This window comes from Caloenas nicobarica, chromosome 2 (assembly GCF_036013445.1).
Source record: "Caloenas nicobarica isolate bCalNic1 chromosome 2, bCalNic1.hap1, whole genome shotgun sequence".
NCBI lineage: Eukaryota > Metazoa > Chordata > Aves > Columbiformes > Columbidae > Caloenas > Caloenas nicobarica.
Window position 1 is genome coordinate 131072511 of NC_088246.1, and position 72089 is coordinate 131144599.

General features: G+C 40.9%; 1 protein-coding gene across 2 annotated transcripts; it reads right to left on the minus strand.

The window, feature by feature from the left end:
* Positions 1–27747: 27747 nt before the first annotated feature.
* On the minus strand, positions 27748–34777 carry MSC (musculin). 2 transcript variants are annotated; one of them, XM_065629183.1, is made up of 3 exons: positions 34181–34777; positions 33285–33376; positions 27748–27808 (listed from the first exon to the last, which is right to left on the minus strand). In XM_065629183.1, exons 1-2 carry the CDS (start codon positions 34706–34708, stop codon positions 33290–33292), a joined length of 615 nt encoding a protein of 204 aa, XP_065485255.1. In that variant the 5' UTR covers positions 34709–34777; the 3' UTR covers positions 27748–27808; positions 33285–33289. The 2 variants fall into 2 exon arrangements, with proteins under 2 accessions (XP_065485255.1, XP_065485254.1); XM_065629182.1 differs by lacking the exon at positions 27748–27808 and adding an exon at positions 32335–33131.
* Between the last annotated feature and the right edge of the window lie 37312 nt (positions 34778–72089).

Sequence of the window (72089 nt, forward strand, 5' to 3'; positions counted from 1 at the left end):
CTTCTAGGAAGAACTTCACCACCTCATAAGTGACTGCAGGGAGTTAGATAACCTAAAGCTAACCAGGTGAGTAGGAAAAAAAATTCTAAGGACAAAATTATGTGATAGAGAAGAAATTTCTTAAACATTTTTAGGGATAAATGACTGTCTTATGCAATTCTGACCAAAAAATCCCGATAATCATTAGTTACATAAAATCTCATTACTTGTGACTACATAGGTACATATAAGGAGATCCAAAAATAATGCATTTATTAGGAGGCTAACCCTCTATTTTTCATTTATATGAGCACCGGCATCCATACTTTTGTTTTTCTGTAACTTAGAGACATTAGCTGTCTGTTCTTGAGTTCAGAGCTCTCTCCTTGAGCTGTTCCATGAACGGGCTGAGGCTGCTCAGTGACAGTTTTACAGAGAGCTGGCATTTGGCTTTCCGCAAATGACTCTTGTTTGAGTCATGGTTTCAACTGTAGATTCTTTGATCACATGAGATCAGAATATACCCCTGACGAGTACAACATATAAATCAGTAGTTCACAGAATGACCTGCCTTTCCTACAGTAAGTATAAATACTACAGCTGGCAACTGGTGTAAACACAAGTGAATACGCCTTCAGGTATGCTCTGCAGAAACCCTCAGAATATTTAAATGTTGCTATTTCCCTGTCAACTAACTTTTTTATTTGTATGTTTTAGCAAAGCCCATAAAATCTTACCACAGCCAACTGAAGGCTTTGCATGAATGTATAAATGTCCTTTCGCAGTATTCATTCAGCTCTCATTTCAATATGCCTGAAAACCTGACAGGATATACAAAAATGAGGTTCCATGTTGTTTATTACTTTCACTTTTAAATATATCAGTTAAACTAACTCTTACACCAGAACCTCACCTTTTAGCTACCCAGCCAGAGTTTGATATTTCCAGTTTTTATAAGGTGAAAAGATTTTCTTAAAGCTTTCTGCAGCTGCAGCATTTCTAAGCGAGTGTAAGAGCAAAGGCACAAACACCGAAACTTTATGAGCCCCACAGTGCCTGGCTGTGTAATTAAATGGAAATACTTCTGAGCTTCGGGAACACCTGTTGCACCCTCCTCAGATATTGCTGTTTCTACTGGTTTTCAAAATAGAAAGAGATGGTCAGTGGTCTCCGTGCCAAGTTTAACAAGGTTTGTGGATGCCCAGGCTGGATTTGGCGCTGGTGTCACAGCGGGATCCCATGCAGGGTGAGACCCCGCAGCAGCTGCATGGCAGAAAGGCCCCCAGGCCCCGCCAGGGTGGAGGAGGACCAGGCTTCCCCATGGCATGGGAGGAAGGAGCACTGTGACCTGTCCTCCATAGCCCCAGGTCTGTGACAAGGAGTACAAGTCCCACCCTGTGAGTGGTACCAGGCAGGGCTGAATGAGAGGGCAGTGAAGGACGAAGAGATAAAAGAGACACCCTGCTGCAGGGGGAGGGCCTAGAGAGCATGTAGCTGTGTGAGCATTGTTTGCACAGTTTGACTGACTCTTTTTCTTTTGACACTTGCTTTTGTAAGTAATGCTGCCAAAGGAAACATTTGTGAGGGGAAAAGATGAAAGAGGTGTTAAAGGCAGTACCAATTGATGCCCAAGTTAACACCATCGCTCCTCCAAGTAGACTGGTGCGATCTTCAGTAACCAACCCGACACAGTTCAACGTCTGTTGCCAGCATTTCAAGCAGCACAGCATCCTCAGTACTGCACTGGGACCTCACTAATACTGAGAGAACATTTGGATAAGGGGATGACCAAGCTAAATTAAGAGAAGGGAAAATCTTGCTTCCTTATTTTCCCAGGAAACTTCCTCCTATTTCTTTCTTGGAAAGAACAAATTTAGTTGTTTTATGGTGTACAATGTGTTCAGTCCAGTCGCATATAAATACATGATTAGGGTAGACACAATACTAAGAATTTTCTGCTACAGTGTCCAAATTCCAAATGGCTTTATTGGAGCATTCATAGCAATGTAGATACACAGGGCCCTGCTTTTATCTACCAGGCACTCGTTACCCTCAAACTGCTTTAGACCATTATAGCTGTGACAGTACAACTAACAGAATATTTTAATTCAGAGAATACAACTTATTCTCCCCATGCCAAGTCATCTTTGCTCAGACTTCACCAGGAAATTTAGCTTGATATAGGCACCCAGTATTTCAGACCAAACAATTAAAGATTTGGTAAACAGAATAAAACTGTCATTTAACAGAATAAAACTGTCATTTAACAGAAAGTTTTACCAAAATTATTTACCATAGCTTTATAAGCATTTGAAACATGAACACAGTATCATAATCCCCTGAAAACAAACAAAAAAACAATTGGGAAGGTGGAAAAATTTATGTAGACACTACTTTTAAAAGAGATGTTCAAATAAGTAGGCATTGCTTCAGGCATACCAGGACCTGCCTTGTATCCTAAGTCATGAGATATTATTTCTGTTATCAACAGCGTTTGACATTTAGCAAAAGGACTGAAATTCCTTTTCACATGAACATAGAGCACAAATATAAGAAGGAATTATTATTAGCCAAGCCTCCAGAGCAACGTTAAGAACTGTTTGGAAAGTTCATCTAATTATTCTATCACCTTCTGAAGAGCATATGTACCAAGAAAGTTGCTAGGGCATGAAATAAGCTGGTCAAGATTTACAAAGAACTCTTATACAGGGAACACTCACAAGCTTAGTAATGAACCCAGGTGATTAATAAGCTAAGGAGACATTGCAGCTTCTTGATATTTTCAGCCAACACACTTCAGTCCCACAGCCATAGGTGTATCTGTGTTGGAAGAGGACATGCCCAGCTCTGTGTGCAGCGCAGCAAACCTGTGTGCGGTGCAAACCACTGCTTTGTCACCGCATTCAGCTGTGTTGAAACTGGTCTCTACTCTGGGCATTCAGAGACACGCAAGAAACACTCCTCACACTGTGCTCACTTTTCTTTTATACAAGCACTCAGACAGTAGTATTAATGCAATGTATTTGCAATTAGTTGCATGTGTAGAAACTCAGAACTAAGTTTTTCTGTCAGATTATGTCTAGCAAAATTTAAACGCATCATTAAGGATGATAATTTTGCCAAGTTTTTGGTAACTTTTCAGGATTCTGGAATTCTGTGAGAAAGAAAAAGTCTAAGGTTTCTATGAGATGGAACATCCTGTGCAACTTTTTGCATTGATTTTTAAATTTTCTGTTCAGTTTCATTTTATAAAATAAAATTTAAAAAATCAACATGGAAATCGAATGGGGTTTTTTTTCATAATTCTGTGTTTCTCATAACCTGAAGCAACAATCTGAATCTTCTTTCTTGACAACATACTGCTTTGAGTCAGAATTAAACAACATTTTGAAGTCTTGAAATCCTTCAAAGAAATTAACTATTTTTGTACATCTACATTCAAATTATGTATCTATATTATGTATATGCATCTAAAATAGACACATCTATTGATTTAACAAACTGAAATGTAGGTTCTCCATTGTTGAGGATTATGAGAAAAGTGCTTTCTTTCTGTCTTCTATCCAGGAACTGACAGGTTTACCTTTAGGTCTGTCTGTTATTCAGTTGCGAATCAATTCACCCTTGCTTCCCTGTGGAGAAACAAAAGGTCCTCTGTGCCTATTCAGAACTGCACAGAAGCCACTCAAAGTGCCTCCTGGAACTGCACACAAGTCATTGAGTGAGAAAGCTCCCCTTGCTACCCTCGTAGAGATGAGGAGGCTGCAAGGAGGGAATAGAAAAAGCAAGAGCGGCTGTATGACCAACAGGATTTGTGTGATGGGTGCAGAGAGGGTGTGAGCAATACCTCACCCACTAGCACAGAATAACATCCCTATGCCTCATCACAATTTGATGTGGCTTTCTGGCTCGCCAGACAGTCCACCCACTCAAAATCTGAATACTTGGGCCAAACATTTCCAAAGGGCGAGTGCTCAAATTCGGTGCACCTGCCTGAGGCCTCACTCAGCAAGCATCAGAGCCAGCGCTCTGCAAACCACCCAAACCACCTTTCATGTGGTCAGTGGGCACCACAGACCTCAGTTTGGCCTGCATAGAAGTCCCTAACCCTAATGAGAAAATATCTTTTAAAAAATGTGTACCTCCTTGCTTTGTCATAGTTATGACATAAATTGAAATTGCTACAAGCCAAGCACATTCTGAACTGGAATTTCAACACTTCACTTATCTCAAGCAAAATGTAATACTAGCAGCTAAAAAACAAACATCTGCCATTTCAAATAGACTGTAGAAATAATGTTCTGAAACACAAACACCTTCTGACAGTTTAGGGAGTCTGGGCAAAGCTGGTAGCGACAACTACAGCTGAGCTGCCCAATGCCTACCATTATAAGATGCTGTTTTAAGTTGTTTTTAAAATTTTGCCAAGCTTTAACTGTTTGGGCTGAATTTTCCCAGACAAGGTATCTGTCTCAGGCTGACTTATTTTGGAAAGTTTCATTAAAATGGTTCAATCATTTCCAAATCATTTAGAGAAAAGCACAATGTTACGTTCCTGCTAAAACATAAATAAACTCTACAATAGCTTTGCTGAGGATTTCTAAGATACTTGTGCTTTGGAAATGGAACTTCAGAAGAGCCTCAGCATCCAGGACGTTTGATGGTCCTGTAAAAATCCAGATACATTTTGCAAGGATGTAAACTTCTTAAAAATCTCAGTCTGTTTTGTGCTTGCTCAAGACCAGGAGCTGAACTCCTGTGAGATCTCATTTTCATAGAATAATCCTACCCTCACCCCATCCTCCAGCAAACTGCCTGGGGAGGCACTTTCACCTATAACTAGAGCTCTGGTTAATTCAGGGTGTGGAGCTCAAAGCCAATATTTTACTGTCAGTGTCAAGGTCAGCAGCAACTGATTTTCTGTCCCACTAAGAGGTGTGCACCACTCTCACTGGTCTCAATGAAAAAACGTATGGGGAGAGCTTCACAAGCGTTTGAATCAGGTCCACTGTCAGCAGGTCTCTATTAGCAAAAGACTACACAGACATAGGCAGATGAAGCCAGGTGCCTTACTTATACCTTATATTAGGTAAATAGGTACTAGGTATCAGCACTAAGGAACAGAATCATAGAATCAGAGAATACCAGGTTGGAAAGGTCCTCAAGGATCATCTCATCCAGCCTTTCAAATAGGGACGGATTAGCACAGTGCTGTGTCCGAGCTACTAAACCCAGCATCTCTGTAGGTCATATTGGCATGGGCCCAGAAAGTTGCTAATATTAAAGTGGTTATATGGTTCCCAGGTCACAGGTTGCTTGTATGTGGCCAACTTGAAGCTTAAACAGAGGAATAAAGAGTACTTTCATGCAGCCATATGTACCTGTCTTTCACACCATCTCTGCATACCCTGGGCTGTGAGTGGCTGTGGAAGTGACTTGGACATAGCTCTGTGAGGATATTGGGTGAAGCTGAAAGAGTCTTTAGCCAATGTCTTTGAAACAGAAGTAGTTCACATCGATTGTACTGTACTCTGAAGGAGACATTTTAACTCATTCGCCAGAGGCTATATTTTTCCAGGGCAGAGTTGAAGAAAATAATCTTTCCTCATTTGAAGGTTGATCTTGATTTAATGTTTTGCTCTTTCCTAAAAGATTTATGTTTGTCTAACTTGTGATATCCTTTTTTAGAAGCATCAATGCAATTCTGAGTTTTTCAGCATGCAAAATTCTTCAGTTCAGCCACAATTTATTAGATGTGGATCAAACCTGCCTGGATTACGTTCTGTGATTTACTATACTGGTACCAAAGCAGATATTTCTCAGGGTTTCCTGCCAGTTTTAAAATGAATGACTATGAAATTGTTCTCCAGTTTTATTTCAAAAAAAAGATGTGTGACACCATTGAAATACTGTCTTGCACAGTATGTGAGAAAGGTTTTACTTCTGTGGCATCTTCTCTCTGTAGATCATAAAGAAGCTCTCCAAGATCATAAAGATCTCTTTCTAAATAGCCTATAAGGCAGAAAAAACATGATCTCTGTTCCTTTCTTATAGGAATAATATTCCTGGACCTCTTTGAAGACCCATGCAAAGGCAACAGGAGGTCTTACCTCTTGGTTGCCACTGGTGTCACCACACTACCATTCACCTGAGAAATGTAAATCTAGCGATTTACAAGACAGGAAAAATGTTGATTTATTCTGTGCATCATAGCTCTGCTGTAATGGTAGTTCTCCAGTAAAAGTGTGAGATTACTTTGATGTATCACAGCACAACATGACAGGCAGTAATTTATGTCAGATGGCATTCAATGTAAGAGGTCAAAGGTAAAATTTTGTCCTTGCACTATGTTTTGCTATTTAATTAATACCTGCTAGACAAGACAGGTAGTATTGCAAATGTGTGATAGTATCTTGGTCTTATACAAAGCCAGAACTAAAGTGGGTTTCAGGGACTGGTTGTAGTCACATCACTGGGACCTGTGTTTGAAGGAGTTGTCTAGAGGCATCACTTGCTTCAGCATTCATAGACATAAAAAAAATCACATGCTGCAGTGTTCTGATGAGCCTCATTTACCTGAGTTAATATAAGTACAGATTTTTTTTTTTTTTTTACTGATTGCTCATTTGAACCTCAAAGAGGGAAAAAGAGGAGAAAAATATCAGCTGACTGGCTCAAAACTGAATGGCAAGATAGGCATAAGGGGACAGAGACATTTCTGTGTGGTAGCTTTTCTCTAGTGAACTGAGGAGCCAGGGATGTATATAAGGAATAGAAACTCTTTGTAGATCACTCCAAAGAAAGCCAACATAGGAAAGAAGATCATCGACCTCTTCATTCCTTTGTCAAATCCTGCATGGATGAAAGCAGACTGGGAAAAGGTGGATGGATTCTGCTGCGTAAAGAAGAGAAAAACTTTAGAAGACCTGGGTATAATACAGTCTCTGTACTGCAAATGAATGAGGAGAACAGGTACATGCAGGATTCACATGAGCTGCTGGGATCAACAGCTTCTGGGAAGCCTTTGCCAATGTCTTACAAAGAAAACCCAATTGCGATGCAGAGGCAATGCTTACTCTGAACTGCTTTGTGTTGTGCAGCTGGAGCCCAAGCCATGTCTTTGAAAACAGAGTTAGAACCTTTTTTAAAAATTTAGCATCAGCACTATAGGGAAAAGATCAAAGTATTTGCTTTGCAGGGCTTGTGCAAACCAGGACTCTATCATCTGAAAGGCAGCTTATCCCTGGAGGAGAAGACACCAAGTAGTTGGCTTTTTAGTCTAACACCACCTCCAGCCAGCACGCTGTCTTTTGAGAGACTGCATACAGTCATTCAAAGGGGATCACCAGGTTTAGCACCTGCTTACTCTGCCCAGAGTCTACCCAGACTTGAGTACCAACACAGCCAACCTCTGCTCCTTCTGCTCCAAGCTGGGCACCAAGTACCCAGGACATCCTTTTAAAAGATGGCCTGGTGTTTTCCTGGGCATAGAACAATGGTGGAAAAGTCACTGCAACTTTAAAACTGTTGTTTTTCCCTAACCACATTAAGTCAGACACACATATTGGGAACCCACAGCGAAGCCACAGTAAGGACAAGCTTTTGCCTTAGATACAGTAGGTGTACGATCACAGGACTGTTCCTTCTGCTCTCATCATTCCTATCAACTTTTTGAGAACTTCTTCAGCTGCAGTTTTCAACAGACATTAAAAGGTACTTTTACATGGTGGCTATTTTTTTAAATGTTGAGGTATGTGCTCATTAGAAGAAGTTGCTTTAGCCTTCCCCCACTCATCAAAGTGCTCAAGCACATGTTTGGACTTGAATAGCTTCACATTAAGCATAGGCTTCAGTTCATTTGTGGAATCGAAGCTTTATAACTTAAGCATCGTGCCAAATTAAAATCTGTCTGATATGCAAGTAGTATAGATGTATCGAAGAAAACAGCAATGACTGCACAGGATAAGCATCAACTTGAAACTGACATTTTATAGATATTGATTAAAAAGAAAAAAGTGAAGTCGCTTCTTAAAACTAAGGCATGGTAATGTCAAGAGAGAGTTATAATATATCAAGTTCGTAGTAGGTGACCCATTTATTTTCCATTACTATGTTGGCAGGAAAAAAAAATACACTGGTGTATTTCTTTTGAGTAACAAGAAATGTGTTCCATCCCACAGAGCCCAAATTCACCAGTGAGAGTCAAACAAACTGAAGGAACCAACACTAACCAGAAAGAGCATGCAGACTTGTCCTAAAGAGTTTCATAAGTGACTGAAGGAGTGAATTATTAATCCAAATTTTAATATCCCATGTCCTTATAAACACACTTTATTTTATGGAAAGAAAACAGAAGTAACTATCTTAATAAAACTCTTGTGCATATAGAAAACAAGCTCATGTGCAAAAAAGTAGTGTTGTCTGTAGACTTGAATAAGGAACTTAAGTAAAATGTATTTTTATATCTCATATGTACCTTTTCTAATGCTGAATGCTGATTAATATGTAAGTGTTTATCAGAATACTGACTAGTAATTGTGAGAAGAAAGAGAGAAGGAAAAACAGAATGGAGTGAATATAGAGAATATAGATTATAGAGAGAGAAAATATAGAATATAGAAAGAAAACAGAAAGAAGACAAATTTTGTCTAAGTAAGGGAAAAGTTAGCTGTGAGTATTCAATATTTTAGAATTTTCTGTCTTTAATACACTTGATTTCTCAATCCAAGTGTAATTAAACTACTTAACGTTGTTTTCCTTTTATTTCAGAAATAAAAAAAAGAAAAATAATAGGTTTGTGGAGCTTGTAAATTGCTTGAGAATCCAAGTAGGGTTAGTCTAAAACCTCACATAACAAATATTCCTGACTGAAAACTGTTAATTAAATTGTCAGAAAATTAAAGAATCCACTCTCTTCTCATTTTGTCCAAATTCAGTATCTCCCCATATTTTCTTACCAGTTGCATTAAACTTTACCAAATCAGCCATTTTGTCTGAGAACAAATTTTCAAGATATAATTGCTAATTTTCATTTTTATTTTTGTTTTTCTGCTATATTTTATATTTTTTGTAGAAACAGATCAATTAAAATCCAGTTTATTATTGTTTTATTCTGAGAAAACACATATTCTGCTACTCATTGATAGCTTTCAACAATCATATTTCATGATAAATACACTTTTTTCCTGAATATCAGCTGATGTTTTGGTATATCTTCCCTGATTGCTACACAGTAAATTTTCTTATTGCCATTATTAAATAGTATTTTACTTTTGTCCTAAATTTGCAATTTCAGTGCAGTGGAGTCTAAATTTGAAAGTGAAGTTGCAAAAGGAAGAAAAAAGTCATTCTGACATGTGAAAAGTCAAAATTATAGCTTCTTCTTGCAAAGGAGATGACTTATTACAGGTTCTCACTGTTTCTTATGCAGCAGTAGCCAAAAGAATCTTTGACAGAAAACAGATTAATAGGAATGATTTTTTTTTTACCTATCCTTTTCATTTTAACTATTAGGTAAGGATTTTCCCAAATGAATGAAGCCGTTGTCGACCTGTCCTTATATTTCTGGGTTCTTTTTTTTAATTTGATTTGAGGGTGTGTGGGTGTGTGTTAATAAAGGTTGGGGAGAGAAGCAGCGTTCAGGATGAAAAAGAATAGCTTTCAAAAACAGGAGAACAATCTGCTCATATATAAACACAGTGGGTCCTTTCCTTAAGAATAAAGGTACAATAAAACGAACAAAACAAAGAAATTGTTATTCGCCTACGAGAATGCCACCCACTAAGTCAACCAAAGAGCTCCCCCCAGCATAGATCTGACTCCCTGACAATCTGGCCCTGTGTCAAAAGAATAACCCTAGTAAAAAAACCTAAACTCTATCCTCCACGGTGCATGAACATATACAAACCAGCTATTTACAGATGTTGGAGGAAGTCAGTGACAATGTCCTGAAAAGGTAGGGTTTAAGTCTCGCCAGGTGGAATTTCTAAAGAGCTACTTGGACAAATTCTTGAGAGCAGTTGGAGCTTGTCTGCACCACCCAAGTGGCATCTGCGGTCACAAATCAGGCACATATTGCTGGTCGGGAGCCCTCTGCCACTAAAAAAAAACCACTTTCCTGGCACATCCATGTCCCTGACAGGTAATTGTTCCCCTTCCAACATGCAGCCTGAGTGGGGCAATGCTGCTGTAGAGCCTTTTGCTCAGTTACAAGTAGTTGCTTGTAGCATTGACTAGTCTTAGGTCTGGGACTGACCTTCATAAAACCTTGTCTGTCCTCCTCCCCTCACTCTGGCAACTGTAAAGCAGGACGCTGCTTAATGCAGGAGACACAGTCACCCACTGTGCCTTCATCATCTGTCAGAGGTAGCTGTAAAGAATAACTCCTGGTCACATCAGTCTTAGCCAGGAGCAGAATTTCCAGAGGGCTAAAAAAAGGATGAAAAAACCCACTCTTGTATTGAAGAAGCTTTGAAGGCATGGGACTGGATGTGAAAGGGGCCAATTTCATAATTTTTAAAAGTTGTTGGGACAAACTTTTGAAACTGTTTTTTTCCAGTGCTCCAAGGTCTCCATTAATTTGATTCAAGCCTACTAGAAGGGAGATTGGCACAAACACATTGAAAATCAGCCCAAAAAATGTACAACTAGAAAAGTTAGGTTAGCATGAAGCTGAAATTTAGCTTTAAAGACTGGGCAGTACTCATATGCCGTTTTACAAACAGGCAACTACATGAGCCTGGACAGTTCTAGGATAATTCTGCTGAGCAAAATATCTATGTCTTACCAGCATCTTTGCAAATAACAGGGATCAATGCTCAATTTTACAGGACTTAGACATCTCCATCCAATTTACAAACCTACCTGAGTGCTTGAATTTTCAAAACATATTGTGTATTAAAAAGCAGACAGCACTGAGAGCAGGTATGATTTCTTGTACTCTTTCCCCCTCCATATCCTGGAGGGCCTTCCACATTGGGCTTTATTGTGACATGCAATGGTAAAAATTAGGTAGAAGCAAGGCAGCCAAGCCCTGGCAATATTGACTATTGATCCAGCTGTACAGAGTCAGATTACTTGGAAAACAACCCTTCAATTTTTCAGTCCAGTGATGCTGCAGGGTAGTTGCTTTTAGAATCATTACTCTTGCCTGTAAAATAGAGGAATGTGAGAACGTGTTTGAGTAAATTCTGAACGCATTTGAACTTTGTGGGTTTGAAACTTAGTCCTTAAGTCAAATCCTTGCTTTCCATGAACACATCACCTCCGCAGCTAGGCAGGGCATTCACACCAAGACTGTGCTTTAGCTGATCCATAAATCATCCATAAATCACCATAATGCTGTAATGAGTGTACTGAGAAGTACGCACATTGCCAACACCTTATCACATATGAGAGTTGCTTTAAAGCAAAATCCAGAAGGCACATGCTTCTTTATTGTACTAGTTGGTAAAGAAATTAATGCCACTGATGTACTAGCAAGGAATGCCAGAACCCTGTATCTTTAGCGAGGCAGCTCTGCAGTGAAGAATATAGACACTTACGCAGTGCTGGATAGCAGGAGCTCTAAGCTTAGGGGCAAAACCTGAACAGAAAACAGCCATAGGTGAACTAGTGTACAACTCGCCAGCACTCAGGAGTTTCCCTTTCATTTTTGTGTCCCACAGTAGCCTAGACAAGGCCAGTAAGGTCTCTTATAAGGGGAATGTTAAAGGTAAGAGTAGCCTTAACCCATGAAAACTGCAAGGCCCAAGGAGCAAGAGTGTGGGCAGGCCAGACATTCAGTAATCACCAGCATCACAAGATGACATCAGAATCACCAGCAAGGAAAGATGTGGGGACATTTTGATTGATGAAAGTTAGATGAGGAAGATTTTCTGCAAACAGTTTTTCTTATTTAATTGCTGTTAATTTAGCCTCTGCAATGAAACAGCCATTTTCCTTTGCTCTTTAAAGACAATGATGAGACATGGGCCTTTTTTTTTTTTTTTTTTTTTTGAGGATTAGTGCCATCTCTGTGAACTTGGCCTGCCATATATCGGCAAAGCATATCACCCAAGTCTGGTTTTCATTGGACATTTTCATTTGAGATGATTTTTTGGAGAGGACGTCAACAAAAAAGGGGTAGTCCTGAAACAGAAATAGAGAAATAAATATTATGAAATACATTGAAATAAAAATGAAATGAATAGAGTTGAGGGGGGCATAGCAGTTCTTTTTAAAATGAACAGACAAAAAGATAACTCTTTTATATACAAGTCTAGGAAAGATACTTGATGGAACTGAACTTGATGGAACTCAAACTTGGACAAGATCTCAGTCTCAGTAGGCACCTGATCTTATGACAGAGAACAAGGCATGATTCTGAGACTAAGCTGGCTTAATTTCTGAAGACCGTAACAAAAAAGACTAACGCAAGAAAATCAAAAAGAAAGGAAAAAAGAAAAAAAGAAAAAAAAAAAAGAATGACAAAAGAAAGAAAGCTTCAGGAATGGAGAAAGTCTGTCTCAGACAGGAAAACAGTCCTTAAAATCAAACAAGGAAAATATTTAAATTGCCTTCCCAGTCTCAGGTATACTGACCACATGGAATGTCCTCAGAGGAAAGAAAGAGTGGCTGTCAAGATACAGCCTTTGGCTCAAGAAGTTGTTGCTCTAGACCAGTGACTTCTGGAAGGTGGGATGGTATGTCAGACAACGATCCCTCTGTGCTCGCCATATTTGTTATATTCCTTCCCTAAGCATTTGCTATTAACCACACTCAGAGACAGATTACTAGGCAATGCAGACCTTCAGTCTGACCCTGAGCTGCACCTCTTAGCTTTTAAGACCAAAAAGTGATGCATGAAATAAACCCAAGCAGCAAGGATTTAAACACAAGTGGCCATGGTGTCTAGATATTTGGATCTATTAAGAAGTGTGTGATCAAAAGCCAAATTCCTGCTGAGGAACCAAAATTGATGAGATCAGTCCAGACATAGGGCTCTAATTCAGCTCAGCTTTCACACTGCAAGTCGTAAAGTAATTTATCACTGAAGAAACCCACATATTTGTATCACATTAGCAGAAATTTCCCATGAATAAAACAAAGGATTTTATTTTGTAACTTTCCTTCAAACATAAGAAGTCTCAAAGTAATCTCCCATCCCCCATAAAATGAAGAACAAAGATTAATTTTCAATTTGTGCGGTAATTTTTACAGTCAAGCGTAACAAATAAGGTTTCCAGATGTCCAGAGCTCCGGAGACACTATTGCCAGGACTCGGCTGCCCTCTCTTGTACAGAGGGAGATCTGCACCTGAAGGTGCTGTTCAGCCAAAAAAACACAGGACAGGCTGCTCTGCTCTTTACAGGAGGAGGGGAGGTGTAAAATGCCTATTCTTACACCAGAACTAATCAAATGAGGTTATAGTGTCATTATGTAAAGCTGATCCTGCCAGTTATTAAGATATTCATGACGTTTTTAGAAAATCTTTCATTTCAGGTATTTCATCTCTGCAGGTTCACCAGGCAACACACAGTTCCCTCCTTGCAGACTGCATAGTTTATCTGCAAAGCCTACCTACCTTAAATACAGAGGCTAAAATATAACCCCCAGAGTACTTTCTGTTTTCATTTTAGGAGTCTGAAAGATCTAAACTTTAACTGCCTCAACTCTGCTTCCTTCAGCCTGGCTCCACTCCCTCTATACAATCCCACAGTCGGCCATGACTCCTGTTAGAGATCTGCTCAATCCTAACCCCTTCTGTGCTGTGCAAAGTAACAGGACACTCCACAAATTGAGGGATTTGTCCCTTTCTTCTGCAACACTTTGTTTTTACTTGCTTCACAATAGCAAATCAGGGGAAAAACAAACAAACAAACAAACAAACCCAAAATAAAACAGTAAAGCTGTCTGTTTGGGTCATTACCCTTTTAATTCTTCCTGAGAAATGAAGCAAAATTAACTTTTTTCTTTCTTAGATCAGATGAGATGTTCATTTCTATGCTGATTTCCTAGACTTAGTCTCTCTACCCTTTAAATTTTGCCATAAAGGTAAAATTCTTCCCACCCAGTTGGAGATCCTGAACAAACAGGGTATACTAAGAGTTTTCTGTTACTAGTGATAATTTCTGTAGCTCTTGACTACCTTTACATTGGAAAAGGTGGATTCTTAAGGATCACATCTAACACCTTTCCTCTGTGTAAATATATGATGTATTATGACCACCATGTCTTATATCTCCTCTTCAGTTAACTCATATTCATTAGTCTCCTGGCTATTGACCCAAGGTGATCCTATCATCCTTAATTTCATCCCAAAAGCTGGTAGATTGACTGCACAGGATTTTGAGTACTGTCAAAAATTAAAAGGGCAGCTTCTTCAGTAAGAAGCAGTCAGAACAACCTAATAAATCTCCTCTTCCAAAGACAGGCTTTGTGCTACTGAACGAAGACCAGAAATATGAGATGTACAAGAGAATCAACGAAGAAAAATCCTCTGAATGCCTCAAACAAGAATGGGAGGTCCCGGGTTTTGCTGTTGTTGTCATTTTTTTTTTTCGGTGATGCCTAGCACATCTGACTGAGGCACGGGGGCTGAGGTGTTCATACATGAGACACCGCTAGGTAAAGTAGCAGAGCTACAGCATAGGCAGTGAACTGAACCTTGACTTCACACCCTTTCAGGCCTGGCCAGCACGGCTGTGGAAACTTGGTGGTAACAGGTCTTTAGCTGACTACCTCCCACCTTGAACCAGGGGAGCCAGAAAGGAACTGTGGAATCACAGTTCCCTCCTTGGTCTTCTAAGGCAGAGAACGTAGTCTAAATCCAGACCTGCCTTGGGAAAATATGAATAAAATGGCAAAAAGTGCAGTGACTTGGGCCTTCTCACTGGGTAAACAGTTCCCCACACACAGCCCTTCATTCTCCCCAACAAACAGTGTCAATTAATGTTCTGTATGGCTAAGCATTTGCTTTAACCACACTGCTTGTAATTAGCAGTGTCTATAATACAAGGCATCTGAGACCTGCAGGGTTGGAGTAGAAAGTGCCAGGGCTCAAGTGTTTATGAGCAGTTCATATACAGCAGGAAATTTCTTGTTTTTCTTGAACAGTTGCCCTGTCTCTACTTGCCAAAAACTGCACGGTGAATAGTCATTACCCAGTTTAATAGAGATGTGGGCTAAAATTTCTGCTACCTGGTTTTACACATAAGCTGTGGTTAGAGGGGAAAACAGAGAAAAGTCTCATTGCTTACATGTTGGTATGTAATTTAAGTGAAAGCAAGAAGTTTAAATAAGTTACTCTGTCTACCATCTTAAAGCAGGCTTTTCAATTCTTTGCAATGCTTTGGATTAGTGATAGATGAGAGCAAATTCTGCAGACCCTACCATCATCAATTTTTACAGCAATTCAAGTGCTACTCTTAAGATGAATTTTGCCTTTCACATATATCTTTAATTTTGATTACCTGCATGGATTTTTGTCCTGATAGCTTCATTTTGCAACACAAATCATTAAAACAGAGGATCTTTGTCTCTTCCCTTTCTTTGTGTTGTATCTTCAAAAAAAAAAAAAAAAGGCTCCACACCTTCTTCTCTGTATTTATGACAATTTTAAAGTGCTGGGTTTTATTCAAGATGAGAATGAGTTGACTCTAATTCACCAGGCACAAAATAACTCCATCATTATCCTGTTTAGCCCTATACTCTACTCACAGGGCCGGACACCTTATGAAGACAGGCATTAATTGGTATACCATCATGCTGTTTTGTCTTGCATAGTTTCAGGTCTGTATTCTGAATTTGTTTACAGCTCTGCTCAACAGACTAGGAATTAGGCAAGTTAACTGAGCTCAATGCAGGAGGCTCGGGGCAGTTTACAACACAGCACAACGTCCCTTAGAAAAGAATGGCAGAAACGGAAAGTTTCCTGAATAGTGAGACAGTTTATCTCCAACTTCATTTTCTAATACTCGGCCCTCCATCAGGAGACCTATCTGCATGGTAGAGGTAAAGCCTAGATGGAAAAAGGATTTGCTGTAGTCTTTTTTGTATTTTTTTTCTCTTTACCTTACATCTGGATATTTGGAGTCAGTCCATTTTGATTATTTTAAAGCGTATCATTCTTCATATGTAAAAGTCCAGGAACAGTTTTATTTCCCCCCAAGCTTCAGCAATACTCAGGTTAAGTGTTTTTCAGTGTAGACATAGATATTGAAGAGGTTTTTTGTTTGTAACAGCACAGAGGGAATGAAAGGCACAGGTTTTAGCACTAAGGGGTGTACAGTCCCCTCATTAATTAGTAACACTTGTATACATACTCTTGTAGGAGCAGTATAGAAATACACATTTTTTTCTGTTTCAAAGAGCACCAACTGGAAACCAACAGAGTCAGAAATCCATTTCGAGTTGGTAGTGTTGACTTCTAGAGCAATTACAGCAAAACCAGAAAAATACGAAACATGGTTTAAGAGCCTCAACGTATAAACATGCAGAACAAAAACATGCTAGGCTTCTTCTGCAGAACAGCTCAGCATTACAGCAAGGATATTCACATTTACAGAACACCAAAAAAAGAGCGGAAAAGGCAAAGAAAAAGAAAATTTTAAAAAGAGAAAGAAAAAAGAAAAGAAAGGGAGAAGGAAGGAAGGAAGAAAGGAAGGAAGGAAGGAAGGAAGGAAGGAAGGAAGGAAGGAAGGAAGGAAGGAAGGAAGGAAGGAAGGAAGGAAGGAAGGAAGGAAAGAATTTCACTTGGCACACTGCCAAAATAAAAGATTTCGGACACTACAACATGTTGATGCAAATTCATATTGTGCGCTTATAACTTAGAAGGTGAAAAGTAACCCTATTTTTCTGTTTATGCAGTCAAAAATTGGGCATAATGCTTCTTTTAGCTGCTGAAAGAAACGAACAGCAATATGTGAGGGCATTTGCTAGATGGCTGTTCAGGAAGAAATGAATGAGGCACAGATTATTTGTATTCATTTGCAGCTTAGAGGTGGTCTCCTATATGGATGTCTTCCCTGCCCAAACATTAATTATCTCCAAAAAGCCACATCAGAATGAAGATACGATGGCCATGAAGGCAACTGGTGCAGCTTCTCCATATGAAAATGACTGCATTTATATCACTGAGGAGAGCAGGAGAAAGAGGCACAAGATGGATCTGCATCAATTTTTTGTCTGTTTCTCCTGGCAGACCACAGGGGGCTCTGGGGATCTGTGCCTGAGGGTGAGCTGAGGATTAGTAAAATAGCTAGGAAAGGACAACAGGAGGACTTGCACTTTTTCCATACACTCTAGGAGCAGTAAAAAAATAAAAACACACTTTTGACCACTGTTTCCCTCCTTTCAACTTATTTTTTTCTCCTACAAAGTACCTGGAAAGCATATATATGTAGTGATAAGTGAAGGAGAAGCCTTGAGATTAAAAAAAAAAAATTAAAAAATACAGGTCTATTGAAGGTCAACACAAAAGTCAAGGCTGGATGACTTGGAATAATGCACATATTTTTAATAGCTGCTGCAACAACTGCAAAAGGTAGTGGTGGGTTTGTCATCTCTTGCTGCACTCAGATGGGGACCGATTCCTCTCTGGAAGACAGGGTTTAGTCAGACTAATCTCTGTGGAAATTGAAATAGGCAAGAGCCTGCGATTTATGCAGCCAAGTGAGAAATGCTAGTGTGCCTTTTTTCAATGTAAACTGTTAAAGGTGAAAGAAATGGTGAGACACCCCACGCCCAGTCTAGCTGGAGATTGGATAGATAGTATTTACCAATTAGTTTGGAGAGTGAAATTGCATTTCTCTTTGAGATTTTCCTCCTCCCTGAGCTTAAAATAATTCTAAAGGGAAGAAGGTGATTAAAGACAAAAAATATCCAGAAGTTTCTTAAGCTAGCAGAAGGAAAAAATAGAAACTAGAAGCAGAAATAATGTGAAATGTCAGAGCGTATAGAAAAAAACAATTATTTAACATTAGAAACAATCAAAACTGATAGAAAACGCACAGATAGATTCTACAACAACTTTTCACTGCAGCTATAAAAGCAAATAATTTCCATCTTCTCTACAGACTACAAGAACCTGGCAGATTTTCTGTTCTCCAAAGCCAATGTTACAACCAAGGTCATTTAAATTTCTAGCAAAAACAATATGGATGAAACTGCATCCTCCTCGCTGAATGTGGATTTTGATGTACATTAACAGGTGTTCTGAGAATCCTAAATTGTCATAACTATAATTCATCAAAGAGAAGGCTCGGGTATCAGAATAGTGCTACAAGCACAACAAAAAACCCCTTAGCCTCAAAATTTCTGTAACTCGTAGAGTCTTTTCTTGTTTAAGTTGCATCATATGAGAATGGACACCTTAGGGAAATAAATCTAGTTGTCTGACTATGGATTAAGACCTGGAATGTGCAGATAAAGGATTTTTTTATGTCTTTGACCACTTGAAAAGCCGAATTCCCCCAGATGCCCAACTCTGGGCAGCTGAGCACTTTATCTACCTTTATCTTTTATTTACTTTTGTGTAATGTATTTCTAAAATGTTCTTTCACATATGCCAAATAGGGGTAAAATGTTTGTACATACACCTTATTTGAAAAAACAGAACATATGATATCTTAATATCTTATTATGTTTTATATATTAATATATAATATAGAACTACAAACATAACATTGTGTAAATTTAGAGAATAATTCTGAGAAGGATTTCACATGAACAAGTGACAGGGAAATCAGAAATGGTTCATTACTTGTGTCTATTTCTAAGTAAAGTACTTTGGATTCTGAATCACTGACAGGCTGTTTTTTAAAGCAATTTTTCTCACATGCCAAAAATAAATTGTTTCCTCACTCAGTTGCTGCCCTTACCAAATATATGGGCCAGATAAAAAGGAAGGATGAAAACTGTACTGGTTCAGATGGGCAATTCAGTGTACTATATTAAAACAGAACGTTGTACAGTGGGATTCAGTATGTTTTGATGATGTATGCAGACACTATTTGTTTCTAGTCCCAGCATTTTAAGTACTTATTTTGAAAATATGTTGCTTTCATCAGGGAAAAGCTCTTTACAATTATTTTGGAGGTTTTTAATATGTTCTTTCTCTAGTTTTGGTGGTGGTAGTGTTTTTTGTTTGATTTTTTTCCCCAAATGATGGAGTAATTAAATTTAGTATCAGCCAGTATTTTAAAACTCTAAAGTAAGTGCTCTTGAACCAGCGTCACAAACAAAGCAAGCTGTGGTGTGCTTTAGTGTAAAACAGTTACTGGCATGAGTTCAGGCAGAACAACATTACATCAAGCTGTGAGGTGTGGTTTGTGTGAGTTTCATGGTTTAGTTTGAGAAAAAAATATAGCTCTTTTTACCTTAAGTTTTATAAAATGACAAAATATGAGCATCAGAGTGTTCAGAAGTAGTCCTTTACAAATATTACATTCTACTCCCTTTCTTTGCTTGAATTCTTCCAGATTTCATGAAATAAGAACCAATTGATTGTTTAGGCAAACTACTTCAACCTCCAGTTAAATTTCACATGCTTGCGTCCTGGTTGTACAATTTTTCCCACACAGCCTAAATGTATCCTCTTGAAAGACACGTTTTGTCGTAACAAATTCATTCTCCTCAGAAAAAAATGGCTTCATATGAAGTGCCCTTTGACATAAATAGTGAACTGCTGGACATAAAGAACTGCTGTAGGTACAAATGAATGTGAAAAAATGTTACTGTTAAGCTTAAAAAGGTCATACAAGCACATTATGGCTCTAGTTTTGTTTGATTTGAACACATTTGTCTACATGTTCTCATGCAGGTCCATATGCCTTGCACATCAGCTACTTGGAGCTGCTGATCAGCAGTTTTACTGAGTGCCATCCTTTGACTCTAAGGAAAAGCTCATTGACACATCTTTTCCTCCTGTTGCACCTCCAAGCCAGAAGAAAGCTGGATCTCACAGCTCCACTCTGGTTCTTGGATGTCCACCTCTTGGACAGCAGGCACACGATCTTCTCCACCATCAGAGTGAGATCCCTTCGTGCTACCACATTTTGGAGGTGTTGCAGCGTGATGGTACCGCTGCTTCTGACCTGCAAGGCATAGAAAGGTATGTGCAGGTTATGCCTGCCAGGCATAAATAGGAGAGGTGCAGCGTAACGCAAACTGCGTACCTGCAATGTGTCAGCAAAATAATTTACATTGGTGCCAATGACTTAGACTTCCATATTAGATCTGAGGGTATAAGGTGGTTATTGTTTGTTCAAACCTGTTCTTTCAAAAAGTAATGCTTTATGCAAGTTAATCACTCCTTGTGTCTACCTGAAGCCAATTCTACTGCCTTTTTAAGGCCATTTTTGAGGCCCAGCAACAGCACTGTTGAGTAAAATATGATATGTGCCTAAGGAGCAAAGTGAGTAGCCTTTTCTAGCTTAAAGAATGAGATGCCAAGAGAAAAAGAATGCCATATTATTTCACTAAAGGAATCCAAAATATATGCTTAAATTAGGAAGGAAACTAGGCTCCTCCTACACAGTGAGTTATGAAAAGTAGATCTGTCTGGAGGGCAAATCAGAAGGCTTCAGTTTCTCTGCAAATGATCTTAGCTGCTATCTAAATTATATGCCTAAAATTAGAAGGTGTGCATACTCCCTAAAGTTTTAAAAGTTAATATATTGCTTGGTGTCACTTTACTGGAAACTAGCAAACCACATTGTAAATTTACAAGTTGCTCTTTAAAGGGACAATTTTTTTCATAGAAGCATAAAAATTTCAGTGACAAGATTTTTTTTTTCACTCTTACTGACTTGAATGGGAAATACATGATCTGAAGCACAAAGGGCTTCTGAAACATGCTGTAATAATTTCTTGTAATTGTTTCATCACTTTGATTATGTACAGGAACAGGTTTATATTCTGAGAACCTACTGGACCAAGACACTTTCAGCAGCCACAGTTTTAGAATGTTCTTCTCTTGGAGAACTCAGCTGAGATTCCACAGCTGATATCTTCAATATCATACTCAAAACTTTCTTGGCCCTTTGTTTCTTTCTTGGATTAAAACTGAAAAAAAAAAAAAAATCAAATGAGTATTTAATCCCACAGCAGGACTTATTACAGTGGCAGAATGATTGCTTCAGGCAAACTTAAATACCAACATATGTAAACAGTTGCTACTGTGTTTAGCTGACATATCATCCTGAATAATAAAAATTTATTCTGGGATAAAATGTGCTTTTACCTTGGGGTCCATTGCATATTATAACATAGAAAAGAGATGGAGAGACTGGAACTGGGAGGAACTGTGTGTCAGAGACATTGGACTCTGCAGTGATACATTGATTTTGAAGTAATGTACTCTGTCCTTTCCCTAGAGGAAGACTCGTCTCCCTGTTTCTATCCCCAAGTGTCCACCTAAGAAAACTGGAAAGAAAATTATGATTCCACATTTTCTCAGACACCCTTCATTATCAGAGGATCAAGGCTAACAGGATCTAATGAGGCAGATGAGACAAGAGGGCTTTGTACATCCTGATCTACCTTCCAGCCAGGGCAACCCAGCCTTTCATCTCCGAATCTTTCATGGACTATATGAAGTGGATTTGCCTAAAGGTTCTCACTACAAGCTCTGTAAGGACTGTTGCAATCTTAGACAGTCAAGTTCTTTAGTCCAGACCTATTGTCTACAGATAAAATCTGCAACTCTGCCTGGACAGATTTCCCCTTTTGGGGAGACCATTTACAATACAGAAAAAGCCAGCCTCCAAGGCAGAATGAAAGGAGTTTGCTAATGAAGCTGTTACAGTCTCTCCACTTCGTGCTTGGAGAACAAGCATCAGAAAATCATGAGGAAAAACAAAACAAATCAGATAGCCAGTCATCACCTCTCATGTATTTTCTCTCCTCTCATGTGTATTTTATCTGTGCTTCCACAGCACAAGGAGCATTATTTGCACCACACAGTCAATCTGTAGAAGTGGTTTACAGGGTTTCTTTCATCCAGGAAATGCTCTCCAGCATCAGGGACACATTCCTAACATGGCAGGGATTGACTTCAAGTGATGCAATATCAGGGCAAGATGAGTAATGAAGTGGGCCCTCCTTAAAGATGCTTGGTTGTTTAAATCTTGAAAGAAATAAAGGCTAAGAAGGTAGAAGTGCTTTTTCTCAGGAGCTGAACAAATTTGTTTCTGTTGCATTAAAATTACTTTTTCTCACACCAGGAAAAGTTTTCATGCTGGATCACTACTCCTAACATAAACTAGAAGGGCGGAAAGAGATAAAATCTGAATGTGCTAAATTCTTAGAACGAATCCTAACTCACTGTTGTCAAAAGGACTTTTGACAGCAAATTTTCATCCAAGTCAGTATTTCATTGCTACATTTTCCAGTCAAGATAGACTTTAGCTTATCAGCTCAGACTTAAACTGAAAAGGTGAAGGCGCAAGGAGGTATCTCCAGTTTCTGGGATGATTACTTAATAGGAAAGAATACAGAGACACAGTAACTCTAGGTATCCTTGTAGTGCCATTTCCACTCTTCCTACAGGCTGGTACTGATTGATACCAGCAGATTTTGCAAGCTGCAGTCACTATATCTCTGTTGAATCAGCCTCTGGATACAGCAGAAAGAAAACACTTCTATATTTTTTCTTGATCTGACACAGATCTCCTGGCTTAAGAAGCGGTATGTCCCCTCCTCTATGTTCAGACTGTATCCCGTGTACTGTGTTTGGAGAGATAAAACCAAAAATGCTAGCCAGGATGAGCAAATGTGACACGGGATAAGTTGTAATAGGACAAAATTCTACTTCTTTCATTCCTGTGCAAGGACAAGCAGCTGTCAGACAGGACAAACAGCAATGGGACAAGTTTTATTTCTTTCATTCCTGTGCTGAAGGCAATAATATGAAGAAATATGGAGTGTCTTGTGCATCTGCTATGCTGGCCATTGCTGGAAAGCTCCCCCTCAGTACTTTATTTGGGTATAAAGCTAGTACTTAGCAATGAGTGTGTAACACTGTTTATTCCATTAAAAAGTTCAGAAAGTTACACAATGGGGTTGATTCAAACAGGCCTCTTGTACTGGAGCCACAGAAAAATCTCTTTCTCTCTTATCTAAGGCAAAAAAAGGAGACGAGAACTAAAAAGTCCATTCAGTCCATGAAAACACCAACGCAGAGTGTCCTACTATGACTTGCTTTCGATAAGTAGGTATTTGACAATTTCTAATTATTGAAAGATAGTCATAGTAACAAAACATTGCCATTGCTTTTACTTGTTTGTATTTTCTCCTAGAAGGTCTGAATGGCCTTTGGAGCTCAAGTCACACCTGAACACCATCAGGCAAGTACAGCACAGAGGAATTAAAAGACCAGTATCAAATAGCCTAGGATATTAAATTAATATTTTTAGTCTTGTTTAGCTTTGTGTAATTGTAACATGCAATGCCTATTATTACAATAAATCTGATATATTTCTGAAAGTAATAGGTGGTGATAACATGTAGCTGCTCTATACAGCATGATCTGCTGATGACCCTGGAATAGGGATGCAGCATAGAGGACAAGCATGCAATGCTAGCAAAGGCCTTGAAAGTGTGAACATGGGCACAAGGGCTATAATCAAATCACCAGTGGTCAATCACTGATCATTAAACTAATGCATATTTGGGAGCTAGGTAAAACCAGTTTTAGGGGTGACAAAGAAATCAAAGAACAAGTACTTATATTTAATTATTTTTAAAAATTTTAATTTAATATTATTTTTTTTAAAAATTAAATTAATTTAATTAAATATACGAGTATTTATATTTATATGCGAACGCCTCCTTCGCGCTTCCTTCCTGCCTCTGTGCTCTTTCACCGCACTGGCAGGGAATCGGGACATTCGGGCCGTACCGGGACCCCAAATTCCGGCATTTATGGTGGAGCAGGCAGGGCTGTGGTTTCCAGGGGTGTCCCCCCGCGCACACGCTGAGCCCTCGGCGGGCCGCCCCCCGCGCTGCCCCTCGGGCCCCGCCGCCCCCGGGCTGAATTCAAAGCGGTCGCTGGCAGAAATGAGCCACCTCGGCACGGTAGCCACCGGGTGGCGCCCGCAGCCCGCCTGTGGGGCTGCCCTGGGCAACGCAGCGAAGCGCGGCTTTCCCTCCGCCGCCGTGCGGGGCGGGACGCTGCCCCGCCGCTTTCCTGCGGGCGGAGGTCGCGCAGGAGGACGCAGCGAGGGCGCGGAGAGCCGGTGCTGCCTCGTCTTGAGCGGGAGGCGGGGGGCGGCGGCCGCGCCGGGGGGCCGGGACCTGGGGAGGTGAGAGAGGCACGCTCGGAAAAACTTCAAAAGGCGACAAGTAACTGCCGAATGCCTCGACTGCGGCGCTCACTGCGTGCGGAGGGTTCCTGGTATTTTCTGCTGGTACTTCTTTATTAGATAAAGTAATGCTTAGAAGTGAACAAGCATGTGTAACGAGATGATCTCCCCCTTCTGTGGGCGTATTTAAACATTTTTGCCTGAAGAGGTGAGTACAGTCACCCCGCTCAGAGATCCTTCCAAATCTTCCCTCCTCTAGTAAGAGCCAGACCCATTCTAGCCCTTTTGGAGGCATCTGCATCCTCTACACGAAGCCTTTTTCCTCTTTCTTCCACCTACATCGCTTCCTCTTGCCAACCCCTCCCACACGGGCGCCAGTTCTTCACCCCAAGTCACCTCAGAAGGTTGCGGTGTGGTGACAGAGCTGGCAGAGGACAGCCACACAGCTCGGTGGCAGAGAGGGACCATTCGTGGTGGTCAGAGGTGCTGGAGGCCACCAGGGCTCTCCCCGTCCCCCTGGCCCACGCAATTGCCCACGGTCAGAGGCACAACAGAGGGTCTCCTATGAGATTGCACAAGTTTGGGAACCGTGGCTTTCTAGGTCTGTAGGTATCCCAAGCAGTTGCTTTCAGGAAACCTCTGCAACTCATAACTCATTTACTCTTTTTTAAGTGTTGAGGGGAAAAATCTTTTTTGGCTTTACAATAATCACAGAATCACAGAATGGTTGGGGTTGGAAGGGACCTCTGGAGATCATCTACTTCAACCCACCTGCAGGTTCACCTAGAGCAGATCACAGGTGTAAAGGCATATCTGAGAAGTGAAAAAAATAGGTTTCATATTTATTGCTCGAGACACACTGAAAATATGAAAGAGGAAACTTGGGTTGTTACATTGCTTTGGTGCCTCACGTACAATGTCATTCCAGTGTTAAGCTGTGCTCAGAAAAACTGATTTGCCTTCTTTCAGTCCACTGCTGGACTTGCCTCTGCCTTGCATGCTGAGACTTATATTACAAAGGGACATAAAACCTTAAATCAATTACCTGTTCAACTTCAGCTGTAAGATCTACAGATTAATGTCAGGATTTCCATTCATTTTACTCCTGACATTAACATCTTAATCAGATGTAGGGCTTCTTTGTGCTAGATACATAAAAACGAAGGGAAACATGGTCTCTTCCTTTAAGAGCTTGCAGACTAATCTAAACCAAATATATAACACAGGAGGTTCTGTGAACTAGAGACTTCTGTTGGTACACAACGGTTATGTCTAAACTACTAAATAGCATAAAGGGCTGTTATTTCATACCAAGACTGCCCTTCGGCTTTGAGGCCAACTGTCCTGGACTAGCTTGTGTCCATACTGCTTACGTCTGTGCACTCTCAGTCTCCAAAATAAGATGACTTCATGTAAACTGTAATATTATGAATGATCCCTATCCATTCCTGACTTGCAAATGATGTCTTGGCATTGTTTGGGAGCATGGCATGTGGCCCATACCAAAACCACAAACCAGTGGGGACCTCTCCAACAATGTAGTAGCACAGACACTTAAGCTGCAGTGCCCTGGAATGCTCCCTGACACCATTTATTTTCGCTTGTGCCATCACCACGGGGCAGGTTTAGTGACGGTTACGTACAAATCATAAAATGAGTATGTGAATACTGTGTCTCAATTCTGAGTCTAGCTGCACTCCCTTTGCACAGGGTGTGTGGGAATGGAGACTCTCAAGTGTCCGTCAAGTCCTTGGCATCTGTTCCAAAACTCGAAGTGGTGGTCAAAGTGATGAGAATGTTGGCAATACCAGTGGTGTTAATTTATGGCAACTACTTCTCTCTTACAAACCAAGGATGTCCCCAGATGATACAGTATGAACAGTTTATGGAGGAAACTGGTGTGTTTTTACTTGCAGTGAAGGAGGGCAAAAAGCCTAAGTGGATTTATCTGCACAGCTGTTCCACCCACACCCACTTCAGGGCTATATCTAGCCTAGAAGGGCTGTTGTTTTGCTTTTGGTTTTGGTTTTGTTGGTTTGTTTTGGTTTGGGGTTTGTTTGTTTGTTTTTCTTTTTTATGAAGCCTGATGAGCAAAGGTGTTTATGACATAATTTGCATCGCGAGTTATGGGGGAATTATATAGACTGGAAAAGAAATCTTAAATTGTTGTTCCCTGAGATAAAGGAACTGTTCTGGGTTGCATCAGAGGATGAGCAAACACCTCAAACCAGGTTACTATGAGAAATAGATTGGTAGCAGGTCCTGCAGTTATGAGCATTTCGTTATGATTAATAACTTGAGAAATAATCTTCAAAGCATACGTATGATACACATTTATGCGTCAGCCAGTGTAAGACACCCCAGACCCTTCTTTCAAGAGAGTTTTCAGTTCATGAACGTCATGTCATGCCATTAAACGTGAGACTTCTAATCCAAATATCTTTACAGACAGCTAAATTTTATACATATATCTCCATGTATTAGCTGACACTGTCATTTTTAATGGATTAGGGTAAATGTACTCATGAGGGATTATTCTTTATTGTCTCCTTGCACATTTTAGTATGTTGGCTTCTGTCTCCAGTTTCTCATATGCACAGAACTTCACCAGTATGACAGTTTTACTTTAATCCAGGGACCATATAGAAAATTGTTCAATTTTCTCTTTGTTTTCTTTCCCTGTTTTTCCCACGTCAAAATGTCATCCACTCGGTCCTTCCCCAAATACCACAAATTTTGCTCTGTTTCCTATGAAACACAGCAAGAATTGGACACAAGCCAAATGGATGCGATGTGTGTTCTTCCTGTGTTGGAACCTAGCTGAGATTCTGGGGTTGGAGAGCCCCAGAGATCTTCCTGCATACAGAGGAGTGGCCTTGTTGAACCTCTACAGTTCTACAGAGCTATCCTAATAGGCCTTGCAAATCTTGAGTGTACCCATATGTAGCATGAAAGTGTCACACTCAGGAGTATAATAATTTTCCTCAGGACTTCCTAGTTAATAGCAATGTATCTCTTATAAATTTGCCCCCTTTGAAGGTTACTGATGTCCCACTGGGACCCAGAGGAGGAGGATGAAAAGTGGTTTCCAGGATGGACACAGCCAGTCTGATCTAAAAGAGACTTGAGCAAGTGATGTGAGGCACACTATGCTGCTTGGACTGGGGACCACAGGTTGCTACGTGGAGCAGGTGACGTTAGTACACATATTCAGTGTCTCCCCAAGAGGGATGCAGACAGGTCCAGACTGTATGTGTGCCAGAGTGCAAGTAAAAAGATTTGACATGAAACATCTTTCCAAGATCTCCCTTTTAGATAGTGGAAAACATGTCATGCACGAGTATTTATTTTGAGGGTGGGATGAGACACTTCTACAGGAGAAATGAGGTTGGGTTGTTTTGGTTTTCATTGGGTTGTTTTGGTTTTCCCCATAGTGACCACAGACTGTATCTCCTCTGGCAGTTCATCTGCTTTCTTGAGGCTTCCCAGAACATTGAGCTACTGCACTCCTCTGCAGCCACCTTCGTAGGGCAAGAGGGACTTCCCTGAAAAAATAAACCACAGGATAGTTGGAATCTTTCTGCTCCTTGTTGCAAAAGACTTCTGATTCACTTTGGTTCCCTTTTCCTCTAGATGACATGACCTCTTGATCATTCTAAGGACATGAACTACTTTAAACTCTGTACTGCTTATATTCAAGGAGTACGGAAGTTCCTTGTGCTGTTACAATCTTGACTTTCTACGAACATTCATGCCTACATTTACTTCTTATGTGTTACTGACTGGGATTTACAGTGCTAATGATGTTGCTTCTGTGATCACAGCAACTTGGAATTAAAATTAAAAAGCCATCCATGTGATTTTGGGATTACCATCCATTTATCTTATTCTTATTGATCCTGTGAAGATTCCTATAAACTAAAGCTGCGGTTATCCATTCCCTTCGTGCATGCTGTGCTCCCTACACGGCCCTTTGTAAACTGATTAAGTGATGCAATCCTTTGCTATTCTTGTGACTTTTTATCCCAGATGCTAAGCAGTTGGTTCACTTGGGTTGGAGTCGTGTATATAATCTGACTCGCAGCTGTGCCTGCTTTGTTGTCATAGAGCACTTTTCTTGCCACATTTTGAATCCTTTTTAACACTGGAGATTTGGTTTCTTTTTAACAATTTCACCAGCATGAGCAGGCTGGGTGATTTCCGTTGCTTGCTAAATTCCAGTCACATCATCAAGGTTAATTATATTTCTTCTGAGTGTCACTACATCTTCCTAGCCACAGACCCTTTCAGACTGCCAGCACTCCAACGTCACAGGAGTGATTCTCCAGCCCTACATTAGCTACAAGTTTTTGTCAGTTTTGCCTGTCTTGTTGGATAGATCCTATATGAATCTTTTTGGCTGTCTTAACTTTTTGGGGACTTTTAACTCTAGTGAGATCCTCATGTGCTGCTTTCCAAATAAGGCACTTTTTTAGTTATTTTTTACTAATTACTTTTACAAATTTTTTCAGAGACAAGGAGGAGACTGAGACCTGTTTCTTTGTGGTACCTGAACCCTAACCAGCCTGCATGCACTGTGGGAACTCAAGTCTCTGCAAGATGTAGCAACTGATCCAAATGCACTCTTGTCAGAATATATTAAAAATACCAATTTAGGTATTCAGGGTTTGGAAGGCAGCTCAGCATCCATCCTCTGTGCATTGAAGAAAGTATCCGTGTACAAATCTTTCAGCTGGAGGGGAGTGTAATAAACCCTGCCTGGGATCAAACCTAATTCTTAGGCATAACTGCCACTAGCCTTGGTGAGAATCTGTGCTGCCATACCAAATGCAAATTTGCTGTTATATAGAATTAGCCACTTGTGGAGAAGTGACTACTTTTTAGTAGAATGGACAGCTTTCTGTGTTGTTTCATTCAAATAATGTCATTATTATTTGCTTATAATATCAGGTTACTATAAGCTTGTGTTGGTGGATAGGTCTAAATCCCACTTCTTCCTTTTTTTATCTTACTTAGCTTATATAAATTTCAATCAATTAAACATGGCTTTATTCCTCCCAATATTACATAGTTACCTAAAACATTAGGTATTTATCTGAATCACACAGCTGGTCACCTTAAGGTCCTTCTAGAGCCAATGAAGAGAGATAGTAACTTTCAGATAGTTATTGAGATCTTAAAATTAATTTATTCAGCTCCCTCTTTCTCCTGGGAGACCCCTATGGCAACTGTACTTCTTATGTAGTCACCTTTACTTACCTGAGAAAATTGATTTTTTTAATTCAGAATACGTAGCATATCTGAGAGTTCTTTGAATAGTACCTGTATAAAGTCACTAAATGGGAAAGGTATGGCTTAGTTATTTCTTGTAAGCAAACTATCTTTGTTTTGCTCAGATCAGAATTGTTAACATTTCCAACATGAGAGATGTATTTTCCTTGTGTAAGCAAACACATGTCTTGGAAAGGAATGGTTTCATGATGGAGATGAAGCTTTCTGGCTAATGATCTGCTCTATCAGAGTCCCACATAAAATACAGAAAAAACAAAGTTCCACACAACATTTATATAAGTCTGAAGTCACAAAAATATTTTTAGGAGACAAGTGCTCCTCTTTATTTATGGACTCTCTGCCAGGAAAGTCAGTGCAGGTATTCTGCCTTTAAGATTTCACATGAAACAGGTCTCAGCTGAATATGGGCTGCAGATGATTCGGCATTTTATTTGTAAAACCACTTTAGGAAGATTTGTATACCTTGATGGAATCAAGATGGGTTCACCTTGTAGCTTATGCCAAGGAAAAAAGGTGTCACTAATGTAACAAAATAATAATCAAGCATATACTTGCCAAATCTAATAAAAATGTATGTGCTTGTGGACTGTAGAAATCTAAGGTAGTTTTTTCATTTTAAGTCTCCCCCCGCTCTGTAACCCAAACGCAGTCAAACAAAACCCTCAGACTTTAAAAATGAAATCAATTTACTCTATCAGGTTGACAAAAACTTCCTAGAAAAAAGGACAAAACCACATTATCTTCCTATGAAATCTGTTAATGCTTAAACCCAGCATTTTAGAACATTTTGATCACCTTGTTCACATAAAGCACTGAACTGAATTTCATCTGTTGGTGAATTTAAAAAAAGGATTCAAAACGGTGTCCATGTATTTTTGATGTGTCTTTTTAGGTGAGGAATGCCAGAAAACATGACCTACCTGGCACTTTGCTGGCAAGAGGGCAGCCTTCATCTCAGGAGAAACCCACAAAGAGCCTGTTCACTTATCTGAGCTTTTTCCTCATCACTTAATGCCTCATCACTTAATTTACTTTTTAAAAATAATATTTATGAACCTAAGGATTAAAATTAATTATTTGAAATATCAGATCCTTGTTAGAGAAATCCAAACATACCTAATTGCCATATTAAGATAAATAAGTATACACTAATACGTGCATCTCTGTGTAGAGGTATTTAAAACAAAGAATTAAGTCTTACACAACATTCACTATCTAAAAGCTGTAATTTTCTCTCCAGATTTTGACCTGAAATGTCACCTGCGGCCATTGTGTACTCCTATTCTAAAACCAGTGACAGTCTACTAGGGCACCATCATCACATTGATGTGTCTGTTACAGTAACAAATACAGTAAGTGCATTCATTATTTTATGAAGAAAGTACGTTTATATAGTATGTAGCCACACGGAAAAAAAAAAAAGTATTTGAGAGCATGTAGCATGATGCATGGATGGAAGCAATATTGTGTTTTTCTTCATGTCACACTCTTCATCCCCAATTTTGACCTACTGTATTTACTTAATGTAACCACTTCATTTTTGGGAATTTTCCCTGAACATTTTTTTCCATCATTGCGCATGGACCTTTCTATACTGTTTAAAGTTCTCCATGCTTTCCTTGTTTTTCCGATCCCCTGGAGTCATTAAGCAATTACAGCTGGGATCAAGGCCAAAACCGGCTAAATATCACAACTGAGATTATCTCAAGTGGCACCTTAGTTAAATTGCTGAATAATCTTTTCTCTAGGGTTCAGATAAACATTGGTTGAGTTTTCTAATACCATATGCCTTCCTAAAAGTCCTTCCTTTTAGATTTACTGCTTATATTCTTTTTATGAAGCTTCCTATAGAAGGCCAGTTGGAGTCCCACCTCAGTTACATAACTACAAATTAGGATAGCCCCCTTCCTTCACAGCCTTTCTCTGGTTAAAACTGAAAGATTTAGATTACAGTCTCTGTACAGTTTGCCCTCAAATCGCCAAAAGCAACAATTTCAGCAGATCCTGGACTGAGCCCTCATGTTATTTTGCAGTGGCTATGGACTATTTTACAATTCACAAGAAGAAAAGCAATTTTCTGAACTACATCTGCTTGAAAGACACAACCAGTAGTCAGTCTTGGGCTTCTATGCAGTATTTCAAAACAGAAATCTACAATGTAGGATGGTCGGAGAAGAAACCACGTTAATCTGGTTCTTGTTAAGCAAATGTTTCTTCCTCCTGGCTGCTTAAATGAAGAGGAGGCTTTATTTTCTCTAAAGCAATGGAGTCTTCTCCCTTACTGTGAGTTAACTGCTGATAAAATATTTTGATTAAAAAAAGATAATCTTAGGAGTTTTAATCTTAAAACAGGAAAAGTCTGCTCCCAACTAGGAAACTCAGCTGATGCACAGATACAAATAAAAGCAAAACAAACTACAGATGGAAATGTAAGATGGCGGGAGAACAGCAAAAGGAGCTTTCATGCTATGAAGCAGCACAAATAACTGACATCCATTTCTTAATATACATTTATTCATTTTTCTGATTCACAGAAAATATTATGACAGTGAATTCTACAAATTGGTAAAATGTGTTTTTCCCTGCTGCTCTGTATAGTACTATAGCTCATATAAATAGTTTGAGGTGGAAGTGTTCTTATCTGACTCTGCTGCTGGAGAGGTATCTGCTCTCAAGAGATGAGGAAGATAACTGTGTTTACAAAAGCAGGTTTCAAGAACTTGCATTACAAAGAAGTTCCTATATTGATGCAACCACACACTGTCACAGAACCAGTAAGTCATTGTAACCAAGCTTTTAATGTAATTCATAAAAAAATAGAGTTATTTACATTTGCAACTTATTTGATGGCATCCTCTTTTATTACAGCATTTGAATCAGTGAAGAAATGTCACTAGAACTCACTTCAGGGTAAACTTTTCAAAGGTAAACATGACAGTACAGGAAAAATGTTGAAAACGTGCATTCTTCTTATTTTGCGGCATCATACAAAGTCATTCTTTACAACATATGCACCCTGTCCTTACAGTATGCAGAATTCCCTTCCAGATTAAGGCACACATTTTTAGGGACAGTCCCACATTCTTACATGTGGCACTTTGTGACATAATCAAAGGAATTAGTTCAATTCCAATGTATTGTAGCTGAAAAGCAGAATGTAGCCACTTACAAGTTTAAGAAAATTCTGGTTAAAAGGACAAAAAAAAATATATATATATACTCATTGCATAGCTGCAGTAAACCAGATCAGTGAATACAAAAGCCATCAAAATATATTATAAATCTGAGTTTCAAAGCTACTCTAAAATACTGCTTTGCTTTAGAATACAAATAACACTGTTTGGGTTAGTTTGTAGAGTTGTATTTTGGTCCATGCTGTTAATTCTGTATCATTATATTCTTCTTCCATTAGTTTAAAAGCCTCAGCACAACAGGTCCTCAGGCAGTGGTAAGAATGACGGAGCCAAGGAAGGGCCTTTCCAAATCTTGGACTTCAGCTGCTTCAGTCAGTTCATAAAAACTCTAATTTCCACCGCCTCCCTTCTTTACTGGTTTAAATAGACTTCCCTCAGAACTCTAAGAGAAAAGAATGACAGGGGACACAGATTTAACACTGTTAGAGATGGGGTTTGTCCCTGTTTTCTAGTCTGGAGCCAATAAATCACAGCTCTTAAAAATATCCATCCCATTAAAAAAAAAAAAATCAACAACAACAACAAAATTATTTACTTTGACTATGCGGTAGTTCCACATAATCTGCTGGCAGTAGAAACTTCTTTGGTGTCAGAGTCAGGTCTTCCTGAAACCACGAATGGCCAAGTCTGTAAGCGAAAACAGGTATTCCATATTAAAAAGAAAGTATATCCTGGTATGAAACTGGAGCTTTATTACTGATAGATGTCTAACTCTGGTTCAGTTGCAAACACGTCATCATGTTTTAGTCCCTGTGGGAAGCACAGGGAGAGCTGAGTTCCTCTAACAAATATTTTCATTATGTTTTTCAGGATAATTAAATGCTCTGCAACAGGGCTGTAACGGTCAGCAACAAATTGCTCTCATAAAAAAAATGCAACATCTGTCTTGCTTTGCAACTGTTTGCATCATTGTATAAATGAAAAAGCATATGAACTATTAAAAAACAATCACTCTGCACTAGATAAGCAACCTTTTTACCCCTGTGGCACGCATCAGGCGTTTAGTTTTGTACCGATGAACTAATGACCGCTTCTCCTTCTGCTCCAGGCCAGCCCACAGAGCGAATTACTCCTTTTTCGGACATTAAGCTTATCTAATGCCCGAGGAATTTACTTCTTTAGGGTCCCCTACTCCGACTCCCCAGAACAGACACACCCGCCATCACCTCAGGCCAAACCCGGCTCTCGGATTGCCCCCGGGGCGAGGATGACCGGAGATTTAAGAAGGGGTCAGGGCCACCCCCCGGCTTCTCCGACGGCGGGCACGGCTTGAGCGCTGCCAACCCTGCCCGGGGGGTGCAGGCCAGAGGGGCTACCCCGGGCGGTGCCCCGGGGGTTCCCCCGTGGCCCCCGCGGGTGCCCCTCGCCGCGCATCCCGAAGGCGTCGGGGCCGCGCCCGGCCTCCCTCCTCCGCGCCCCCCCGCGCCGTACCAGGTTGACGGGGTGGACGTAGCCGTTCTCGTAGCGATCCTCCTGCAGCAGCTGCCGGAGGTGGGCGATGTAGCTGGACGCCAGGCGCAGCGTGTCCAGTTTGGAGAGCTTGGTGTCGGGCGGCACCCAAGGCAGGCTCGTCTTCAGCCGGGAGAACGCCTTGCTCAGCACCCGCATCCGCGCCCGCTCCCGCGCGTTGGCCGCGTTGCGCTGGGACTGTTTCCCCTCGGGCGGCGGCCCCCGCGGCCCCGACGCCGCCTTCTTGCCCCCGGGGCCGCCGCCCTGCGCCCGCTTCCTCTTGCAGCCGCTGCCCGCCGGCCCCACTGCGCAGCTGCCTTCGCCGTCCTCCTCCTCTTCCTCCTCTTCCTCGTCGTCGTCCTCCTCCTCCGCCGCCGAGGAGTTGTCCCCCGAGGGGTAGAGCTCGCCGCGGGGCTGGCGCTTGGCCGGCGGCGGCGGGTACTCCAGCTGCAGCGCCCGCAGGTCCATCTCGGGCAGCTCCTCCGCCTCGCTCCCGGAGCCCGTGGACATCGCCCCGGGCGGGACGCACGGAGGCGGGCGGCGGGGCAGGCGGGAAGGGGCGGACGGCCGGGGCGCGCCGGCGAGTCGGCCCAGCGCGGGGCGGCCCCGCCGCGGAGAGTCCGTACCGGCGCAGGGGGGCGGGGGGAGAGGGCGCGGAGGGGGGATGCGCCCCTTGACAGCGCTATATATCGGGTGTCCGCGGAGCAAACCATCTGCCGGGCGGAGGGGAGGAGTGGGGGTGCGGAGGAGGGGGTAGGACCCGGCGTAGCCCCGCGCCGGGGGCGGTGCTTCTCCGCGCTGACCAGCGCAACGCTGCGCGCTGGTCCGCGCAGACCCCAATGGGGGTACACGCGAGGATGTCTCCGGGAGTATCTGTGCTCTTGGGAGTAACGCCACTGTGTCAAGAAGCGCTTTTCCTCTCGGACAGAGCCCTCTCCTAGCCCCGGAGGAGGCAAAATGCCCCCAGGGCTGATCCCTCAAGTGGCGGGGTGCACCGCTCCCTGTCCTTAAGGCGGCGGCAGCCGGGCTAAGCGCCACCCGGGGCTCTGCCCCAACCTGTCTGCATTCGCTGTCCCTCTCGCCTTTCCTCCGACGTCGGGGGATTTCCCCGCCGTGTAAACCCGCGCTCAGTCCGACTCTCCGCCGCCCAGTGGTGCGGCAGGACGGGGCCAAACCCGAGGTCTTCCCCTGCCCGCTGCCTGCCCTACCTCGGGAGGCGGCTGTGCGGCCCCGTTGCCCTCCGCGGGAGCGGGAGGGGGCAGCGAGAGACGCGGCGCTCAGGGGTGGGATTGACATTTATGGCGAGCAACGCAAAAAGTCGCCGAAAAGATGCGGACTGTGCTTTGATAGTGTCAGAGACTTGCTGCGAAGCTATCGAAAGTAACAAACGAGTATAACGTGTCTGAGGGCTTCTCCTTCCTCAGAGCAATTAAATAAAAGCCAATTAATTGGACTGTGTACAGCTATGTGTCATAGGGCAAATTAAACGAGGCAGCTTTTCGAGCGATTCGCTGTTTTTCTTCTTTTTTTAAAAAAAAAAACCAACACAACAGAACAAAACAAAAAAACCCAAATTCCACACTACGGCTTTTATTGAGTCCACGGGAGAGTGGGGGAGCAAGTATCCACTGGAAATGCTGATATGGAAATTCGACAGGAGCATAAATTAACAACAACAACAAAAAAATCAACCAACAACATGTATCCCTCCCACCCCCCAAAATATTCCTTTTTTCCAAGATGAATAACTAGCACTTAGTTCCCCGCTGGCCTTCACAGCCCTGCCTGGATAAGGTTAACCAAAGTAAAAATTCAGTTCGTAGAAAAGAATCTAATGACTACAACAGGTGGAAAGATCTTGTCCCGCAATTTTTGCTCCTGGTTTTTCCCTTCCATTTCCCTCCTGGCCGAGTGGAACCGTCCCGGCTGCTGCGGCACTACTTTCCTGGCACCGCCGGCTGCCTTTTCGCCCAGCGCTTTGCACTTCGCTCTCCGCCAACCCTGTGGTCTTATTGAGGGGTACTTAACGCTGTATAAACCTCGGCTTCACCCGCTGGGGCTAGAACCACATCAGAGCCGGGTTTAACGGCAACCTTTCCAAGTGAAACTTGACATTTCTCGAACCACCGAAACAGGCAGCTGATCTTGCAACTGGATCTCTTGAACTTGGTTTGACACCACGATGCTCTGGCTGGGTCCTACAGGCTGCGCGGTGAAAGGGGAGCGCGCCGGACTTGGAGGTTGCTCTGCCTCCCCAATTAGCCTACATTATCCGTATAAATATATATATAAAGATACTGCAGGCGAAGAGATATAGGTTTACTTTTTCCCTCCATCTGGGTTGTTTATACAGGTGCGGGCTGAACGTTTTCCCCGCTAAAGATTAATGGGAGAAAGTGCTGAATTTCTTTAAACAAAGAAGAAAATGGTACCCAGTCTTAAAAGCCACAATGGCAAATCTCACCTTTTGCTCCTACCTCTGCCTCGGCGGATTAATGGACACGTATAATGGATACTTCGTCTCATTAATTGAAAGGATTGGGGGTGGGGAGGATAGCTAAATTCTCAGATCGTCTTTGCCTGCTTCTTGGTTACTAAAGGAAATAGGAAATGCAATAGAGTAAATCAGGAGTGAACCTCAGGGCTTACTTCGGATTTACACTCAACGAAACCGAGCAGAATTGACTCCTCTCATATCCATCAAACCGCTGATTTATGCGACCCTGACTAAGATATCATTTTCAGGATAAAGTCTTTGATGGGGCCAGGGCATTACATCATGCTTGCATTTGTCAAGACTTTGATCCTTTGTGCTCTCTGTGTGCGATGTAGGGAAAATGTCTCTGCTATACCAGGCAGCGTTTTACACCCTTTATCAAGTGCAGTCTCTTTCCCTTTTATCTGTTAAAAGGTAAAACCCGATATGACCTGTGCCCGGACTCCGAGGCCAGCATCCTTCCCCTGTTTCAGAGTCCATCACTGCACGTTGCATGCGGTGCCGGGGCAGCCTGGCTCTGCAAAGCCCAGCGTGCGTGTGGGGAGATACGAGCAGCAGCTCAAACAGCTCCTATATGGGAAGAAGCTGCAGAGAGGGCCTTCCCCAGGGGGCTCTGTCTCTGCCACCATTGTTGGTCCTGAGGCCACAAAAAGCAGCTTTTCTCTGCTGAGGGGGGGATCCCTGATTTGGGAAGGCGCGCTGGGACAGGGACAGGTTGTTCTTTTTTTTTTTTTTTTTTCCTCGCACTTTTCCAGAAGGTATTTTGGTAGATAAATTTAACCAACCCAAGCAAAGAGGAGTCCACGAAACCCAGTTTTCTCCTTTATCTTTGCAGCAGCCCAGAGTGTTTCGTGCTGTCCCTGCGGGCCGGCACCGCGCCGGGCGGAGAGCATCCCTGTGCAGACCGGGCTGCCCCGGGCCCGGGAACCGCCTCCCCCGCGTCAGAGCGCAGCGCTGGCAGCCCGACAGGTATCTGGGATGAGACAGAAGGGGTATAACCCTTGTATTTTTTTTCCTACAGTTTCAGAATAAATTTTAAAAAATATATTCAGAGGCCAGGGCTGTAAAACGCAGGTTATCTCCGAGGAAAGGAGGGGGAACCGCTAAAAGCCCCATGTCTTTCTCATTCATCCTCTGGGGTGTTGGCAGCGACAAAGCAGGGTGGAGGAGGGAGATTATGTGTTTTCGATAAAGTGCTTTAAATAAGGCTTTCCTTTGGCATTTGTCCTTTCCTCGAACTCCACAGCGTTACCGAGTCACTTCGCTCCGACCTAAAGTGCACTTATGATTTTTCGGAAAGACCTTATTGTAACAAGGGCGTTTTTATTCATTTTCTCGCGGTGGTGAGAAAGGCAGGATATCTGGAGGGGAGAAGGACAGCCTCTGGCAAGCATCTCAGTCTTGATCTCTCCACAAGCGTTTCCAACACCCGTGTAGGCTGCGCGGAAGGCATGCAAGGCTCCTGCCGCGAAGGGTTGCTTGACATTGCTGGTCCTGTAGGAAAAGCAGGTGGATGAACTACAACCTTTGTTAAATGCCACCCAGAGCAAACGGCTCAGATCCTCCGGTAAATGCACCTAGTGAAGGGAGAGGGGTACGGTGTCTCTCATACCCCGCTAAAAACGCCTGTACCAGGAATGCTGTGCCGTGGGTGCCCTGTCCTTGGCCAGAGATCGGGTACGGCTCGAGGTACCACTAAAGGATGCCCTTTCTTATTGTCACATTCCTAAGGTGACAGCGCCGTGGTGCCGATGTCCCGGTCTCCTGGCTGGCACCCAGCTGGGTATGCTCCGTGTGAGCTAGCCCAGCTCCCTTGGGGTGAGGGATCCTGAAAGCATAACGGGGGAATGCAGGGACCGCCCGCCCGAGCAGTTATTGGAAATGAGTCTGTGTGTTTTGGGGGATGGGGGGGTGGGGGGGCGGTGCTTCCCCAAAAAGTGGCTTTCCATAATATAAGAAAATTAAAAACTACACAGTGGCTCAAGCCATGTCAAATAAGGCAAACGGGGAACAAATGAACTCCTGGAAGAAAAAAAAATTATATATATGTATATGTATTTCCTAGAAATTATTTTGCCTCGTGAGTGTGAAACTTCCCATAAGGGAATATGCTCAGTGATTCACTTGGTGAAGGGACTTAAAAACAAACCCGGGGTTAAAACTCGCCTCTCCTCTCCCCTCTTCCGCCGCCCGGGCACCAGCCCGCGGGCCCGGGACTGCCCCGCTCCTCTCCCCGGCAGCCGCGGGGCGAGCCCCGGTGCGGCGCAGGCGGCCTCTCCCGGCCCTCGGGGGAGGCTGTACCCGGGCCATCGCCGTCCTGGCGGAGGAAACCCTCGGTTGCAGGAGGAAACGACACCCGCTCCGCCTGTGGGGGCTGCTGGGCGCCGGGGGCGAGGGGGAGAGCGAGCTGCCAGGGCTGGTTATACCGTCTGGGCTGCGGGCGGGGGTTCGTGCTCCTCGCTCAGCAACCCTGAGCATAAGCGGACACATGCTTCTAAAATAATTTAAAAAACCCACACACAGGTTTGTTCTTTGAGCTGCTAATTTCCCTAAAGGAGATCCCGTCCCGCAGCGCAAGGCCAGAGCGTCTTCCCCGCAGAAAAAAAGCAGCTACTTGTTATTTACTCGGTCCCCCTTCTCCCCGATATTTCCAGTGCAATAACGACAACGAGATGTTATCAACTGTAAAAGATCTCTGCTTTTCCCGGAGTTCGGCCAGCAGCGAGTTTTCCTCAGGTATCCCCAACTTTCAACAGGGTTTCCCTGTGGAATAGCCAGGCAAACTCTCTAAATACCTCCTGGCGCCAGAAGAAAGTTCTCATGTAACAGATATCCGCTGGTGCGAGAACACGGATTCTGCTCACTTTGTCAATCAGCCTGGCTGGGGGAGTTGAGGAGGGGGAGATGAGGATTTCTTTTTAACTAGAAAATAAAGAAATAAGTGGTTTTTTTACTAATTGTGGTCGTTTGTTTGTTTTGTTTTGTTTTTTTAAGGATGCCTGGAGATACGCTGTTGGCCTAAAGGACCAGAATTAATGTGGTCCTTTCATTTTAAAGTGCAGTTTATTTCTTGGAGCAAATTAGCTGGAATAACAAGCAAACATCAGGCAAGAGGAAGCACTGTGTTAGTCTCCTCCTTGTGTTTCAGTCCGACAGGGAAGCCCACCAGAGCAAGACGGAAGAGATGAGGAGAGATAACACCACTACAGCTCTTCATTATACTGGAACACTCCACCACACTTGCTTGCCTTAGCTGAGCTATGGCAGAGCAGACGGAGGAGTGCAGCTTCCCCAGGAACTGCTGCTGAAGTCGGTGGGGGCTCTCAGATTGGGGGCACACGGCCAGTGAGACAGCGTCGTGCTCTGCAGGGGGAAAATTACTGCCCAGAGTTGTCCAGAGTCAAAGAAAACTCTGTCGCTCTGGAATCTCATCACTAGGTGTATTGAGGGAAGGCTGAAAAAGGCACACGGTACCTGCAGGCTGCAGTCGTGGCAGCCTTACATTCAGTTTTCTGATGAAATTATTTATTGTTTTCTCTAGGGAATAAATTTTGTATAGAAGACACCTAGGCAGCCTCCTGAACACCAGGCAGGTCGGCATCTTGCAACACTTTATCTCAACGGTGCTCAGACTATGTCAGGATAGATGCTCTTTCTCTCATAACAAACATCATCACTTTGGCTGTGCTCTGCTCCCCTTTGTACAATGTTGTGTATCTGGGTATAATATTCACTTTTCCAGCTATTTGACCTATGATGCACCTAGATTTTAAACTGGTAAAATTACAAGTGACCACATCCCTCAATATTGGGTTGATTCTAGATCTGAGATGTATGACAGATGACCCGGTCTCGACAAGGATTTTTTAGATAAAATAAACATGGTTCTTCTAGAGTGTGATCTTGACAGAGATAGGTTGGTATTTAAAAGGGAAAAGCTTAAAGCGCTAAGAATTCAGCTATAAGACTTTAACACCAATTTTCCCACTTTCTGAATGCTTGTTTCCATATCCTACATAACATTAAATCAGAAATTTTGTTCTTTTCACAGTACTTCTAAAAAGTGCTCCTACATCTGAAAACACTTCATTACGATAGTAGCACTTTACATTTTAAGCAGCTAAAATGTTCCAGAGTCTCCCAGGCTGCTTCCTGTCACCACCTTACAGTATGCTCTTTGCAGATACTTCTTGATGGCTGAAGCTGAATTATTTTGCAAATTATTTTGTGGTCTGTCGTGGTTTGTTGTTGTTGTTGTTGTTGTTGTTGTTGTTGTTGTTTAAATTTTGTGATCATGGCCATATTAATGTACATGGAATTTTAAAAAATGTATTGCTTGAGACAAGACATGAGACCTGAAAAAGAAAATTAATATCTGGAGCTACACATTAAGAAGGGCAGTGAAATAAGCTTTCATAGGCGTAGCTGTTGTATTCACAACTCAAATGATGAACATTTATATTCAGGAATAAATTTCATTTTTGGAAAAAACTATTTAGATCTCAGCTAATGATGATCAGGCTGCTAGGAGACATGTCTCAGATAATTTAATCCTGCAGAATATCTCTATTAACAACACATCAGCTCTTATTAGCTCTTAAATCAGTGACACTGGGAAATGAAGATCTCTTTCTACTCTCTACAGACCTTCAAACTTTGGCTTCTTTCTTTGGGTGTTCATTGTTCATGGCAGGAACAGGTGGGGTCAGACTTTTGTCCTTTACCTTTCTTTACCATTTGAATTTTGTTGATAGCTAATTAAAAGGAGCAAACTGGCATAAAAAAGAGATATTTTTCTTTCTTTCTTTCATGGTAGATTTCTCTGAGTCAGAAGTTGGAAAATAAGATGAACCCAGACTTATCTACGTTTTGCGAAACAAAATGGCTATTCTGTCAATACTAGGATTCTTGGCAAGAGTAAACCTGTGCTGTTAAAGGAAATCTGTACACATCAAAAAAGAACCTTTTAAGAATTATTACTTAAAATTAAACAGAGCAGTTAACCTAATCTTGCAAGATTTGAGGCATACATTGTACTTTGAATGGGTGCCTGTGAAAAGAAAAATGACAACACTACTGAGCAAAGTCATCAATAAGAGTAAAATATTACAAAGCCATCAATTTCAACTGAGCTGACACAGTGATGCAAGTTGAAAACCCAATTCACAATGTCTAGGTCTTTTCCTGTGGACCCTTGTTTAAAATAGGAAACAGTCATGGCAAAAGAAGTAGAATTGTATTTGGCTTGAATCTGGAAAAAAAAGAGTGCTTGACTAAGAATCTCTCAATGCAACTAAAAATATACAGTAATTGATTGCACAGTCCCTCTGAGAGTGAGACTATCATGGTCCTCTCTCAAGCATGTTTTTCTGTGTCAAACCTGGGTTTAGGGACGTTTACACGTTCTCTCACAGGTGTGCTTAGCATAACTTGGATGGCTGTCAGCATATAAAGCTGTATGTTTTAAATAATGCCTGTTTTTGGAAACAAGCACAGACTGAGATACATGTTTTCCTGGTAAGTAAGTTTCTCATAATTAATTTTATAATTCTTTCACTTGGGAAAAAAGAGACAAAGATTACTTCAGAAAGCACCCAGGGCTTTTTATCAAAAGTAGTGTTGTCCATTTCAAGATGAAATTGGATCCTCATAGTTGCTACTGCAAAATTCCTTTAAATTCTAATTACTGTATTTCTACTGTCCTACTAGTTGACCATTTCTGAGGAAAGATTTTCAGGAGCCAATATAATGGTTTTCTGTCCTTGTTGTCCAATCTTCTGTGCACTTGCAGGAGAATACTTCATAGCATGCTTTAAGACTTGATTTGTTCACCTCAATTGGCTTGAAAAGTGCAGGTGCAACCTGCCCTCCCATTTCTAACTGCTCATAATTGATAAAGGAAAGTACATTTACAGTTGAGTTACCTTGACTACTATTACTTGCAGTTCTCCTCTTACCTCTTTCTTAGGCTGTGATTGCACTGGCTCAACACAAGGCAGCTGGTTCAACATTGCACTGCCCATGAGATAGCAGGATCCCATGATGCCATAAAGTCTTGGCTGCCCCAAATAGTATGATGCTGTTTTGGTTTCATGAATCGGGATCATATTCGATGTTACAGGGTCAAAAGGAGAACATCACTTTGCACTCTGCAACTGCTCTGTTGCAAGCAGAGCAAGGTGACTGTCAAGGTTTAATTGCAAGGCGACAATAAACCGTGGCAGATGCTCTCTGTTAATCCTCCCTCTACCCTCTCCTTAGATAGGACAAAGCGATAAGAAGGATAAGGAAGAGAGACTTCAAGTTGGGAAGGTTTTAAAGGCTTTACTAATGCTACTAATAAATAGAGAAAATGATACAACATATACAAAACCAATCTTGAGTATCCTGGGGTAGCAGTGTAGCTTTGCCCCTGCTGGGCAGAGGATGGAGTTGGCGTCACTCCAGAGGCTGCAGGGCAGGCACCCAGAAGTCCTGGGCAGGACTTCACAGCAAACCGGAACTGGATTCAGAGATGCAGGGTCTCAGGCCTTGGATTGCAGGGACGACAGGCAGGGTCCTCTTCAGATGCCAGCCATGGTCGAAGACAGCAAGACCCTCATGATCTCCCTCTTTTATTGGGTGTATGACATGGATGAGATGGAATACGCAGTTGGTCAGTTTTAATCACCTGTTCTGTCCACCTCTCCTTGCAAATACATCCCTCTTATGACGGAACATGTGGAATTTTATCAGAATTCTTAGTTATTATAGCAATAAATCTAAACATGAGCTTCTTCAGCATTCCATTGTTCACCCTTATCAGTCAGGAGTGCAGTGTCCGAAAAACATGTAGCTAAATTCAGAAAAGTGCAGTTACTTAGAAGGTACTTAGAAGAACTTAGCTGAAAGGAAAATTCACTGAAAGAGAACTGGTCTTGTTTTTAACAAAACCAGGACAGTGACAAAGGGCAGGACAATGATAATGTGATTGACAAAGGAGAAGTTAGTGAAGCCCACTCATCTGGAACTAATGCTCCCAGCAAATTGTCATGATTGTTTTGGAAAGTGTTAAATCTTTTTGGTCTATGTACAAGTAGACTGAATGCATACGTTTATTGTATACAAAGCAATGCAGCAGTCACCAGAAATTGAACTGACTGGTTGTATTGGAGGAAATGCAGCTGATGTATCTATTCAAAAGCATAATGCTTTACGCATTTGCACGTTCATTGCCCTGAATTTCCAAGTAAAACCAGCAACACAACACTTTCCAATTAAATTAGAAGAGCCTTGCAAGAAGTGACTGATTCACAAGAGCATTTATAAGTTTCATAAGCTTATATTTGTATTCTTCTTAAAAGCCCTGAAACTTCTGAACACACATATCTTTCAACAGACAATCATAATATCTGATCAAATTACAAGGTTGTCTGAAACTGATTCGCTTCCCATTTCAACCTAATACAAATGGAGAGATAGCAAATTGTCTGCTGCTGTCCCAATCCAAGATTTAGAAATCTCAGGGATCTGAGATTTCAAACACACCCACCCTTAGGTCTACAACTTAATTAGCAGATTTAACTTCATCTGGAGATAAATCAGATGAGATAAAGATGAGATAAAGAAGATGAGAAGATTCTTAAGTTTATATGGACACCAGTGCAAGTTTCTTTTTTAAATTTTGGCATAAAAGTGTTCCTAACCAATCCTACATTCGAACAAACTTTGAATAGAAGACAGGAACGAGTTCTATAAAGCTTTTGCGTCTGTTTCTTAAAATTATGATATGCTATTTAATCTACCAACTTCAAGAACCTGGCCTCTGGCAAGTCTGGTTTTATTATGTTTTGATTTAAGGTCTCTAAAGCAAAATTATTAAGATAGTTTGGACCTGTGATAAACACATTCATCTTCATAGTGTTGGCTGAATAAGGAAAGGTGAAATGGTGAGCTAATACTCTCTTCCACAAAACCAGAAACACTTAGAATAACAAAGTGTTTAAAACATGGAAATTATCTAACCTTGAAGCAAGAAAAGTAATATTTCTTGATATAACCATCTTCCGAATGTCTTCTTTATTCAGCCTGGGAGCAAGGTGTCCATTGATCTTATGAAATTCCATACTTGCTTAATGAGCAAGAGTCAAAGGCTATTTATTACACAAAGCTATGTATAAAACCAAAGACAAAATGCTTCTGACTTTTTGAAAATGCTCTTATGTTAATGCGCGCATTATCTCTATCAGCTCATAAAAAGGCTCTGAAAACAGAGGGAACTGCCTAAAAATGTAACTTAGTGTTTTAGCTAGAGATTTATTGATCTTATTGCTGTGCATTCTGCTTTTGTGAGTGCTTGAAGTACAGATCCAATACATATATATATAAAAGCTGCATGATTTCGCTGCTATTTGTAAAAATGAAAGAGTAAGGTGAAAGAAAGGTAACTCCAATTCTATAGGGAATCAGTAGGGCATGGATACAAAAGATAGTTTATTGCTCTACTTGGGGTGATCACCAGGTTCAGTGAATTAATCAGATTTCCAGACTTGTAGGAGAACACAGGTAATAAAAAAACTACAGGTGTATTTAATCAGTCCTTCAAGTACTGAACATTTTTGTAAGTGAAAAAGGTGCTTTCAAAAAACCTGTGACATCTCTATCCGGTGAAAAATCAGGCTCTTGCATTCCAGTCAAGCAGAAAGGAACAAACAGACCAAGTAACAGACCTTCGAAGATGTAACCATTATATTCAAAGTTGTTATTTATCATATTGTGGAAAGACACACTAAATGCTCAACTTGCTTATCTAAAAGAGCATGTCAGAAGTCAATAGGAAGGGCGTAGGTATGGTTTCTCATATGATTTCAGAAACAAATCTTTACAGTGGTATCCTGTGTATTCTTCCTAAATAGAGACTGGACTTACAGAGCAAATGCTGTAGAGATTTATGTAGTCTCAAAAGGTTATTAGCATTTTGAAATACCGTAGTATTATTAAAGGTATAACATCAGAAAGGGAAGAACTTGGACAGTTTATGTATTAGGTTGAAACAAATACATCAATTACATGTTAATGTCGATCAACACCTGCATTCTTGGCATAAGTAGAAACATCGAAAGGCAGGTCCAAACATCCCTTCTGACACTTTTAGTGAAACAACAAGTTGTTTTTATCAAAAAGCACCTGAAAGATTTATCAAGCTAAGATTCAGCTGCTGTCAAACTAAGATGCAGGTGAAGAGAGATGATGACCACACTAACCAATTCTTGATCATGCTTGTGATTAGTAGTAGTCACTTGTGGTAAAAAAAATACACATTAAAACCAGAACTATCCAAAGGGATATTTCACTTCAAGAATGTATAAATAATTTACTCTTTGGTTTTAGGCAACATTAAAAAAAATTATAGTTGCCATCTGTCTGGAGCAAATCCAACAGAAGTGACCAGACTGAGGTCATGTCCAAGATCCACAAGTCTAAACTTTTACATGGTTTTATGTAAATCACTGTTGGTTTAGGATGATAGGATGATTCAACGGGGCATGTTCTGTCATTCTTTACCTCAAAATTAGCACTTATGCTACATCTATAACTAGTACCTCTGTACTCAGTGATGTGTAGAATTTGAGATGTAGGTAACATAGCATAAACATGGTTTATGGTGCAGTTCACCTCAACTAATTTCAGCCATCTCAAGGTTTAGTATCACAACTCAGCTAGTTAGGAGTGAGCAGCAAGAGTTATAGTTTATAGGTCAAAATGTCACCTGTTAATTTTTTAATATGAAATATCAAAATGTGGGAGGCATTTATAAGGCAACATTCTAAAATGCTGCACAGACATCCATTTCTTTATCTGTGTTCTTTAGATGAATAAGATGTTGAAGCTTGGACACATTCAGGCAGAAACAGAGGTCATACCTGAACAGGAAAGGAAATCTGATTAGAAAGATCTTTATTTTTAGGAGAACTTTGCCTTTCAGCACAGGCAAAAGATTAGCAAGAGCTTAGGCCTTGTGCTGAAAACCTTTAAGACATGTCCTTTGTGTCTCTAGAACTCCATCATGAGCAGCAAAACTGGAGTAGATTATGCTATACAATAAGAAACAACCCAACCCAACCCAAACCAAAACCAAAACCAAAAAAAGCCAAAAAAAACAAAACAAAAATCTTCTATGCTTTTCTTAGTTGTTGTTGTTCCTCTTCTTATCCTTGCCATACTGAATAATTGCGTCTGAACAAAAGAGTACTGACTGCCCTTTCCAAGCAGCCATGGTACTCATTTTCATTCTTAATAGTCTCTTTAAGATAAATTCAGGAAGGATAAAATATTCATAAATAGGATAACATATTCTGCTCCCCCCAAGTCTTGCTTTTTAAGCACATAAAAAATAAATTTAAGAAGAAAGAATAATTTTATTGAGTCCTAAGCCCCATCCAGTCCAGTTCTGTCTCAGTGGCTAAAAGTAAGTGTCTATAAGAGTATATATAAAGGGCAAGAATATGGTGATATTCCTCAGAAAACTCTCTCAACAGCCAATAAATTCAGTTTCAGTAATTTTCTGAGCCAGACATTCAGTCTTTAAATAAAATGGACCTTGATAGATTTTTCTTCCATGAGTTGACTTTGGAATCCACGTACAGTTTAACCATCCCTGCAGCAAAGCCTAATAAAACATATAGGGTGACAAATCACTTCCATTAATTTAGGAGCAGAGTAAGGATGGATTAAGAAGCTTATAGGAGACTCAAGCTACCATAGAACACCCTAAATCGTATGTGCCATATTTCCTATGAATGTGCATTGCAGTTGGGTGGGACTGATGCAGTGGATTTGTCACATCCATCCCTGAACAGAAGACTTACTGACAGCTGGTTGTTGAGTCCCCATTCAAACTAGGATCTGAGACAGAAGTCTGAATCATAGAATCATTTCGATTGGAAAAGACCCTTAAGATAGTAGAGTCCAGCCATAAATGTAACACTGCTAAGTCCACCACTAAACCATGTCCCTAAGTGCCACATCTACATGTCTTTTAAAGACCTCCAGAGATGGTGACTCAACCACTTCCCTGGGCAGCCTGTTCCAATGCCTGGCAATCCTTTCAGTGAAGAAGTTTTTCCTAATATCCAACCTGAACCTCCCCTGCTGCAACTTGGGGCCATTTCCTCTTGTCCTATCACTTGTTACTGTGATAAGAGACCCACACCCACCTCGCTACAATCTCCTTTTAGATAGTTGTAGAGAGTGGTTCCTCTCAGACTCCTTTTCTCCAGGCTAAACAACCCCAGTTCCTTCAGCTGCTCCTCATCAGACTTGTGCTCCAGACCCTTCACCAGCTTTGTTGCCCTTCTCTGAACTGTCTCCAGCACCTCAATGTCTTTCCTGTAGTGACAGGCCCAAAACTGAACACAGTGGGGCCTCATCAGTGCTGACTAAACGGGGATGATCGCTTCTCTGATCCTGCTGGCCACACTGTTTTTGATACAAGCCAGAATGCTGTTGGCCTTCTTTGCCACTTGGGCACACTTCTGGCTCATATTGAACTATCTATTGGCAAATATTCCCAGGTCCTTTTCTGCAAGGCAGTTTTCCAGACACTCTTGTCCAAGCCCGTAGTGTTGCCTGGGGTTCTTGTGACCCAAGTGCAGGACTTGGCACTTTGCGTTGTTGAAACTCATACAATTGGCCTCAACCCATGGATCCAGCCTGTCTGGATCCCTCTGAAGAGCCTTCCTACCCTCCAGCAGATCAACACCCCTGCTCAACTTGGTGTCATCTGCAAACTTACTGAGAGTGCAGTCAATCCTCTCATCCAGATCATTGATAAAGAGATTAAACAGAACTGGAGCCAATATTGAAACCTGGGGAACACCACTCCTGACCGGTCGCCAGCTGGATTTAACTCCATTCACCACAACTTTTTAGGCCCAGCCATACAGCCAGTTTTTTACCCAGCAGAGGGTGTGCCCATCCAAGCCATGAACTGCTATCCTCTCCAGGAGAATGCTGTGGGAAACAGTGTCGAAGGCTTTACTAAAGTCTAGGTCGACAGCATCCACAGCCTTTCCCTCAACCCCTAAGCAGGTCACCTTGTCATAGAAGGTCAGGTTGGTCAAGCAGGACCTGTCCTTCAAAAACCCATGCGGACCGGACCTGATTGCCTAGTTGTCCTGTGTGTTGTTATTGCTTAGCATTAGCATCAAACTTTGCAGCATACATTTATGCCATTTGGAAAACAAGAGATGACAGCACTATGTGCTTAATATGGTGTTATAATCACCTCCACCTCTGGATTTCACAACTTTTCAAGGAGGACACAATGTATTGCAAGCAAATTCCAGAAAGTTGCACTACAATCAAAGAAAATGACCCAGAACAGAGCTTCAGGATCATCAACAGTGTGGATAATTTTCCTGTAGTGGCTTTATTATTGGAAATTACTCCATAAGCTGTTTTAAAAATATATTTTTTCCCTAAACACAGTTAATGTCTTGGCTCTGAAAACATGGAAAGACCATCTGCTTTCATTAGCCTAACCTGTTTTGCCATTTTAACTGGTATCAGCCAAGAAATTTCAGTATAAATTGAAGATTCCACCCTCCATCACTGAAATGTTTACTCATCTTCCTTTTTACTGTTGAAAACAGGACTGCAGTCTTCAGCAAATTACATTATTTTAATTTAACAAGTATTAATTGATTTTACTCTTTTGCTTGCCATTGACTGACCATTTATTTCTAGACAACAGATTTCAAGTATTTAGTCTATAAGTTTTCTCCTTCTGAAGACACTACAATTGAAGTTTCTTCAGAAATACTCCAGTGCCATCAGTCAAACACTGAAATATTTGAGGTGCTTTTTTGTTATTAAAAATGGATTATTAAGTCAAGAGAAAAAATAAACACTTTACCTAGGTAGCTTACAGATTTATAGAAAAGGTCAGAAAGGGAAGTGTATTTTTTAATCAAGTACTTTTCTATACAATGGGGATATCTGAGCTTCCTGTTGCAGAACTTTTGTGATATATACAAATCCTTATTCATTCATCCAGTTAATATAATTTTCTTGTATGAAACTATCAACCACATGTATTCTATAAAAAGTATCTCTCTTTTGTATGGGCTGTCAAGGGATGTCGGAACCAAAAAATCATCCAGCTACCCTCTTTCAAATATGTATTTCTCACATGCAAGCAAGCTGGCAACAAGCACGCTCCTGGAGACTCATCTAGAAACAAGGCAAGTAGTTACTCTTCCTCATTCTGGCCCTAAGTTCTTTGTGAACACCTTCAGCCACTCTGTGAGTTTGGCAAGCTCCAGCGCTGTCTGAGAGGCCAAGCCTGCTTGGCTGCCTTTTCGCTCAGTGCTGCCATCAACACATCTGTCCTGGCAGGTAGGAGGAGGTTTTCTGTCACTGTCTGATCTTTGCACTTCAAGGGATCACACACTGAGATCCAAGTGCTTTGGTGTTCATGGAGGATCATCTACATGGCTTGTTCTATGTTTTGCAGCTAATTGTCTCCTGCCTATGACATCAAAATACTTTATTTTTAGGAAGAAGCAAAGGCCAGCTGTTTTCTAATTTTCAGTAGCTCAGGCTTTGTATTGCAAGACCCAGCGAAGTCCCTGACCACAACTTTTCAAGATGAAGCCCACTGATTTTGCATTGTTCCCTTTTGTGGGATGCTCTGGACCTGGAAACAGAGTTAATCCTGTGATGTAGCATAAAACCACTGGCACCCAAATCTGGAAGATGACCACATGGAACAAGGGAAAAAAATCCAACCCAGAAAGAACATGCTCTTCTTGCAGCTTGCTTTACTGCAGTCAGATCTCCATCAAAGACATGTGTAGGAAAGGTTGTGTTGATCCAAATGAAAATTTTAAGTAGCTTCAGAAATAACAATTAATTCTTGAGCAAAAACCTTCTGGATGGCAGTGGTAAATTTGCAGACCTCTACAGTCCTCCCAAAAGCTGTCTTAAGAAGATTAAGGAGACTTCCATGTCAACTCAAGAGAGAAGGAGTGAATGAGTAATGAAGAGTGTTGAGGAACTTTCTGTGCCATCAATGGAGACATCATATGGCTGAACTTGGTTTTTATGATAATCTTTCATAGTAATGAAACGTAGTCCATAGATCTCATTCAGACGGACAGACCAGATTTCAGAAATCACTGCTACGAAGTGCTACTCCATGGGTGGTGGAAAGTGCTTTTGATTTCACCCCTTTTTATTTAGTCAGGATTTTTTCGTAAGAATCATTTACAAGAAGCGGTTACCAGAGAAATGAAACCAGAAGCAAAGAATCTCTGGTAATAAGGTACTACTAGAAATGAAAATACATATTTCTGAAGATGAGGAGGGAGCTACTTATGGATAGGAGAGTGTTTAATACTGCCTTCTGCAGTTAACTTCTGTAACACTGCTGTGTGCTCTTCTTATTGACAGCTAGAGCTTACCCTTACAAATCTGCTTAGGCATCCTATAGTGCGTAAAATTTCCACCCAATCCAATGGATCAACCAGAGAACTGAAGAGTAATATTAGGAAAGTATAGGCAAACATTTATAGGCAAGTAGTTCATAATTTATGGGTGCAGCAAATGGGGAAGAAAACAAAGATTTATTACTATCATTAAACAATTAAAACATCAGTATTAAATCATGCAGTCTTCTTGAAAGAGGGACCAGACTTGTGAGGTAACTGGCATATGCACATTTCTGTTACTTCCCAGGATAAAATTCTATGGCATACTCTCCTAAGAATTTCAGCTACAGGAAGGATCTGAACAATGTTGTCTTCTGCCTCCACCCACTTTACTTCTTTTGTCTTGGTGGTGAACACCTTTACTGAAGGCACAAAATAAGTACAATTTATACCATTTCCTCAAAAATAAGACAGAGTCTTACATAATTTTTGCTCCAAAAGATGCTTACTTTTTTACATGTATAGCTGCCTGGACACTATTTAAATTGACTTTTTTATGAACTGTAACTAGGGTTTATTTTTGGAGTGGGGCTTATATTTTGAGCATCCTCAAAAATCCTGAAAAATCATGTCTTATTTTCAGGGAAACAGAGTATAGGTCTGCCCTACATATAGTTGATGGGCTACTAATAGCTACCTGTTAATAACCATTAAAATCTACAATTTATGTTCTGAAGAAATTAATAAATCAAACAAGATACGATTTTATGAAATTGATTATGTCAAATCTGAAATTTGAAGTACAGAAAGCCATGATTAAACAGCTGTAAAATACTTTTGATTTTGTGTGGTCTAAACAAATGAGGAACTCAAGTCAATATTTCTCCTCACCTCCACTGGTTTCACAAGATGAATTTTCCTCCCGTTATTTCAAAATTAAAAAATGATTTGTTAGATTGGAAAAATTTACATTTGGCTTGGCTTGGCCGTCTAGCTGTGGTTAAAACAAGTGGCTTGCCAGAAATTAATTTCCTATGTCAGGTCCAGCCGGTATGGACACCAAAAACAGCTCTTGATGAAATCCAAGCAGCAATTGCAGTGTTTATACAGGACTCCAATGGATCCTCAGGGTAAGTAATGTCTCTGAGCTTGATGTAGCTTTTCTTGTGGAAAAGGATTTCCTTTTCTGCAATATACCTTTGCACTGAATTTAGCTGAGCATAAAGCTTTCTAAAACCACTGTTCTCAAACTGAATCTTTGACATATGCACCTGTCTGTCAGTGTGGTTTCATGAGCTGGTTTGGATCCCAACAGTAGACTTAGTGTCAAAATGTTTTGTCATCACAAAAGGTTTGTGATGACACATGCAACGCTTTTCAACACACAATGTCATCTCTTAGTCAATTTAAATAAAAAAGCACAGAACACTAAATTGAAATGGCAAACCAAAGCTTAAAAATCCTTTCCTGATTTTCTTTTCTCAGTTAAAGAAACCCTTGGCTCTTTTCCGTCTTCACCAAACTATCATGGATAGCATTGTCTAAGCTGCTGGAAGAATAAGAAACCAGAATATTCTAGTTTGTTTTCTCAAGTGGTGTCTCACATCTAAATTCAAGTAGGACAAAGTTTTTGGTCATAGAAATATCATCCATAATATCTTTGTGGCCAGTCGTGACTAAGGGCACGTGTCTTGTTGGACATGCATTGCATTTCTAAAGCAGTTCTGGTAACAAGGTGCTATTTTTGATAATTAATTCATGTAAATTCTACAGTATCTGTTTAAGCTATACTCAGCCAACTCAATTCAGTTCGATGAAACTGCTGTGTATCGGGGAGCATCCTGAAGTTTTTCTAAAGACCACATTGTCTGTTCGAGACAGTAAATCTAGAACCATGGTCTCAACTGTGGCTAAAAGCATCTTAAGTATCTTGTATAACCAGCCTTGACTGCTTGTGTGACCTTCCTCACTGTCTGCGTTCAGACAACTTGCAGACTGTCCAGCTGACAGCCATGTAAACATGGGGCAGATCTGGGAGCCCTCTCACCTTCCATTTTCTCTTGTGACTCCTCCTTCACAGTGGTGCAGACATAATTTCTCAACCTGGTATCTTCACTTTTTAGTTCTTATATTTGCTTCTCTGCTACCTGAAGGTGTTTTTTTGTTTGTTTCTTTGGTTGGTTTGGGTTGGTTTGTTTTTCACAATTTGGAGATATACTTAAACACCTTTTCTGCAATCTTGGTCAGGACCTCACTACTACCTGAATCTTTCAAGAGTCAAATAGATGTTCCTGGGGTTGTGTTTCCCCACATTCATGTGCGTCTATACTTTTACAGAGATCCCATTTCTGCTTGTTATCTTTTACTCACCCTGGTTCCCATCTAGAGATAATTCAGGTGTCTCCAGGCTAGCCAGATGGACTCTGTGCCAACAGGCGGATATTTGGGAACACCATTCATTTCCATTCCTGCACTAAAAAAATGACTAGTGAATTTCAAATTCCCAGCTACGTGGATATCACTGCCTTTTTAGATAGTACCTTAACAAGAAGATGATGAGAAATCTATGTCTTTTTTGACAGCCTTATGTTTTCAGTCTGTTGTGTGTCTTCTGCTTCCATTGTGATTGCTCTCATCCTACCTGGCACATACACAGACTGGTCACATTCATTGACTTATATCACCCATAATGGTGGATTAAATAATACTAGTGGTTACTCAATACAATACCAAACTTCTTTGTATGTGCTGTTATTTCCATGAAAGACAAGTATATTGAGCTGTTGCACGGTAGTCTGTAAATGCACCATCTACAGTGTTATTGTGTTGGTCTTCCACAGATAGCTGAAATTTTTTCAGTATTTCATCCTTGAGACCTGCCTAAGATTTTGACTTTTTCACAAGTAACCTAAAGGAAAACTCATGATCCATCATTGCTGAGCACTACTGGAACTCTGACAGAAGTCATAGTTGGTAGGTGAATGGCACCATGTTCCAAATCACGATAAACTATCATAGAGATAAAAGAGATTCACTTAGATTCTGTGACTGAGCTGACTGACAGCTGATACAGTAGATAGTTGTAGTAAAGGTTCAATGAATAGTATGAGCAAAAGCAACCTCCCTGGTAGGACTCTTTACTTCCCCTGCCATTCACTCTCTTTCTTGAAGAGTTCTGTATAAATTTGCTGATTTCCTTATAGAGACTGTGTTGACTACACTGTATGCTGACCTTTTATTTCAGTATATCTTTAGCAAGAAGTCTTTGGTTGTTTATGGTGTCTTATGTTGCTGTCAGGACTACACATACACCTATTGTGACATTAACATTCTCAAACTCATATACAATATGTTAGTGATATTCAGCATGTAACTGTTACATGATGACTTTTCCTGAAGGGTTTCCTTTGGGATGAAAGACAGCAACAAAGGTTGATAGGCAGTATAAAATGTAATGATCACGTGATTCATAATATTAATATAATGAAAAGTAGTCCTGAATTTCTTTGACTTGGTAGTATCCTTTACTGATTTCAGGAGACACCTTATCTTAGAGATAAGATTATGTATAGTTGAATATCTATTAATCAGTTAAAGGAGCCAGAGCTCTGTTGTTGCTACAAAGTATTTTCACAGAATCACAGGATGTTAGGGATTGGAAGGGACCTCAAAAGATCATCTAGTCCCCCTGTCAGAGCAGGAACACCTAGATGAGGTTACACAGGAAGGCGTCCAGGCGGGTTTCGAATGTCTCCAGAGAAGGAGACTCCACAACCTCCCTGGGCAGCCTGTTCCAGTGCTCCATCACCCTCACTGTGTAGAAGTTTCTTCTCAAATTTAAATGGAACCTCCTGTGTTCCAGTTTATACCCATTGCCCCTTGTCTTATCATTGGTTGTCACTGAGAAGAGCCTGGCTCCATCCTCATCACACTCACCCTTTATATATTTATAAACATTAATGAGATTGCCCCTCAGTCTCCTCTTCTTCAAGCTAAAGAGAGGCAGCTCCTTCAGCCTTTCCTCATAAGGGAGGTGCTCCACTCCCTTAATCATCTTTGTTGCCCTGCGCTGGACTCTCTCCAGCAGTTCCCTGTCCTTCTTGAACTGAGGGGCCCAGAACTGGACACAATATTCCAGATGAGGTCTCACCAGGGCAGAGCAGAGGTGGAGGAGAATCTCTCTCAACCTACTAATCACACCCCTCCTAATCCATCCCAGGATGCCATTGGCCTTCTTGGCCACAAGGGCACAGTGCTGGCTCATGGTCATCCTGCCGTCCACGAGGACCCCCAGGTCCCTTTCCCCTACACTGCTCTCTAACAGGTCATTCCCCAACTTATACTGGAACCTGAGGTTGTTCTTGCCCAGATGCAAGACTCTACACTTGCTCTTGTTATATTTCATTAAATTTTTCCCCGCCCAACTCTACAGCCTGTCCAGGTCTTGCTGGATGGCAGCACAGCCCTCTGGCGTGTCAGCCACTCCTCCCAGTTTGGTGTCATCAGCAAACTTGCTGACAGTGCACTCTAGTCCCTCATCCAAGTCATTGATGAATATATTGAATAGTACTGGTCCCAGTACCAACCCTTGAGGGACTCCACTAGATACAGGCCTCCAACTAGACTCTGTCCCATTGGCCACGACTCTCTGGCTTCTTTCCTTCAGCCAGTTCACAGTCCATCTCACTACCTGATCATCCAGTCCACACTTCCTCAGTTTAGCAGCGAGGATGCTGTGGGAGACTGTGTCAAATGCTTTACTGAAATCAAGATAGACCACATCCACTGCTTTGCCATCATCTGTCCACCTGATTATATCCTCATAAAAGGCTATGAGGTTGGTGAAGCATGACTTCCCTTTGGTGAAGCCACATTGACTGCCCCTAATGACCCTCTTATCCTTGGTATGCCTTGAGATGGTGCCAAGGATAAGTTATTCCATCACCTTTCCAGGGATGGAGGTGAGGCTAACTGGTCTATAGTTACCTGGGTCGTCCTTCTTGCCCTTTTTGAAGACTGGAGTGACATTTGCTTTCCTCCAGTCCTCAGGCACCTATCCTGTTTCCCACAACTTAGCAAAGATGATGGAGAGTGGCCTAGCAATGACTTCAGCCAGCTCCCTCAGCACCCGTGGGTGCATCCTATCTGGATCCATGGATTTATGGATGTCCAGATTGCTTAATTGTTCCTTAACCCAGTCCTCATCAACCAAGGCAAATCTCTCCATTGTCCTGACTTCTTCTGGGGCCTCAGGGGTACGGGGCTCCTCAGGACAGCCTCCGGCAGTGTTGACAGAAACAAAGAAGGCATTCAGTAACTCTGCCTTCTCTGTATCTTCTGTCACCAGGGCACCCATCCCATTCATCAGTGGGCCTACATTGCCTCTGGTGTTAGTTTTATCTGCCATGTATTTGAAGAAGCTCTTTCTGTTGTCCTTCTGTTGTCCTTGACCCCTTTTGCAATGTTTAATTCTAAGGAGGCCTTAGCTTTTCTAATTACCTCCCTACATCCTCTGACAACAGTCTTATATTCTTCCCAAGTGGCCAGCCCCTCCTTCGATGATCTGTAAACTCTCCTCTTCCACTTGAGCTTGCCCAGCAGTTCCTTGTTTAACCAAGCAGGTCTCCTGGCTCCCTTCCTTGACTTCCTAAGTGTTGGGATGCTCTCATCTAGAGCTTGGAAGAAGCAGTCCCTGAATGCTAACCGACTATCTTGGGCCCCTTTACCTTCAAGTGCCCTTTCCCATAGGATTTCCCCTAGCAATTGCTTGAAAAGGCCAAAGTTGGCCCTACTGAAGTCCAGGGTTGCAATTCCGCTTGATATTCTGTTCCTGCCACATGAGATCCTGAACTCCACCATTTCATGGTCGCTGCAGCCAAGGCAGCCCTCAATCTTAACCACTTCAACCAGACTCTCCTTGTTAGTGAGGATGAGATCCAACAGCGCTCCTCTTCTAGTTGTCTCATCCACCATTTGCATCAGGAAGTTATCGTCAATGCACTGGAGGAACCTCCTGGACTGTGGCTGGCTGGCTGAGTAGTCCTTCCAGCAAACATCAGGGTAATTAAAATCCCCCATGACAACCAGGGCCTGTAATTGTGAGGCTGCTCTCAGCTGCCTGTAGAAGGCCTCATCAACTTCCTCATCCTGATATGGTGACCTGTAATAGACACCCACGACAGTATCGCCCCTGCTGGCCTGCCCCTTAATTCTCACCCACAGACAACTCACTCCTCATCTGCCCCTGGACAGTACTCAATACATTGTAGTTGCTCTCTGAATCTGGCAAGGGACATGAATGGCAACAAGATGGACTTTTGTGGGTACGTAGAAGCCAAAGGAGGAAATGTGGACCTGCTCGTGAATGAGGCAGGAGACCTGGTGACAAAGATACAGAAAAGGTCAACGTACTCAATGCATTCTTCACCTCAGTCTTTACTGGTAAGATTGACCTTCAGGAATCCTGAGCCCCTGAGATCAGTGCGAGAGTCTGGAGAAGGGAAGATTTACCCTCTGTGGACAACATTCGGGTTAAGGAACATTTAAACAAAATGGACATCCACAGGTCCATGGGATCTGATGTGATACACCCTTGCATTCTGAGAGTCCCAGGTGATGTCACCACAGGGCCACTCTCAATTATCTTTGGAAGGTCATGATGATCAGGAGAGGTTCCTGTGGGCTGGAAGTGAGTATTACTTATATCTTCAAAATGGTAAAAAGGAGGATCTGGGGAACTATAGTCCAGTCCCTTCCAATCCCTAACATTCTGTGATTCTGTGTGATTCTGTGATTCAGCTCCTAATGGGCTTTTGCTTTCTGAGGCCCATCCCTTCATGCTCGGACAATGTCTCTACACTCCTTCTGGGTCATCTGTCCATTCTTCCAATTCCTGAATGTTTCTTCTTTATGCCTGAGTCCCTGTTATACTGTCATGGTGACACCAGCTAAACTCAGATGAATACTGAAATGCAATGATTTTAAATATGTTTCCTTTGCTTCTGATTTTCTGTAATCCCTTAAAATTTAGGGGTAAAAAAAAAAAAAAAAAAAAAAGGAAGACCGTGACGGTATTTCAGCTTCTGTAGTGAAATTTGTTACACAGATCTGGCAGGTCCTTCCTTGCTTATATCCATAAAAAACATTGAAGAATTTTTGTAAATTTATTACATTCAGCATATAAGTGAATTTATCAAATTCAGCACTAAGGGGAAAAAAAAAAGAACATTCAGGAACTAGCCAATTATTCTGCAATGGTAACCCCTCTCAGAATGGGATACCTCAAAGCACTCATGGGACTTATTAGTACACCAGTTTGGACTATATGTCCAAGTTGTATTACCTAGGCTTATGCAAAAGGACAGAAACTCAAATGACAGGAAAGGTCATCTTAAAGGGCCTTATTTCTTTCTAATGAATTCTAATGAAGCTAGAAAACAAGGCTGCCTTTATGGAGAAATGGGAAAGCACATAAAAGTAGATATTACCTTAACACAACAGGGAAAATCTTGGAAGATGGCCAAGATCTTTTCTGTTTGTGTAACCATTAAGGAAAATTTTTTGATTGTATCTCATGAGACCTAAATTACAGAAAACATTAAGAAAGAGAGTCCATAAATGCTGGAGAGAGAATGTGACATAGTAGGTGTACATACAGTAGGAGTGTCCTGGAATACCAATAATTTACAGGACAATGGAAAGCAGAAGTTTTAAGATAGTTATACCCAGGATCTGTCAGTCAGAGGAATTTGTTTGAGTTGCAATCCTGGACCTCCTGATTAAAAGCTACTACTGGCAGCTTGGGGAATGATAACTTGGCAAAAGAAAAGAGTAGATTATCCTGTTTTAGTGGAATAAAATATATCTTTGTTAAATGGATAAAAGTTTTAGGCAACTTTATCTCAGACTTGTTCCTAATGTAGCTCCCACATACGAAACTTGAACAAAATAATGATAAAAGGTTGACCAAACATGAACAGATCTTTCAAGGTTAATACAGATTGTTAACTCTTACATGGGAAATTCTTGTATATTAATGACAAAATTACTATAGGCATAATATAAATTGTTACGATATAAGTTTTATCACTGGCACTGTGTGGTACAAGGCCTGATATGTGATCTGTCACTTTAGTACTGTTACCTTCTAGATTTCACTAGCAAATGATGTTTTCACTCTAGTAACACTTCATTCTCTGGTAAACCATGAATTGTTTAGTTGATGTTTAGCTCTTCAGTACATCTGAACTCTTGGACTATAAACAGCTGGAATCACTGAACACTACTAAAGAGCATTAATGAGGTCAATTAAACTTCAAACCATGCATGAGTTTCACTGAGCCTCCATATGTGATGGATTTCTACACAAACTCAATTAAAATGTTTTGTGCACTGATACCTCCTCATACAGGTAAATCAATATACATACATTTTTTGGTATCTTATCACAAAAGTCACATGCAAAGATGGAATCCTATGTTTGTGTGAATAAACACACTCATGTATTTTGAGCAGCCTTTTACAGAAATAGCTAGACCAATACAATAAAGTGAGTCGCAAGCCCTACTCTAATTTTATTCTGCAATGCAGCTGTTTTCTAGATTTATAATGGTGGACCTGATTTTTCACCCTGCTTTGAGCTTATCCTGTGGAAACTCCAGTAATATAAACGACGCCAGAAGAAAATTTGGCAGAATGTATTTTTCTGTGCAACCAGCTATTCCTCATACAGCCACTTGTGTCTGCCAGCATTGCACACAGCGTAGAAGTTATGTCCAAATTCTGAAAATCAGCAATAAAACTTCACTCTGCATCATACATACACTGCTGAGTGCATGGAAGTAGCATCAAGAGTTTGTGGGAGAAACAAGAAGAATCGAAAAGCCATTTTTTCAGTCAAAATTTATTATCATCATCATAATTTAATTTATCAAATAAATAAATAAAAATATATATAGAAAAAAAAGTGTTTGGGCATCTATAACACTTCCTATTCTGCACTTGACTTTTCCACCATCTAGTGTTTACTCTGAGAATATGTAATGGATGCTGTGGGAAGCAGAGGTGTTACCTAAGTTCGATATATTGAACATTCTTCAAAGTTGATGTGAAAAATAAATGTCAGATAATAATCTTAACATTATTCTTTGAGGATGATATGGAGTATGACTATACTGACAGTGATTAAACATCCTGAAAGATTGGTCTAAGACATGTTGGGAAAACCCAGATGTTGAGAACATACACCTGTCTGCCAGATGTGTGTTATGGCAACAAGGGTGAGGAAGGAAGACCACTGCAACAATTAAGCTTCAGGTTTTATTTTCAGGCTTGAAAATGTGAATTACAGTGAGTGCATGGTTTTGATTCTTCATAAAACCAACTCTTCATCAAGTTTCTCTTACTTTTGCTTCTTGGTTAATGTACATGTAAATACGTACATATGCAAACAAACTTATTTAAGTCTGTTAGATACAGCACCCCTAATGAATGAGACACATATATTTGAACATTAGAGGAGCTTCAATCAGTTTGAACATTTGGTGTTGTAAAGAAAACTTTGCAGCTCCTATGCATTAAAGGTTAGAGCAGAAATTCCATACTTTTATTAATGGAGTGAGATCTCATGAATGGAAAAGGCCTGGTAACAAAATTCACCCACAATACCCTACAAGATGACCACATTAAAAAATATCCTACAAAGACTCTGTGGACTCCAGCTGGCCAGGACACCTCACTCTAAGCTGTTGCACTAGAAAGTGACTTTCTAAATAGGAACTTCAAGAAAACTCATGCTGCAGATTTTGAAGCCTAACCTGTACCACACATTTTGTGTGAGGATTCATCTGTGCATGACAGAGATGTGAGTGCCTGCGAGTGAAAATGGTGGTTTATCACAAAGGTCTTGTGCGATTTGCCAAATAAGCTAAGCTCTTTCTCACAAATAGAGCTAGTGGTCCCCCTGAGAAACATCAAGTGTTGCAAAAACCATGTTCTCTGATTGTCTAGGATGGCACAAATATTACAGCAACAAATCCAGCCAGTTGTTTTTTAGTGGTTTTTTTCTGACGTTTCTTGAATGCTTGCGTATGGCCAGACTCTACAAGTGCTCTCCCGGGTCAGACCCAGTAACTGGAGTAAGTTGCTCCAGATCAGTATTTTTTCTCTGACAGTGTGCGAAATTGTATTTCTAGAGAAGAGTGTAATATTAGAATTATCATGTACAAAATTTCATGTCTGCCAGCTGCCTAATGCACAGCAGGATAACCACTGCCCAGAAGCTTTGGCTGAGGAGAAGAGAACAAGGGCTGTTCATTTCTTCCAACCTGCAGACTGAGTGAAATAAAAAAACCCAAACCAGCTGAACAAATAAACAAAAGCAACAGAAAAAGGCACTTCAATCCCCTTCAGGATTCAGGGAGGGTGAGCCTTAAGTCCTCTGTTGCCCAGGAACTGCAGGGCAGGACACTTGCCTCTCAGGGAGTGAGCTGTACACTAAATACAAAGTGAAGCAGTCTATGTTCTTGCTAAGTTGCCTAATTAGTTTAAAGACATGGCTAGAAAGTAAACACAAATATATGCTTTATAAATGGTTCTTGACTAGCCAGTTTTGATGGTTTTTTTTTCATTCTGTTTGTCCAAGGACAGGTGTCCAGCAAGGGCAAGACAAAACCAGGAAAGCAAGCTGGCTTAGCAGAGATATTTTAGCCAATGTACAAGCAGGCCATGAGCATGCCTAGAACATTCATTTTAGCTTGAGAAAGGCCAATGAAGTGTGCATCAGAACTGATTCAAGCAACACAGTCTTCAGTGGAGGAGGAATTCCAGAAACTAATCAAAGTCCTTGGGATACTTCATGTAATTATAAAGATGATCTCACATATGATGATGATCTCACATATGATGATGATGAGATTTGGGTTTTTTTTCAACCTTTGACAGTGCAGGAGTACCAGGCCATCCAAAGTTATGAAGCACTTCTGGAAATGTGTTCAAATGCAGTTTGAAGACCTGGTGAAGAAACAGAACTCTGGGATGTGGAGAAAGAAGAACAGAGAAATAGTGAATACATGAATGCTTGGCAGTGATTGCTGTAAAGTAGGAAGGCTCAGGGAGATTTTCTAGGTGGGCTGCTGGTACCAGGTGCAGGCAGAAGCTCAGGAAGTAGAAAAGAAAGAGAAAAAATTGTTGGAAGAAGGAACAAACTGAAGCGTTTGGAAGAACAGAAGAAATTTAAGAAAGGAACAGTGAATTAGAAAGAAGATAGGTTATGTTGTTTTCAGCTTTTTCTGGGGCATAATAAACCTTGCCTTGCATTTAGATTACTTGTGCTAAAACAGGCAGCTGAAATAGGCATGCTGAATGACACTTTAACAGGCCTTCTCTTCATTGACTCTAAAAAGAGCTGATGGTGACCACATGCATATAATGGGTGACTGTAGAGGTGACTGCACTAGACACATCTAATAGCCCATGTTTTGTGCACTAAGCTCAGTTTGAATACAATCTAGCCTAGAAAAAGCTGCAAAACTGGCCAGACAAAGGATCAGCCTTCCCTTCAGCAGGACAACAGCCAGTTCAGAAAAGGACTTGCTAGCTCTGGCAGGAGGAAAATATCAAGACAGGAGAGTCGAGTCAGACAGTGCCCTGAGCCACTGGTTGTCTCCTACAGGAAAAAAGGGCAAGAGGAAGGAGGGAAGGAGATATTCTGTAGCTTTCCCTCACACAGCTTTCCAGAGGAATGCTGGAAATTCAGTTTCCGAGTCATAGCCACGTGCTGCTCTCCTGCAGAAAGGGTAGGATTTGGAGCAGAATAGCTTGAGGCACTTCTTGAAACTGGCCCAAGTGCAAACGCCCCAGGTTTGCTGAAAGCACATACATTCAACCTGGGATGCAGGACTTAACTGCATTTTCCTTTATCCATGAGAGGCTGTTATGCACTTGCAGCTTTAACATTCTCTGCTAGCTCCAGTCCTGGTACAGACCGAGTCCTTTACCCTCCCTCTGGGGAAAAAAAAAAAAAAAAAGACTTTAAATTCATTCCAGCCACATCCACACGTCATTCTGTTGCGCAGTCTTAGAGTTTAGGCAACAAAAGCATGCTGGGAGTACTGCGTATTCCAGCTATCCAAGATCCCTTAGGCCCAGGAGTGCTAAGTACTTTCCTCTCTTTGCACTCTGGATGCAGCACAGAGGTGGTAACTGCAAAAAAATGGCTGGAAATTTGAATTTTGCCTCAATTAGGACCACAGAGTCACAGTAATGAACAGTGATATCCTATTTCTATGGAGTAGGAACATATTTGCACCAGCCTGGGACAATCTATCCAAAAGCAAAGTTAACACTCTCCCTCCCACCTCCAAAAAAACCAAAAAAGAGTAAGTAAGGTGGTTCTGCAGTAATTATTACGAAAAACGCAGCAAATAGGAAAGCACTGTATGTTTGACCGTACAAAGCAATTCAGTATAATTGTACCATTCCGGGTCCCCTGCTAATGCAATTAGGGTTCTGAAAGTATTGCAACTTTCTCCATTTCCTCTGACACAGGCGAAGGGTTATGATGAGGAACAGGGTAGAATAAATACATTTTATTAAAAAAAATCCTTAAAAAATTACTGAGTTTGTTTCTTATATACTGCTTATAAGGCCACTGATGTACATAAAATTAGTCCTGAGTTCATAGGGGAGCTAGTCATATTGAAATGATTAAAGCAAGACAGAGGGAGAATTATCTGAGAAATTCATAGTATTTTATGGATGAGCTGGCATATATAGTATTTACCATATCATAACTCATACAAGTCTTACTTACTATCTTAATGAGTGACAATAGCATATCTGGAAAACATCTGCCCTGGAAAAGGACACATCAACTACTCTCTGTCTGCTTGAAAAATGTAGATATAGTATTACTCTATGTCAGCCATGCATATCATATGTGGTATGAAATGTCTCCAGTGGTAAAAGAATCAGGAGTACATGTTTCATTTCTAAATGCCCCAGACTTTGATGTCCTTTCTCAGGATGAGTACTCCTTACTCCCTGAGTAGGCTAATGGAAAAGGGGTGAGCATTTTCTACTCAGCAGGAGTTCAGGTTACTTTATAAATTAAATCTCAGCAGGGCTAAAATAATTTTCTAGTAAGTTACTAAAAAGTCTTTTGCAACAAAATATAATTGTTCTTTATGTTCTTATAAAGAGACTGGCATTGGGAAAAAGAGAGAAAAGCTTAAAGAAGGTGTTTGTTTTGCAAAATTAAAAGAAATCACTTAGATTACCATGGCCGTTTATATAGCTGCTCTCTTTTCCTTTTCAACTGTCATGCATGTTTTGGCTGGCATGATTACAGTATATTCCTAATCCCTAGAACAGCATTTTTCCCATCAGAACCAGCAGCAGCTGCAGCTTGAACATGTTTATCAACACATCCACCTGTGTTTTTGTCATGGACCGCCAATGATGCCATAACTCCTCCTGTTCTCTCCACTATGTAGGTGCTTTTAGTGTCTTTCCAAAGAAATGGATTTTGAGAGCTGGAATATTTCCCATTTTGTATAAAATTTTACTAAATCGAACTTTGCTTTAATGGAAAAACTCCACAATGATCAGACGTGTGGCACTTACAAGACATAGTAAATACCTTCTGCCAGTTCTAAAGAAATGTAGTGTCCAGCTCTCAACTCTTTAAAAATCAAATATTTTCTAGAATCAGCAGAAATTTCTGCTGCCACTGTGGGCACTGCACTTTTTTTGTTTTTTTTTCATAAATTGCTAAAATACTGAATCCAACAGCATGTTATGTTTTGTTTTCTGGCTCAGGGTGCAGATAAAGTAATGGGAAAAAGTTCGCTTCATGGACATCTTGAGCGTTTGCAATAATTCTCTTTCTTCAGTAGTTATGCTTTGTCATTAGAGAGTGTGAACATTTTCATTCTTATTAACAGACTGATCTTTAGCCAAGGAATTATCTAATAGAACAGCTGTGACACTCTGAACGGAACTGTGAACTTAAGTTCACAACTCAGACAGCTTTGCCTTGGACTTTGCCTTGGCTTCCTATTTTTCTTTTTTTCTTTTCCCTTTTCTTTTTCTTTTTCTTTTTCTTTTTCTTTTTCTTTTTCTTTTTCTTTTTCTTTTTCTTTTTCTTTTTCTTTTTCTTTTCCTTTTTCTTTTTCTTTTTCTTTTTTCTTCTATAAATAGAGTACAGATCTAAAATATTTTTAAGCCATCCCTGTGCTCATCAGGTATTCTTATATTAACTAAACCAAGGAACATAAGGTGGAGATAAAGATCTATGTAGCAGCTGTGATGCTAGTGTTCATTTAAACTGGAGTACCAGTTTATTTTGTTCACCAAATATGGGTTTTCATGACTATCCCACATGCCTTTAAATGATATTTTTCATCTCCTTACAAAGGTCCGTTCTTAGAAAACGCTGTGGTCTAAACTAGAAATGTGAGAAGACTTATTTTTATTATCATGTTAGTTCCAGAAGAGGAATCTACCAGCACTTACAGAAGACTAAGCAGAGTTTAATGGTAGTTTATAGGCTCTGTCTCTTAGCAGAATCATGAACTGTTTATAACTGTTTCCAAGACATGCAGGTGCATTGTGAGAAAATGAGCCACTACTGAAGTCATATTATGGACACTTAGTTACAAGTGTTTCAGTCACATAGCAAGAAATTAACAATGCTGCATTTGTTTTCTTTTTAATATTTCTCATATTTCTTATTCTCATTCTAAAGGAATGCATTCTAATCCAAGGACACATTCTCATACATTCATTAATCCTGCTGCTCTAAAATGTTTCACATGAAAACTCAAAATCAGATGGCTTTATGTGTTCCAACTGGGCTTTTGTAAAACAGGGTCATCCTTGAACTTGTCATCTGCTGAGGTATTAAATTCCAGATTTCACTCAATTACATGATCTTAAGAATGTGGCAAGTTGCCATTTCTTTCTCAACTTTGAACAAATGTTATTGCATCTAACTGTTTAATTTCAGGAATCCCTCAATTATAAATGACCCTTAACAGGAAGTTGTACGTCATTTAAAAATTTACCTATGAAGGGAATGTAAATGTTACTTATTGCCTATATTATGTTGAGACTGAAAGACTTTTTTTTTCATTCAGAGTTTAGCAAACATGATTTAACCGAATAATATTTACTTCAGATCTGTAGATCTGTATGCAAAGTTTGTTTTTCCTCACATCGGAAAACAGTATTATGAAACCTGATAGGTGGCCTTTACAGAAATATTAATTAATCATGAAGATGATCCATTTATTAAGTTACATCTCAGTACAGCAAAAAATTATCTACTGTGGGGCAAATTTTGAAGTAAACAAACATTTCAAATCAAATAAATCAGTTAAAGTAAAATAAAACTAAGCATGCTATGTTAAAAACTGTCATTTCAGATAAAACTATAACTCTGTCCTAAGACAACTGTATACAATAAATTCCTTCTAAATAACATATATTTATTTATCTGAACTAACTTCCTGAGATATTCTCAATGTCTTTATTTCTGTGGCAGCACTCAAAAACTAAGTTCACTGGGTTTCTTGACCAAGTTCACTGGACATATTGCAACAGAAAAGTATCACATAATCTGTACTAACTATGCTATAATTATTAAAAATTAAAAAAATAACATAACTGCAGACTTCAGCTGTTTGATGGTATGTGAAATACTGCTAGCCACAAAGGGCAGATTGCTTAATTAGAGCAGAATTTTGCATTTTACCTGAGAGGTTTTAGACAAGCAAATCTGCATTTTAAGCTTAAATTTATATGCAAAAGTGATAAATTATTTTTCAACATGTCTTGCATAGCTGCCCTTTCTCTCAGATCAACTTTCTGTTGACACAATATGCTCTGGACAAGTGTATGAAGTTGGGCAAGACTACGCAGGATTATGATGGGGCTCCTTCTCTCCAGAGGAAGTGAGACAGTGGTGGTCAAAGGATGGTGAGTGAGCTGCAAAGGCCGAGCAGGCACCTCCTGGCTGGGTGTGGGGGGACGGCAGCAGGACTTGATCTGTGGTTGTGGGAGGAATCGGCAAGAGATAAGGAGCAGGGCTAGGAGTTGAATAGCTGGGGGTGGGTGGGGAGAGGGCAGCTGGTGAGAAGGACAAACCTCTCCGAAAAAAGGGAGACTGAGAGAAGCAAACAGCTGCTGCAGCTGCGGGGAGCCCGGGAAACAGTAGCTGGGAAAAGACTGACTTGAAACAGGACCTACAGGAGCTAAGCCAGGAACAGCTGAGAGCCTGCGGGAAGGAAGGACTTCTGGGCATCTTCCCGCTGCAGGTACGCGGTGGCTCATGCAGCCAGCCACCTCAAAACCTTCACCAAGAGGTAGCAGAAAACATCTTTTGAGTAAATAAGACATGGAAAAATGCATCAAGCATTTCAGTTATGGGTTTGTGAAGGAGAAAACAGACTTCTGGACAGTCAGAAGTTGGAATTGACTCCTGAATATAAAATGAAGAGGCCAGGAACGGCATGGATTTTCTGTGGGGAAATGCAAATGTCTGTGCTTGGCACTCTGGCTGTCACAGGTAGAGAGAGTATGAGAGGAGAGATCTGGGCTGTCACGTGGCATGGACCTCCTGGAGACACCAGACCTCTGTCAAATCATCAGCATATGAGTAACTCACATGCTTTCAAGACCAACAAATCCTAAGACTTTGCTTATTTTAAGGAATTAAACCTGCTGAGGAAAATGCTCTGGCTGTGAAGCCAACTAGAGCAGAGTAGCCTATATCCATGCTGTTAAACTATCTCAGCATCCAAAAAAGGCCAGTGTGATGCAGCTGCCTACCTGGAAGTGTTGGTGACCTACACATACCCTCAAGTGATGCCAGGGAGCCGTCTGATGGAACACTCTTTGGTCCATACCAGAGCAATTCCTGAAACCCTTCTAATGCTTTAACCACATCATCCATTGAGTTTGAGTCCTCACAAAGATTTTCTGAAGCTATTCATTTACTAAAATGTTTAATTTTAAATAAACACAGCCTAAGGGCTCTTTCCAACCAAGATGTATACAACTGAATGGCTCAGCCACACTGAGTCCTACGGAACAGCTTTGGATTGATTGAGGAGTCTTATTCAATAATTGTGGCTTTACACCAGTTTAAGCCATTACAGATCTGTATCTGTGAGCATATTTTCAAAACAAAGTGCAGGTTATTTTCTTGTTTTCCAATGTTAGTAATGACAGAAGTATATGTTAGGGTTTTGTTTTGCTGTGTTGAACAGAATAAAAGTAATTTCAGATATTTCAAGCCATGTAGACAGATGGCTTTTTTTTTTTTCTTTTTTTTTCCAATGGCCTGATTGTCCCTTACCCTGACTAGTTTTGTTATGGTCCTGCCAGAGAGTTAGAGAAGTCTTAGTTTGTAGTGGATTCATTTTGCTGATATCATCTGCCTCTGTATTTCCATCATGCTTGACTGAACAGGGCTACAGTAGTAGAGTCAGCTAAGTAGAATGAGAACTAAATCTAAACATGCAGTGATAACATTAGCAGGAGAGGAAGGTAAGTCAGCACTACTCCAGCATGGCTGCAGTCACCACTGGTACACAGCTGGGGTTGTCAGGGCACTGCAGAAAGTCCAGGTCTGAACTGCGACTACAGCACACCTCCATCCATCTGACCTCGGCACTTGCTTCTCCAAAGGGACTGAAGTCCTCCCCACCACAATTCTCCACACAGCTTTCTCTCCAGGTTTAGGTTGCTGTCAGGCACTCTAAGTATTGCATTGTACTCAGAATAGTTTGGAAAATTGTAGCATGTTTGGTAAAAAGAGGTGTTATGACTGTATTAGACTCTGGCTGTTACTGATAACTTTGGCTTCTCTAAAGCATCTAGGTGGAACTTGGAATTAGTTCAGAAGTCCCCAAATCAATTCATTTGAAAGTGAAGTGCCTCTCTCCTGATGATGCAGGCTCATGGAACTGAAGATCTTTAAGAGGGAGCTGCTGGTGGAGTGTTTGCTGTGAGGCATCTTCCACTTTGGCAATTCTTCTCTGTTAGCCTTTGGGTGCATTGTGAATCCCATTGTTCTCATCATGTATGAAAGCTGATGAGGTAAGTATGGTAGAAGGCTTTTTTTTTTTTTTAAGCTTAACGCTAAGCTAACATGCAATTTCCAAGTTAGAGTAGACTAAATTAAAGTAGTTCTTCTAATAAGTAAATAAATAGGAAATAAAAGCCATCATACTACAAGGAACCAAGAAGTTTGTCTAGAAGATGCAAAATTTAGGGTAGTTAACATGAGTAATTAGCATAGGTGAAAATTTTACAGTAGATATGTGTATTTTACTGACTGTACTGTACCTGGGTGTGCACAGGATTGTGCTTGCCTGATTGCCTAATTCAGCACAGGACGGGGAAAGCCGTAGGTTGTGGGGGTAAATGCTGGGCTTGGTTTGGATGGAAATGAGAGAGTAGTGAAGCAAATATGAATTTTTTTATATCTAGATTTCACGTGAGAATGACACCAGGACACTGAGCAAAAAGCTAAGCAGAACTCTCTAATACAGTGCTCTGTGTCTGTATTAGTGTCCATATTTCTGCAGAGATATTTAGGAATTTCTTGATGAAACAGATTCAGAGCAAAATTCATACATAAGCTCAAAAACTGTGTTAAAGAAGCTTTTTAAAATACAGCAGTAATCCAGGGACAAAGACTATGTAAGTGGACATTTTTGAAAATACTCCACTGTAGCACCAGCCATGTGGTTTTTTATAGGCTGAAAGTTAGTGAATTTGTAGAACCTGGTAAAATGGAAGGTTTTTAAATACTTTCTTCAAACACTAGAAAAAGCTATAGAGCACTTTCCTTTAACAAATCTGTGATTTATAGTAACCTATTCCCCAATCGCTCACACATTCAGCACAGCTGGTTTATTTGGTCTCTCATTCATAAGAAAGCACTATCACAGCATGGTAGCAGGAAATAAAAGGGATTTACAAAGGACTGGTCGCAGAAGAGGTTAAGTACAAAATCTAATTAAAAATGCTTTGAAATGTTATTTAGTCTCTGTAACACTGTAGTGGATTTCTTTTTGGGTATAGTGGGTGCTTCAGTAATTACTGACAGAAATGTGTATTCCCCATTTGTCTTTACTATGATGTACAAGCTTAATGCTTTAATTCATATGAAGACTTTATTAATAGCTATTTGAACTCTGCAAGAATTTCTACAGATAGATTTTTTTCCTCCTAGGTTGATTACATGTAACATATTAGGAAGATCCCCCAAAGGCCACTGACTTCCTAGGTGAAATTAAATAAAGTGCTTGAAAAAGAATGTCTCAATAACTTTGCTGTAGGGCTTCCCCGCCCCCCATTTAAAGAGCCAACTCAGATATTCACGTGATAATGAAAAATAATTCCACACCACAGCTGATAAATATAGGAATTGTAGAAACTGTTCGGTAGCTATTTTGGCCTCAGCTTTTCTAGCTTTAGTTAAAAAAAGCCTAGGTCACATTCATAGTAGTCATCTAGTACATTGCTATGAGACATGCCACGAAGATTAAATCTGTGATTATGTATATGACCCTGATTCACTTTGTTTACAACTGACTTTTGAAGAGGCAGAACACTGTAACACGTTTCTGTCATTTGTCAAGGGCTTTGTCAAGGACAGTTTATCAAGGACACAAGTCTGCTAAATATCCCACAACACACCAAAAAATTCCCAAAATGACGGTAGGATGTGAAGTTTCCAGATATGACTTATAAACCGATGGGAAGCTATGCCTGGGCAGGAGAAATGGACCAGGAAAAACACAGGTTATTTTTTTCCATTCTGATCCAAATGTTTCTGTAACTGCAGCCAGTAGCAGTCTCTCCATAGACTTCTATGGGCCCATGTTAATTATCTAAAATGAGGTATTTTCTTCAGTAAGCTTCCCCGTGGCTTTTGGCAGGTTTTTGCAAGGCGTGCAACCACAATAAAACTCTTTCCAGTGATGCCAAAACCAACGACATTATCTTTTTCTATTTTTAGTAGTGTATACATGTGCAATGAGAAAGAAGAAGAAATCCCAGCAGGGAATGTTCCAACAGCACACAAAACTGTATAAGGCTGAAGTTTGCAGGCTTTTATCAGCTGAAATGGCTTTGGGTTTTCAGTCCCCCAGGAGCCACAGATTCAGGCCCCAAGAACTTTCTGCAGAGCTTCGGAAGTGTGGTAAATGAGAAAAGTTTAATGCATATTTTAGATACACAAAATTATGCTGTTGTTTTCTTCTGAGAAAAGATACAAATGTTTTGAGTCATATCATTTTCCTTCTCCATCTCTCACCTTAGTTCTTCAATATTTTCACAAGGACAAAGAGGAAAGAGGCCTGATTTTCTAGCAGGTGTGGGGAAAGGGTCATATGATTATATTCCTAGATTTTAAAAGGAGATGGGAAGAAAGAATGAGAAGTCATGGGCTATTTCACTTTTCTCTTAGTTCTGTGCCTGAATAATCTTTGTGTGTTGTATTCTTGTCCTCTTTTTCCTTCAGCTTACTGCACTTATGTTTTATTTTTATCTGTGCATTTTGTTTACTTTAGTGACGTAAACATCAAACCCTAAGAAATAGTTTTGTTCGTGCTCTACTGATTAAGGTTATTGGAACTCAGCTCATCACGTAGCTCAGGCTCGTACAACACAATGGCAGAATTCGGTGTCTGGGAAATAAGAAGTTTTAATCCCAGAAAATGCACATATGTATTAAAGTTAGCTCTCAAGATTTTTTCAATTGTGAATCCCTCTTATTTTCATATTATAATGTAAAATAAGAAGTGATCATAGAATCATAGAATGTCCTGAGTGGGAAGGGACCCACAAGGATCATTGAGTCCAACTCCTGTCCCTGCATATGACAACCCCACAGTTCACACCATGTGTCTGAGGACGTTGTCCAGTCTCTTCTTGAACACTGTCAGGGTTGGGGCCGTGACACCTCCCT

Coding starts and splice junctions, on each gene's coding strand:
- MSC (XM_065629183.1), bottom strand. CDS start 34,708: ATGTCCACGGGCTCCGGGAGCGAGGCGGAGGAGCTGCCCGAGATGGAC. Junction 33,377..34,180: donor ACGTCCACCCCGTCAACCTG/GTACGGCGCGGG, acceptor TTTCGCTTACAG/ACTTGGCCATTCGTGGTTTC.